The sequence below is a fragment of the Castor canadensis genome, chromosome 4 (assembly GCF_047511655.1).
Source record: "Castor canadensis chromosome 4, mCasCan1.hap1v2, whole genome shotgun sequence".
NCBI classification, from domain to species: Eukaryota; Metazoa; Chordata; class Mammalia; order Rodentia; family Castoridae; genus Castor; species Castor canadensis.
The window spans coordinates 67,456,408-67,528,496 of record NC_133389.1 but is presented as its reverse complement, the minus strand read 5'-3'; the positions used below and the strand labels follow the sequence as shown (position 1 = coordinate 67,528,496).

The following is a 72,089-nucleotide window of genomic DNA, read 5'->3' as shown; positions in this document are numbered from 1 at the left end:
ATAAAGTAGTAACTGTGTAGACATTAAATTGCACATTTCTGGTTGGTTAAATGCATCTTCACATGGGATATTACCATGTGAAGCTATTCCATTTTAAGTAATTTGTTGTTGTATAATGTTTTTGAGTTATTTTCTGTCATGATTAAGGATAAAATGAATTTCTTTTTGTTAACTCTGCACTTCTTAAGTTGGTACATTTTCTGCCCTATGCTGCGTGCTTTGCCTAAAGGAGATGCAGAAACTGCCGGAGGCTGTTCAGCTGATTGAGAAAGCCAGCATGATGTACTTGGAGAATGGCACCCCGGATACAGCAGCCATGGCCTTGGAGCGGGCTGGAAAGTGAGTGTACACAGTTATTGTTGGAAGCACTGGCCCTACAGAAAAGTCATCATGTTTTTTTATGAAGTCCTTTGAAAAACAAGTTTCTCATGTAAGTCCAGTTCTTTCTTCTAATTCAGGCTTATAGAAAATGTCAATCCAGAAAAGGCCGTACAGTTGTATCAACAGACAGCTAATGTATTTGAGGTAAGTTTGAACTTTTTTCTTTACTAGAATGTTAAGATTGATACATAGGAAAATAATGCTATGGCTGCTTTTAAGGCTTTTCCATGCTCATAGTAGAGCTGTGTTCCTTTTTTTTCTATTAGAGAATAATAAAATGGACTAGCACCTTTGGTGCCTCCCATCTACCACTGTTACTTTTTTTATAAAATTATTATTGAGGGTAAGATTTCTATATTAGCACAGCCAGCACTCCCTTTTCTTTGATTCCTTCAGAATGAGGAACGCCTCCGGCAGGCAGTTGAACTACTGGGAAAAGCCTCAAGACTGCTGGTACGAGGACGCAGGTATGGGCTTTCATGACTATTTCTGTGTGTCAGTGTGTGTTTTGACTCTACATGTGGGAATGGTAAATAACTTAAGGCATAGCTTGTTCATCTTTTCATTATAAGCTGTAGACACAACAGGATACCAGTAGAAAAATGGACATATACTAGAAAGTAGGGACATTGAATTAAATACTAAGAGATTTGCTGTTTTTTAACATGTAATACAAAAATTAATCATGCACTGTGCATAAAGGGTAGTTTCCTGATCTGTTATTTGGTTTGTTTATAGTGTTTCACTCTTGAAGAAAAATAGGTGTATTGAGATTAAATGACAAATGTCCTAAATACCCGTTAAAATTGACAGTTTCCTGACAGTCAAACTGTGTTTATTTTTGAATTATCATACATTACTAATGCAAGGGGATTACATTGTTGGTAATTCCATACATGTATGCAGTGTACCTGGAACAAATTCATCCCTTCCATTTGGAGACAAATAATTAAAACTTGTCCTTAGCCCTCCAGTGACAGAAAAGATCCAAGATATATTTTTTCAAAGAATTAAAATAGAAATGACTGGTAAATCTGTCTTTCGGAGATTGTATTAAGTTTTTCTTCATGATTTTCTTCTGATTCTAAAATATAATTCAAACACGTTTAAAGTAACATCAGAATAAATCTATCTAGAATTAATTATTAAAATATCGCTGTTTGGATGTACTACTGTATTTGTAATACCTTTCATTAATTAGATTTTTTTTGTGAGTCTAAAAAGACTTGAAATTTTGTTTTATTCTTAAATTAGGTCTTTTGTGTAAGAACCCAAAGCAAAATTAAATTTATAATCAGTCTTGGATAATTATCTTTATTCTTCCTAATAATCATTGCTTCCCAGAAACTGAACTGACTGAAATGCTGACTCTGGCAGTTTCTTACTTGTGAATGATTCAGTTTAGTGTCTAAACATGTTTCTAACAGAAACAAAGCTATTGCTTAGTGGCAGCCCCAGACTGAGCTGCCCATTGTGCTGTGGGGTGTTCCCTAGGTCTGATTCTTGTGACCTGGGCCCTGCCTATAGAATGGGCATCACAGAGCTAACACTGGCAGACTTTTACCTCCTTTTCTCATCTATCCCCACCTCCTAATAGTCCTGCCACAAGGCTTCTGTCCCCTAAATAAAGCCCCAGGCTCCATCCTGTAGACCCCATTGCAGTGTTTATGTTCCTTTGGAGAGCGCTTTCAGAGGGGCAGTATCCTCATTCTGAAAACAAATGTTGCCAGTTGGTTTTGACATGTGTAACAAAAACTGTTGTAAACCAAGTGCACTATTGAGTTTTTCTCCCAGCATCTGTGGAGTGGGAATTGAATAAGCATGGAGTGGGGATGTGGAGTGGATTTGCTTGACAGGGACCCATTGACAAAGTCAGGACTACCAGTAGGGTCTTCTGCGTATCTCATGATTCTGTTTTATTGGTTTTCTTTTTAGTAAAAATGGATTTAGAAAAATATTTCCTGTAGTATTTGAACAAAAATTAATTTTATGGAATACACTTTTGAATTGTGTAACATAAAAATTTATATAAATTTATTCAGGAATATAAAGAAATTGCAGTATTTTGAAAAGTCTCATACTTGTGGTATGAAAGAATTAAAAATCTTTAATTAAAAATCAGAAGTGCTGTCATGGTACTTCTGTTAGAACTTATGTAGTACAAGATAAGTAAATACAGAAAGAAGAGTTCATACTGACAGATGACTCAATTTCTGTGGTATTTGAATATCTTGAATACATACTGAGATTATAATCTGATTGGAGGCTATCAGAAAGAAAAAACTAAAACAGGTGGTAATTTTTACTTTACATAAGAAACCTCTAACAGTAACAGTCTCCTGCCTTTCCTTCAGTTCTAGAGAAGCATAATTCAGAAGTGTTTCAATTTCCCTCAGGTGGCATCCAAATTCATTCTGGACCAGGGCCCTTAATCTATTTTCGAAAAGCCTTCTCCAGCCAGTTTATCAGGGCCTCAGGCTTACATACTGGTGCTGTTAAGAGAGATTGGAGACAGCTGACAAAACTGGCATATTGTGTGCGGTGTTCACAGTGAACCTAGTTTCCACTCAGCAAAGGAAAGTGCTGCTTTCTCCAGCCAGCTGGGGCAGTCAGTAGGTCCTAAACATAGGAGTGTTGGGTATGGGCTTGTTTGTAGTGGTGTGATAGTACTAAGGGGAATCACTGGGGTTTCTGCCTTGGGGAAAGAACTGCTCTGTCTGTTATGCATTAAAAACTTAAAGAAGCTTATAGAGACAGACTTATCAATGATGATAATACACTTAGTTGGAAATATAACATATAGGCTAAAAAGTTTTAAAGGTGTTCAAAAATACATTTTGGACTTTGGGAAATAGTTGGGCCAAGGAAGTATTTGACTCATTGTGAGGAATTTGTCTGTTGGAAGTTTGGAGTTAAATGAGGTCCTACAACAATTTCCCTCCATGTGCACATAATTTCTGTGGGGTGGACATTTGTTTTGTTCTATTTGGGTCTCTCTTTTTAATTATAAGGAAGAAAAATTTATGTTCTTTTCAGCAAAACCAGATACATTTTGTTAGGAATATTAAGATTACCTGATGGGAAAGTTGGAGTCATCTGTGTTTCATTATAAGTATGAATAATTTTTTGAAACATTTGAAAATAGATGGCTTTGTATGTCAATTCCATGAACTTTTAGCAAAGTTGATCAGCTTTTTAGCCTACAAACTCATATAAATGCACAGTATTTCTCTTGGCTTTTTTTCTAGGTAGTTATAAGCCTATGGAAATGCAATTTTAATGCCAAGAAAATAAATAATTCATGTTGAAGAATGTAGCCTTTATAAGTAAATATATGAAAAGCCCCAATACTGAGATTTCTGTTAGAACGATATAATCTGGACCTTATGTTCATGGAATACGCTGATAGAATTTGTTTTATAACGTGGGATCTATGATAAGCTCATGCGTAAAATTAAAGATGGTACACATGTAGGTCCCCTTGCATTTGTTTGTACAACAAATCATCACAAACTTAGCTTCTTAAAACAATACTCATGAGCCAAATCATCACAAACTTAGCTTCTTAAAACAATACTCATGAGCTGACAGAGTGGCTCAAGTGGTGGAGTGCCTGCCTAGCACCTGTGAGGTCCTGAGTTCAACCCTAGAACCAACAAAACATACAAGCAAACAACAAAGTAGCACTCACTGGTTATCTCACAGTTTCTGTAGATCTGGACACTGAGGGCCAGTTGTAATGGCTCATTCCTGTGATCCCAGCTACCTGACAGAGATTGGAAGGATTACGGTTTGAGGCCAGCCTGGGCAGAAAGTTAGCAAGACCGCCATATCAACAAACAAATCATGCCTGGGTGGTAGGCATCTGTAATTCCAGCTACTGGGAGACATAGATAGGATTGTTGTCTGAGGCCAGCCCTGGGCAAAAATGTGAGCCCTATCCAGAAAATAAAACAAAAAAGGGCTGGAGGCATGGTTCAAGTGGTAAAGCACCTTCTTAGGAAGCATAAGGCCCTGAGTTCAAACTCCAGTACTGCCAGAGAGAGACAGTGTGTGAGAGAAGTCTGGATATTGAGTAGCTAGGTCTATGCTCACTGTCTCACTAGGCTGAAATCTAGGTGCGGGTGGGCTGTAGTCTCCTCTGAGGCTTAGGTCCTTTTCCAGGCTCACTGGTTGTTGACAGAATTCATCTCCTTGCAGCTGAATTCTTTTTTCTTGCTGTGTTTTGCTGTCTGTCATCCAGGTACTACCGAACTTTAGAGGCCACCTTTAGTCCCGTGGCATGTGCCCCCATGGGTAGTTCACAACTTTGATAGCTTGTTACTGATTCTAACTTCAGAATGTCCCCAGGAGTTCACTTTATGTCTCACCTCATGAGGTCAGGGCTTGCAGACAGCCTGTCTGATTCACTTACAGCCACCTGATTAGTATATAGTCACAGGAGTGATGGCCCATGGTATTTAGATGTCCTGCCCACGTGCAAGGGAGATCATATGGGGACTCATATTGTTACATGCCAGTGTGAAATGTTGTGGGCTAGTGTCAAGGGCCCTTGCCTTCACAGGCCAGAAAACTGGCTCGTGAGGCAGCTGATTAACTTGTGAGCCAAAACCGGTACACAAAGTAGGATTTATTAGAGAGAAAGGAAATGCTGCAGCTAGAGCAGTGCAGCAGATCCCAGAGAGTGGTGGCTCCCTGCTCAGGTGAAGGCTGGGGCTTCTTGTGGACGCTTTAACTCTGGGTTAGGGTATTTGTTAGGTGGGTTTTTTTCCCAATGGCTGTGGATTTGCCCACTCGGGCTTTCTTTGATGAGCTGGTCTGTTTACCCCTTATTGGGGGTGGGAGGGGGAACAACCTTGAGAGCATTTTGTTCATCAGCCCCATGGCAGATTTATGAGACCCTGTATCTCCTCCCAGGGTGCAGGAATGCAGATTTATAACTCTTTCTCAGGGTGCAGGGCTCATAGTGCTCTCCATGGGGGATAGGCTACTCACTCATCTGCCTTAGGTATCCAGACCCAACAAGATGAGGAACAAGACTCTTGAGGGCAGTCTTAAAATTCTGCTACCACACTCAACTAAATATAAATGACCTTCTTCCAAAAATTCAGCAAATTCATCTTTGGAAATTCAGAATGCATTGTTCCAGTGAGTTTTACTAAGTTGTCGGCACAAAAATTCAGTTTCACTCATATGTGAGTAAGCAATTAGAACCGCCACCCACCTGTACTATATAAGTCCTCATACATATAAACTACTGTATATGTATACTTTTTTTTTTTTTTGTGATGCTGGAGCCTGAACTCAGGTTCTTCACCTTGAGCCATTCCACCAGACCTTTTTTTTGTGATGGGTATTTTCGAGATAGGGTCTTGTGAACTGAGCTGGTGATCTTTGCCTCCTGAGTAGCTAGGATTACAGGCATGAGCCACCAGAACACGGCTTGTATACATATTTTTAAAAAATAATCAGCATGCATAGAAATAGAACATGCTGTGGTAAAAAACATTGTAGTGTTTTTATCTTGGGTCATAGCACCACCTCTCTCCCTCTGTGTCCTCACAGTACAGCTTTCTACCTTTTCAGGGTTGGGTTGTGTGAACTCCCAATGCCACACCCCTGGAAGTTGCTTCCATGACCTCAGACTTCATGGGGTTAAGAGAAATGGGTAAAACCTGGAAAATTCATCCAGCCATGAGTGAGCTGCTAGGAGGGGAGTCTTGGAACTCAGAGTATAGTCAGATGTTGCAGGGAGATAAGGATCCAGCTAGGGTTTCATGGAATTAGGGCTGAAGGAGTGAGAAAAGAGTGTGGGCTTAGAGGGTTTTGGGGAAAGAGTTGACTGTCCCTCTTTTTTCTCTGTTCTACCATCAGTTAGAATTTAAGGGAAGGAGAATGGTGAGAGTAGATAGATGACTGTTGAAGATCAAAGCTTGTTGGGGCCTACTGAAGCTGCAGTGGGGCATGTGAGGGTTTGCATACCTTGGGGGAGGGGAGAGTGGCCTTGGGCCCCCTTGGAGTCTTTCAGTCAGAAGGAAAATGGTCTGGGGTGATGAAAGCCAGCATTGTCTTTGGTGCATTTTACAAAGCAGTTTTTGAAATTTGTTAAGCATTCATTAATGGGTGATCCTTAACAAACTTAAAATTCCTTTTTTGTGTCAGTTCCTTTGCCTTGTGTGCCAGTTTGATGCCTAGAAGGGGAAATAGGTATTTAGGGCACAAGGCAGATGAGCAGAGCTAATGGAAGTGTGGGTTATGGAGCAGTTGGCAAAAGACCTGTCCTCTTTGTTTTGCCAAAGTACACTACAAGTACCAAGTACACTACAAAGATGACCTCTGCTAAGGAGCATTTATCTGACTTGTTTTACATATCTTTGTTTTGTCTCTAGGTTTGATGAGGCTGCACTATCTATTCAGAAAGAAAAAAATATTTATAAGGAAATTGAGAATTACCCAACTTGTTATAAGGTACTCTTTGGAAACAACCATTTTTAGCTTTACGTTTTCACCTTGATATAAATACCTAAGCAAGAATTCCTTGGATATTTATGTTTCTGTAAAATAATTTTTTTTTTTTTTTTTTTTTTTTTTGGTTGTACTGGGGCTTAAACTCAGGGCCTTCACCTTGAGCCACTCCATCAGTCCAGTTTTTTGTGATAGGGTTTCAAGAACTATTTCCCCAGGCTGGCTTCAAACTGTGATACTCCTGAGTTGCTAGGATTATAGGTGTGAGCCACCGGTGCCTGGCTATAAAATAATATTTTGTGGGCTTCTGTTTCAATCATGATAGAGAAAGCCATTACGGCCTGTCTGTCTTGAGGGTTACAATCAAAACTACTGAAAAAAAAAAAAGTATAAAAAGCAGCTATTCATGAACTCTGAAAAACAGCTGTTATTTTGGCTTAGGTAGATAAAACTCCAGAGGATCCCTAGTCTGTGGCCAGAAGAACTGGGAAGAGATGGGGGAAAAGGGAGTAGTCCCCTATATATGTGTGACCCACACAGTTCTTGGCTGTGCATGTACAGTTTTGAGAATTGAAATAAGACTTAGACCACTGTTTAAGTTTCACCTGATCTTAAACAGTTCATGTGGCAAAGTCCCAAAGCAGCATAGCAAAGGATTTGAACTAAGAGTAGAACCACCTCCCACCAAAAAGCAAGACATGGTTTTCAGTCTGAGCCTAACAGATGATTGATTGCCTGCTAAAAATATCTACACTGTTACTAGAACTATAGCAGAGTTTATATAGCATAGCATCCACAAACATCCAGGACTCAGTCTAGAATTACTCATCACACAAACCCAGGCCCATGCTCAGGAGAAAAGATAACTGGTGTCAACCCTTATTGACCCAGGGGTTGGAATTATCACTTCAAAGTCAAAAGGCTTTGAAGTAGTTATTGTAACTGGTCCGTGAGGTAAAGTGAACACAACTGAATGGAAAAGACAACCTATTTTTTATTTTCATAGAAAGTACAAAAATGGACTAAATGGGAATTTTAGGACTAAATACAATATCTGAAATAAATTGCCAGAGGGTTTAATTTATAATGGACATGACAAAAACTCAGTGAGGTTGAAGATAGATTAGTAAAAGAATGGAGATAAAAAAGATTAAAGGGCAGGGTATGGTGGCATACATCTGTAATCCTAACAGCCTGGAGGGGGAGACTGGAAGATTACCAGTTCAAGGCCAGCCTGGGTTACATGCAAAGATCCTGTCTCAAAACTAAAAGGAACTTTATGAGGAACTATTTTGCCAGTGAGATTTTATCATTCATAGCCTTGATCTTATCATCACTTTTGTTACTGACTTATAAGTAATATCATTGTTTGTTATCTAAGTTTCCACTCACACTTTTCCATTATTTTTTAAGAATTGCAAATTATAATTATAGTTATGGATCCACCCTCCACTTTTTGATTCCCTTTTCAAGATTAGCCCAATATAGATATTTGAAAGAAATTGTTGTTAAAATGTACAGTGATTGGTCTGAGGTTTTATGGGACAAAGTCCAGCAGTGCCAGCACCACCCGTGATGGGTTGGAAGTAACATAATCTCAGGCTTGCCTCAGGTAATTCCAGACTTCATTTTACCAAAGTCTCAGGGTAGTTTGTATATACCTTAGCGTTTTGAGACAGTGCTATTCTAGGATATTTTTTTTCAGGTGTCCTGTAAAAGTTATCATAGAACTTATAAATCTCTCATATACAAACCAATACTCTGAAAGCTAAGTTCCAGGTGTTTTTAATACTGCAGGAAATTGACTTTATGAAGTAGGTATAAATTTGGACCCTAATCCTCTCTTTTGTTGTAGAAAACTATTGCTCAAGTCTTAGTTCATCTACACAGAAATGACTATGTGGCTGCAGAAAGGTGTGTGAGGGAGAGTTACAGGTAAGTCACTGATTTGGCTGTGGTGGTGTTTCTGTTTCTTAAGATTTCGATTTAGATAAATGTTTCTGGCCATGAAACTTTTATAAGTCTTCCTTGAGCTAGGGGTACTCAACTACCACTTCAGCTTTTTCAGTAGGAGTTTTACAAGTTGTTTTCTTACCTGTTTCTTTTTTTCTTTTTTATAAATTTTTTTATTAGGATATATTCATTATACAGGGGAGATTCATAGTGGCAATTCTGATTAGACTTACATTGGACATTAGTTACCCCATTATCTCTCCCCCTCAACCCCTTCCCCACGCCACTTAAAGCAATTGCAAGAGGGTTTTTTTTTTTTTCTATTTCATATAGGTACATGAAGTCTCTTGGGAGTTTCGATGGGAGTAGATGACTTCAGACATTTTCTTATATTTACCTTCTAAGAAATAAGGGGGGGCGGATTCTCAGACTATATGTTGCAAAATCAAAATGAGGTGTTTTCTTGTGGGAAGGAGGTCAGTATTGACACTGTGGCTGGATAATTGTTTGTGGTGGGGGCTGTCCTGTGCACCACAGGGTGTTTAGCAGCACCCCTTGCCTCTACCTACTGAATGCCAGTAGCATCCCTCACACTTGTAACAATCAGAATGTTTGCAGACTTTCTCACACCTCTGCTGGGGACAGAAGCACCCTATGGAGGAGTGTTCTTTTAAGAAAAGGTTGAAGAAGTATATTTGTGCTTATAGCATACCAGGGTTCAATGGCAGTGAAGACTGTGCTGCACTCGAACAGCTCCTTGAGGGGTATGATCAGCAAGACCAAGATCAAGTGTCAGAGGTGTGCAACTCCCCCCTCTTCAAATACATGGACAATGATGTGAGTGGGCCTGTTTGGTTTAGCTTTCTTCTTTTCTCTTGAAAGGCAGAGATGATATTTTCCCTCTGAATTTGTGAGATTTTCTACCTCTATCTTTTACCTCAAGCTATACTCATATACTTAGATAATTTGGATGCTAGCCATGTAAGTTTACAGCCATTTACTTATCCTTCAACTGTGTTGACCATATACTATATATTACATATTTTAAAAATTTAGTCTCAGTTTTCAGTTTCTCTTCCCTCCTCTGTTGTCTTTGGAATGTTTCTTAATTAAGTTGCTTTTAGGTTTCCTGTGTGAAAGAGGCCCATCATGTTGACTTTTGCAGTTCAGTGGGTCTATGGGAATCACACTTGTGTGATACAGGTTATTGGTTGACCTCCTCTAAGCCTTAGGTGACTCATCTGGAAACATGGAGTTCCTGGTGTGTTTTCTGAGCTGTTGGGAGAGCCCTCCAATCCATGAGAGAAACCCCCACATGAGGTGCCTTACCTTACACAGGAGTGAGTTGTGGCTCAGAGGCACTCTAACTTCCCTCTTTCAGTGCATTTGATTGTATAATCTTAGACTCCCATCACAGTATCAGATCAATGTAAGACCTTCAGTTTTCTTGTAGTGATATACGTAGACATAACTATTTCTGGATAGATTCTTTCGTATGTTTTTCTTTTTTTGTTTGTTTTGTTTTTGTTTTTGAGACAGGATCTTGCTATGTAGCCCAGGCTGGCTTCAAACTTGTGATGCTCCTGCCTGTGTCTCCCAGGTGCCAGGATTATAGGCATGAGCCACCACATCCAGTTTCAATTTTTTTGTCAATTTCTATATATTTTTTAAAAATTTGCCCTGGACTTACATTCTCATTGATTCAACAAGCCTTTACTTTACAGGTACTAGAAGTGCTATTAACTCAGTGTATCTACTTTATCTCAAGTTCCCAGTGGGGCACAGATTGATATTTTCAGTTGTGTACCTGTCACATTCCTGGCCATGAGACATTTGATACCAGACCACTGCTGTGCTTTTTTTTCATCTAAATGGTTCATGGGGGAGGAGGGCTGGGCTGTCTTTTTATAGTTGTCTTTTGCTGAGATGTTGTGTGCAGGCATTCTAGTTTTCCAGCTTTAAGAATGTGTTTTATCATTGACAGTATGCTAAGCTGGGCCTGAGCTTGGTAGTTCCAGGAGGGGGAATCAAGAAGAAATCACCAGCAACACCACAGGCCAAACCTGATGGGGTCACCACTGCAGCTGCTGATGAGGAGGAAGATGAATACTCAGGAGGACTGTGCTAGTATTTGCTTGCAGAAGAGAAGAGAGAAAAAGGGGAAATCCTAACATACTATTTTCATGGGCCTGGACCTATTTATGGGTTTCTCTACTTCGTTGAGGATGTAAAGTTAATGCTAATAAAGATTAATTTTTAGTTACCATTTCCTCAAATCAGCCAGGCTATCTACTACCTGTGAAGCATTTTTTCCCCTTTCCATGGCAAGAGCAAGAATTAGCCAAAAACGTACTGTCACATTTTAATACAGTTGATGTAAAAATTTGCAAGCCAAATTTCAGACAATGTTCTAAAAAAAGGGGTAATAGGCATAGATACTCTTCTCCCTTGAGTTCTTATAACTTGCTGTTAGATAATTTTTATTGCATTTATTGTGGCTAAAATGACATTTATTGGTAAAAATAACTATGATTTTAAAAACTTGTCTAATTTTGAAAGGAAATTTATCCCCTATGATATTAGATATATTTAAATTTTTAAGTCTTTTCAGAGACAAGATTGGGACAGAAGCTGTTTTGAGCTTTATAATATTATTTAGCTCAATAAAAGATACATTTAGGCTTTTATATGTGACTTTACAGAATTTTGAAGGTAGCATATTAAAATGATTCTTAAATGTCTTTAGTCCTCTGTGAATTGTAGGTATTTCTTCTATCTTGAAAAACTGTCTCCAAACCTACTTGGCTCTTGACCAAATGGGAGCTAATGAAAAACATATATGCATTCTGAGAAAGTCTATACATACTCATTTCTTCCCTCCAAAGTGATTTCTGATTCATTTAGAGTTGCAGCTAGATTGACTGTAACTTGACATTGGAAATACTGTCTACTACAAAAAGTTAGCTGAAGGGAAGAATTGGTTTTGAAATAAGTTTAAAACTCTTGGTTGCCGGTATTTTCAAACTTCATAGTTATTTCCTAAAATGTTAGTTTCATAGCATTCCTTTTCACCATGTGTGGTGAAAATGTACAGGCCCATCTCATCTGCTAATTGGAAGAGGCTATAAACAGCAGTGTGTACTTTGCAGGCCATGCCAGCCAGAGTGGTTTCCTGTTATTCATGCCCTGCCTCTGTCTCTTTAAGTCACATCTTATTTGAGCTCAGTCTGCTTAGTTTTGCTAGACTTCCTGAAAGAACTGGGAAGAGCACCAAAGTGATACTGGTCCCAGTTCTGTGGAAAGCTTAGGCAGAATAGCATCCTCCGACAGGTGTGCTTGAATGAGTGGATGTTACTGTATGATCTTTATTATAGGTCTCATGCAAAACACTAATAAATTTTATGTTTTCCCTTAAGTGACTTTCATAGTTCTGCAGGTAGCCAGCTCATTTTCATTAATTGTATTGAGATTATGAACAATCCAAATAAAGCTATATTTAGGCCTTTTTATTTAAAGAGATACTAATGTTTTAAAAACCTCAACAACCAGAAACTCGGGTCTTAATGCTCACTTGCACTAATTAATTATCTGTTTTAAAAGATTTGGCAGTACTCAAAGGCATTTTAAATTACTGGTTTATAGACCTTGTGACTCATTATACCCTTGGGAATCTTTAATTTTATTCTTCTTATATACTGAAAACTTAAAAGAAGAATGGTCCAGTGTGTTCTGGAGCAGAATGCAGCTGAGTTTTAAACAACATGAAGGGTTTTAGGCATTTGCAACCCCCTCATCCTCTCCCTGCCACCTTTAAGGATGAGTATGCAGGACTTGGGATAGTTCTCAATGTCAGGGTTATAGTGTGTGGTGTCTAGTAAAGAGCATTTGTTCCACGCCTGTACATTTATTTTTCTACTTGCATAAGTCTCATTCTGAGAGCCTAGTCAGAAGTGGGAAACTTAGTGTTTACAAGAAGAAAACTTGTTTTCCAGAACTCTAGAGTCCTCACTGTACCAAAGTGAAAGTCTGCATGAATATAATCAGAACCTAGTACTCAAATGTTCTGTTATATAGTACATGGCAGCAAAGTACACTTAATATATTGAATTTATTTGTGCATATGCAGAGAATGGGATTTGTGTATGAAATCTGTGCTTTATTCCAGCTCTTTGATGAATAGAATATTAAATGTGTTATTATGGAAATACAAATGATTACTTCTGTGGTAGATAATTATGAAAATAAAACCTGAACCTATATAAATGTGATTGTTACTTTTTTTCATTCTGCTTGTTCATTTCTCCTTTTCCAGGGATACATTCTCTTAAGTATATGACTCCAGGTATATGTTATAGGAGCAGTGTTTTCTCAAACTTCAGTTGTATTTTCTGCTGTTTGGAATTAGATACCTTTGGGGAGTCACTTTAAACCAATTGAGCTTTTTTAAATACCAGTAGTTCAGTTACTGTAATGCTGCTGTAATATCTGCTGCCTGATGACATGGAAGACTAATACATCTCACAAAAGAACAGATTTTTCAAGAGAGGTAAAAGCCTGTGATTAGGAGACTGTGGAACTAATGTAAATGGCATTGTTTTACAGTTAGACATAATAAGCACCTAAGTTACTTTCACACTTATAATTAATTAGACAAATATTGATGCTTGCTATGTGATACCACCTCAATTCTCATAGAGTGGAAATTGGTAATATCTTTTGATACCTGGATTTAGAGGAAGTTGGAATAAAGCAGAAATACAGCAAGAGTAGCTTTTGACATAACACAAAATTGTATTTCTTTCAGGACTCTGGAGTATTGTGGGCTGCTTTGCAGTCACTGTGGCATTTATAGCAGTGCTTTGACATGGCTGGAAAGGATGGAAACCCCATCTCCCTCTACACCACCCCATTGTTCTCATCCGTGTAGTACTGGTAAAAGGCTCAATACTGTCTTTATTTGTTGAGTTAAACTTAAGGATGTTAAAGATATCTTGAAAAGGAAAAAATGAGGCAAACATCAACTTTGAAAAATGAGAGCAAGCCTTCTCACAAATGTGTGTGTGTTTTAATTGCCAGTGACCTTGGTACATAGAACTTACATGGCTTCTAATATTCAAAGATAATAGAATCTCTTACCTAGTTAGCTCCATGTAAAAACTTGATTAATTAAATCCTCAGCTGAATTAAGACTTCAGACATTTACATTACATTTTAAGACTTTTTAAAATATCTAATTCTCCTAAATGTTTCATTGGTTTTTATTTATGCAGTCTTAAAACTTAACCTTCAAAATTTTTGTAAGCATTTAACTTTTGTAAAGCTAACAAAAACTTACATGTGTAGTAAATTGAGCTTTTCAGATTTTTAAAAACAATTTAAATTCTCTAATCATGAACATTTAGAATCAAAATCAAAAGGTTAATATGTCAGGTTTTGTTAAATGCTTTAAAAACTTTAAGCAGGCACAGATTATCAAAATGATTATGAAGATTATTTCTACAAGTAGAAAGTGATACCACTGTTACTGAAGTTGACCTACTTTATCAATATGAAATGCTTCTATATCTATCCTGGGTAAGTTGTTAAATTTAGCTAAATAAATGGCACAACCATGTTGGGAGCACTCTGCAGTTCAGAGATGAGGGTGTGTGATAGAACAATAATGTCGCCATTTATAAATCAGCAGCCATTTTACCCTCAGACCTCACTTGAGACAACTCCCAAGGACAAATTCCTGTGCTCTAAGACAGCCCCACCCCTAGAAGAGACTGCCCTGCAAGCACTAGCTTCCTTAACCTTCCTCTTCTATAAAAGCCACGCCTGGCCCAGGTTCGCTGCTGCGCCATCTTCCCCGGCCAGCCTGGCAGTTTGGGCCTGCCATTAAACTTTGCCCTAGGGATGCGAGACTTTTCTCCTGACTTTCTTTGTGAGCGGCATTTTTCCTAATAGTGTGGACCCCGCAGTAGCTGTTTGTAGGATGATTCCCTCATCTTCAGGTGAGTGCACTCAGCCTTCTCTTACTTAGGTTCTTGTGCTGTGTCAGTGTGGGGCAAGAAACCTGCACCTTTCAGCTTGAGAGTTTAATTTCACAATGCAGTGGACCACAGTACCTAAATGTCTCCTGGAGGTAGGTCTATTTGTGGTTTGTAACCTTTCAATATTTTGTAGTTGGATTTGGATGGACAGGAATCACATCTACAACAAAGTTGAAGTTAATATATGTTCCTACTTGATTTGAAGTATCTTTATTGCCAAGTCAGTTTCTGCATCTTTTCATATTTCATGGCTTTTAGGCCATAATTTAGTAGTCCTATTGCTAAACCTGTAATTCAACAGACAACTGTGACTGGCTTCATAAAACTACTATCACTGCAGACAACATAGTGATCTAGATTACAGGGAAGGCAAGACTTGTGAAAAAGTTCACAGTTAGGAAGGGCCATGCTATGCTGCAGTAACAACTCCCAGCCTGGTTCACGTTCTTGGAACAGGTCACCTGAGGATTCTGCTCTTAGGGTAGGACAAAGGAACACTGTGGGTCACAGTGGCAGGGGAATGGGAACCCAAGTAGGTCTCACACCAGCAGCTGCCTGTTCCAGAGTAGACACCTGACACATTCACTCACCTGACCCTAAAGGGGCCAGATCATCGGTTGCCTGTGGCCTTAGAAGGAGAGGACCAGTGCACTAAGTACTGCAAGATCTGCGTGTGTCTTCAAGCGTTTGTGGTCAACTATTACATTGGGTTAACTTTTCTAAGCCCTCGTGGGCTTTTACAGTAGCACATACAGGGCAGTTTCATGTGTCATCGTGTGTATCCTTGACAGTTTACTATCCCTATTTTTGGGTGATTAAACAAATCCAGAGGAATTAATTTTCTCTCAGTGTTTTCAGTGTTAAGAAACACTACACTACAGAAACACTACAGGAAGATAGTACTTGTCCTGGCTTCTTGGTTTCCTGTCTTGTATTTGAAATGGAAAACTTCATCAGGCCAGCCTGGAGTTGAAGCTTTCAACTGAATTCTTAAGCAGGAATGAGAGCACTCAATTGTTAACAATGAGAGATGTGGTGCATTCTTGACTGATTTTCAGCTGAGGTGTTTGTGGCTTTCATCCTGGGGGGACCTTTGAGGCCTGCGATATTCCTGCTCTGATACTGAAGCAGCCACGAAGATTAAAAGCAGCACCTGTTGTTCTGATAGGTAGCAATTAGATATAAGCAGTGGCCACAAGAGGAGACAGGGAAATTATATTACTTTAAATAAGTATTTAAAGGGCCAGACTCTGACATTGGAACAAGGAGAACCAGAGTAGCTAGCCCCCTCCCATCTTTTAGATGCTAAAGTTATAGGAACAGGAAGACAAAGAGGAGCTACCTGCTTTTGCTTTTCTCTTTGAGATATTAACAAGCTATCAGGATCCTTGGATTGGTCAAGAGTAATAAAAGGGACGTTCTAAAGCACAGGAATTGACTATGACTTGGTGGCATGTCAGTGTGATTTGGAAGAAGGACCCCTCCCTGTTTTGTCAGCCGTGTCAGACACCCAGATCCATTATCTTTGACCACATGTATTTTCCCCAGCTCTCAAAACTAGAAGTTGGGGCCAACCATTTTGACATTTTGCTCCCACTTCCTGCATGGAGAACCAGAAATGCTTCTCTCTTTTCTCCTCTTGACCCTGTTGCTCTCACTCTAGAGATAGTGTTTTCAGTCTGTTGAAAGCACATTCCTCTCCTAAGCAGCTTTACTGTTACTTTTACTAAATCTTTGTGTCTTGCTTGAATTATTCTGCCAGATACAAGAACCGAGGTAATTTTCAGGACCATTTTTCCAGTAACATAAACCATTCTAATTGTTCTTAAAGAAGCATGTGTGGCTTTACTGTTGAGCCCATCAAAGCCAGTGGAAGCGGTGCTGGAGAGCTTGAGCTCTGGGCACGACCACCTGCATGTGACTCCTGTTTCCAGTTGTCACTGTCATCATGGAATTTGGGCCATTTTCCTCATCTGATAACATAAGAGTGCAAAGTGCTTACCCGAATGATTGGCAAATAGGCACTCACTAAATGTAAGGAAGTGACAGAGTTAGCAAACTTTGTGAAAGAAAATGGATAAAGCTGGTTAATATTCCTAATTTTTATAAACTTTGTTGAAAACCTATGCATTTCAGACTGAAGTATGAGTCACCTTATCTAAGACCTCATTTTACTTTCAGCATGAGCTGATGGCAGCAAGGACAGCCTATTGGAGTTTGCCTATCCCTATGGCTGTGGGCAGCCCCCAGTCAGACCTCCATGCATCTCAAGGACTGCAGCCCTTTGAGGATCCACGTGCCTAGGTGCCTAGCTCATTCCCCATCTAGATTTCTTATCTGGGTTCTCCAAGACTCAGCTCCCTCAGAGACAGACGTTTGCCAGCCTTAGGACAGTGGCTGTGACCCTGAGGAGGCGGTAGGTTGAGAGTCCAAGAGCTCTCTCCTTCCATTTTCAGAAGCTGATCTTCTTTCAGCGTGGTGTGGCCTCCCTGTCATCATGCTTAAACAGTGTCCCCACCCTCTAGGTCATAGGTCACAGTAGATTGGTACCAAGAAGCTTTTGATTCAAAGTGAGCAAATTAGGGCTACACCTGCCCTTGGAGTGTGAGATTTACTCAAACTATCAAGATTCAGCTTGAGCACTCTTGAAGGAAGGAACAGAGAAGCAGCAGGGAGCCTCCTTTTCTTCAGTCTGCTCCAGTCACTGGCAAGTCTCAGCCCTAAGCATGCCTCCCTGTACAGGGTTTCCTTGAGACAGAGCACTACTTCCTGCATTTGCTTATGTGATTTCTCCTTCTGGACACTGACGTCCCTTGAGAGAATGAATGGCAACATGTGTTCTAATGTCTCCTTGCCCTGTCTTAGTCACCCACCCTCAGGGTTATTCACTTATTCAGAAGATGGACACTGAGTGTGGAACCTTTGTGTTCTTTCAAGTCTTTATATTTTCACATACCTTTTCAGATAATTGGTTTTAAAGAGATGAGAGTAGCCAACACTTCTAGGGGAGGGGCTTCCACTCTGTGAAAGGGAAGATGTTCCCCATTGCTCCTTCCTGCACCATTATATGACCTTTCACGGAAACTATATAGCATTACCTCTACTCTTAACAATGTCGTGAAGTCTGCCCAGGTTCAAGGGGAGGAGCAAGAGACTACTCTGGAAGAACTGGTAGGGCAAGAGATACTGCTGTGGCCACTTCAGGCAAATACAGACTGCCCCTGTACTTGTATCTCCAGCCCCTGACATCTGCCTGAGCTCCACACCCCCACATCCAACTGTGACCCCACAGGAATTCTTGATTCCTTTCAGGTTTCCTCCCAGGGTTCCTCGCTTCAGAATGTGGCAGCATCATTTATCTGGTTGCTTAGATCAAAAACTTAGGAAACTCCTCATATTCTGTCTTCTTACAGACCACATCCAATCCATTGCTAGCAAATTCTGTCCATTCTTCCTTCAGCTCCACTTCTAATCAGCTCTGCTGCCCACTGTCCTCCTGGGTTTGCCCAGGTAAATACTGGCTGGCTTCACTGCTGTTCCTCTTGTATCGTTACAGCCTCTACCACACAGAACAGGTTTTAAAAATGTGTATCAGAGGGGTGTGGTGGTAGTACACCTATAGTCCTGGCTACTCAGAAGGTGGAGTTGGGAGAATTGCCTAAGCCCAGGAGTTCAAGGCAGTTTGGGCAACATAAGCAAGACCCTGTCACAAAAGAAAAAAAATTATCAGATGAAATAACCCTAATATCTCCAGTAGCTTTCCATTGCATAATGAAGAATATCAAAACGTCCTGTATGGCCAGCAGGTTCCACGGTGTCTGCTCCTCACTGACCTCTCCTCCTCCGCCCTCCCCAGCAACCTCTGTTCAGACGTACCAGCTCAGGTTGCATGTGGTTTCTTGTGATGCCTTCTGCTGTTCTTGGAGTTTCTGCCAAATGCCACATCCCTTTCCCCGTCCACTGTACCTCCCTCCCTGCCATTTTCTTTGACTCTGTGTCTCTTTACTTAGTACTTGAAAATATGCCATATATTTTATGTGCTTGTTGCATGAGATTTTTCTGGAATAGAGCTTGGTATGTAGTACACATTCAGTAACTATTAATAAACACATGAACAGAAGTACTCAGTGTTACTGAAACTGGTTTCTGGAAATTCTCTTTCTACTCTTAATATCTAGTGAACAGTATTTATCCAATATTCTTCAAATCTAATACATGAAACATTACTCATTTCATGAAAAATATTACTCAACTTACAGGAGTCTTCATTTCCCCCAGACCCCAGGCCTAATGTAGACAGACTAGATATTAGGGTCTTTAGGTATAGGATCATATCTTTAAATAGGGACAATTTTACTTTTTCCTTCTCTATTTGAATCACTTTTATTTCTTCCTCCTGATTTATTGCTCTGGGTAGGAATTCCAAAATTATATTGAATAAGAGTGGGGAGAGTGGACACACTTGTCTCATTCCTTCAGCAGAAATGGTTTCAGTTTTTCCCCCACTTAGTATGATGTTTGCTATAGATCCATCATATGTAGTCTTTATTATGTTGAGGTACACTCCTTTCATTCCTAGTTTCTTCAGTGCTTTTAGTGAGACAGGATGTTGAATTCTGCCAAAGACTTTCTGTACCTATTGAGATGATCATGTCATTTTTTCCTTGCTTCTGTTTATGCGCTGTATTCCATTTATTAATCTGTGTATGTTGAACCATCAGGAGATGAAACCTACTTGATCATGGCATTTGATCTTTTTGATGTGTTGCTGAATTTGGTTTGCAAGGATCTCATTGAGAATTTTTGAGGCTATGTTTATTAAAGAGATAGGTCTATAATTCTCTTATTTTTGTATCCCTGTTGAATTTTGGAATGTGTGTAATACTGACTTCATAGAATGCATTTGGTAGTGCTCCTTCCCTTTCTATTTCATGTAAGAGTTTGAAGAGTATTTGTATTAGTTCTTCTTTAAATGTTTGGTAGAATTTGGCAGTGAATCCATTGGGTCCTGGGTTATTACTGCTTCAGTCTTATTGCTTGTTATATATCTATTTAGGTGGTTATATCTTCTTGGTTCAATTTTGGTTGGTCAAATGCATCTAAAATTTATCTATTTCTTCTAGATTTTCCAGTTTAATTGAATATAGGTTTTTATGTATTCCCTAATGATCCTCTGGGTTTCATTGGTGTTTGTTGTAATGTCCCCTTTTTCATCTTTAATTTTATTTATTTGGGAATTTTCTCTCCCTCTAATCAGATTGGCTAAGGGTTTATCAATCTTATTTATCTTCTCAAAGAACCAACTTTTTGTTTTGTTGATTTTTTTTGTCTAGCTTTTTAAAATCTCAATTCTTATAAGCAAAAAATGGTTGGGTCTTGCTTTGTAATTCAGGTCACTATTCTGTGTCTTTTGATTGGGGGAATGAGACCATTAACATTCAGTGTTAATAATGAGAGGTATGTAGGATTTCTGGTCATTTTGTTGTTGTTGTTTTATGATGTTTACTTTCCCCCATTCTTTGTTTGCTAATCTACTGGTTAGTGGGGCTTATTCTTTCTTGCATTTTCCTGGTTGCATCTATCTTCTTTTTCTCTGTGTAGGATTCCTTTAAGTATTTTCTGCAGAGCTAGTTTGGTAGTCATGAATTCCTTTAGATTTTGTTCTTTGTGGAAAGTTTTCACTTCTCCTTCAATTAGGAAGGATAGTTTTGCTGGGTAGACTAGTTTAGGTTGATAGTTGTTTTATTTTAGGGACTGAAATATAACTTTCTATGCTGTTACAGTAGAGTTTGTATTGAGAAATCTGTTATTTTTATGGGATTGCCTTTATATGTGACCTATTGTTTCTCTTTAGCATCTTTCAATATTCTTTCTTTGTTTTTGTATATTGGGTGTTTTGATTATAATATATCTGGGGGTATTTTTTTCTGATCTTGACAGTTTGGTGTTGTGAAAGCCTGTACTTGGATGCCCCTCCCTTTCTCAAAATTAGGGAAATTTTCAGCAGTTATGTTATTAAATAAGTTATCTCTTCCTTTAATTTGTGTCTCTTCTCTTTCTTTTACATCCATGGTTCATAGGTTTGGTCTTTTGATGGTATTTCATTCGTATTTTTTTAGTATATTCATGGTCTTTGACTAATTGATCTAATTCCTCTACTTGGTCTTCCATTCCTGATACTCTATTTTAAACTTGTCCTACTATGTTAGCTTGACTTTCTATTGTGGTTTTTATTTGGGATATTGAGCTATTCATTTCAAATTGTTTATTTTTCAGGATTTCTATATCTTTATTGATTTCCTCTTTCATACCCTGCATTGTCTTCATTTCATTCATCTGTTTATTTGAAGTCTCTTTGAGATCAGTTAATTGTTAATTCATACCCTCTTTGAGTTCCTTCACTAGCTTATACATCTTCTCATTGAACTCATTGATCACTCTTACTATTTTTTTTAATTCAATGATTGACATTTCCTCCTCTTCACTATGTTTATGTCTTCAGTTTTGGACTTGGCTTTTGAGCTGCTGCTTTGTGCTTCTGTGTTGAGGGTTATACATCTGGGATCATTTTTGATTGGAGGTTCCAATCCCCTGTGTCTCTTTAGTTGGGGATTTCTGAAAGATTATTTAGGACTGGGTAGTGTTGAGTTGTGGTTTGTTTTCTTGTCTCTTGACAGGTTGAAGGGGAGATTGTGGCTCAGTAGTCAAACCTTTAGCTTCTGTTCTTAAAATGCAGGGAGAGATGGCTTACCTGCTACAGCTATCACAGTTGCTAAGCTGCAGCCTTGAAATTACAGCAGTCCATAATGAAGATCAATTACTGTTATAATTTCAGTATCTTTAGACGTCTATTGCATCTTTGTGATGCTGGAAAATGGAAGGTACTTAGGTGAGGGTGGAAGGGAGATGGGGGAATAACTAGTGAATAATATGAGGTATATAGTTTTATGTGGCAGCTGAGGTAACAGAAGTAGTAATATTAAAAGCTGACTGGGTTAGGCAGGAGAGATCCAACATCAAAATGAGGGAGAGAGAAGGAAGAAAAAAGGAAGAAATTGAATAGCCAAACAAAACAAAACAACAAAAAATAATCTGGCAATCTGTTCACTAAAAATATTGGTAATGAAGAAGGATTATAGATGAGTAAATAGAGAAAGTAGAAAAAATGTGAGCTAGAGAGCAGTTCTAGTTGTAGAAAGGAGCAAAGTATAAATAGAGAAGTGTTATAGTAAAGGAGAGGAGAAGGAATGGTTTAAGATTGAATACCAAAAAGTTTTGGGGTGCTCATATGACTACAGAGAAAGAGAAGGGGGAAGGAAGAGCTAAAAAGAAACTGGGTGAGAGAGAATGCAAAATTGCTAAGTTTGGATGTACAGAAAAAGAAAACACAAACATATAAAACAATCTAAACATCTCTAACTTAACAGTGACAAAAACAACTTAAGACAAAAATTTAGAATTTCCTAATGCTCTTCTGAACAAGTGATTTCCCGCTTCCCCCATACAGTGTCCGAGTCTTTCAGTCCAATAGATGGCAGTGTAATTGGATACTTGTCTCTGTTAGGATGTCTCTCCACAACTGACAGCCATGTGTTCCTTCTGTGCAGGCCAGGGAGAGGGGAGTATTTGGAGATCGAAATGAAATCTTGTTAGGACCCGGAATCCTATTCCCCCGAGAGACAGAGAGCCAGGCGTGAATGCAATCAACAAAGCAGAGTTTATTGGGCTGGCTAGCCAGGGTCGAGCTCCCACACGGACACGCAGGACCAGTTAGGAAAACACGACCCTGAGCCTCTTTAGGGGAAATCTTATATAGACCGCGGTGGCATGCATATTTTCGTTATCAACATTGGGCAAGCAGGCAGAGCACATCTTGCGCGTACCTCACATCTTGCACGTACTTCACATCTTGCATGTACCCCCCGCTCACATTCCCCACATTCTATATGCCCTAACTGAGCCCTGCTGCATTGTTTATCTTATCTACATGGGATGTTTGGTACTGGTTTCTCCAACAAGGGGGTTGGGGCCTGCTGAGACCTCCTATTCCTTTCAATCTCTGATGAAGGCTTCTGGAGTTTGGGTCTTCAACTTGCCAGTCTCACACCATCTTCTCTTGTAGTTTTCCTCTCAGTTCCCCTCTGGTGGCAGTCTCTGCCGTGGGTTTTGGGCCACGTTAAAGACCCTGAACTGGGCCTGCTGCTGTAATCACCTGTGTTGCAGCTGTCACTGTTGACACCAACACCGCTGCTGCCACCCCTGCCACTACATCTGGCAGCTTCTTTGTTCTGGAACATGCCATGCGTCATGCTTTGCCACTCTTCTACCCACCTGGTCTCAGCGGCTTTTCTGCCTACGTGGCACACTGGGCAGTTTTATGCTCTGAGCTGGGCACTGAATGCTGCTGCTTCCCCCCGCCCCTACCCCGCTACTTGGATCCTTGTTCTTAGCATTGATGAGTGCACCTCTGAGATGTTGATTATTTTAAAACTAGTTTGCCAGTAGCACCAATCTTCTCCATGGTTCTTGGGGTGGATTCCTCTCCTCTCTAGGGGAACTGGGGCTAGAGCCATGAACTGTTTCTTAATTTACTCTGTTGCTTTTTTTGTTTTGCCATATTTTTCAGGTGTCCTGTCCCTCTTTTGTGGTTCTCAGTGCTCTTCCTGTCTTTCGCTCTTCTGTAAGCAGACTTTTCTTTGTTATTCAGGCTCTTATTCATGGGGTCTGATGGTGAAATCTACTCCTCAGCCATCTTGCCCCTCCTCATAATGGTGCCTTTCCTCCTTTAAACGGCTTCTGTCAGGCACTTGTCACAGTGACCTAACGTATATATGCCTAACACGTGTCCTAACTGACTCTCTTGACAAAAATCAGTGAGTTAACAAGTCAGTGATACTGGAGAAGAGTGTAGAAGGCAGAAGGAGCGAATGCCAAACAGGAGCTTCCAGGGCCAGAGGGGTTAGCATTGATCAAAACATGGCTACCATGGAGACACTTTGTTCCTATTCAGTCAGTGAGTACTGAGCATTGCCCTGTGGGTATGTTGTAATTACTGATGGTTCTGATCAGAAGATTTGGGTCCTTGAGGTCTGGCAAAGAAGAATCCAAGCAGAATACATGGATGTTTGTAGGAGGGAAACAATGGAGTTTTATTATAGGAAAGGGGGAAGGGATTACAGGTGGGGATCTCTGCAGGTGGAATGAAGGTGCAGTGTGCAGGGGAAAAAAAAGGGAAGAATTTTTATTTGAGGTGGTTTATATATCATCCTTAACTTGGAGATGGGAAGAAAATTTGTATCACTCCCTGTCTCCAATGGCCCTTGGGTCAGGGGGAGGATCTGGGTGGACTCATGCATACCTGTGCTAATTCTCAGTTACCTTAAGTCCATGCAGGAGGAAATTTCCACTCTTTCTAGCTAAAAAAGGATTTGGTATTGAAAAGGAGCTCTCTGGACTCAGAGGGAGTGAGAGGGAGGGGTCTAACCCGAGGTACTCTGAATTAAGCTATACACTTTTAAAAGTCCTGAAGTTTCCCTAATTTCTAGCCTGTCTCAGATACAAAGGGTGGGAAGCTGATCTCAGCTGGAGGGGATCACTGTCCACCAGCCCCTCACTCTGCTCCCTCATCCCTGTACCCCAGCATCACATGTGCCTCATGGACAGCTGCAGAAGAGACAGAAAATTCATTAGCACAAATTGCTCTGATGGTCAGCACAAATTCAAGTCAGGACAGAGACAGTGGAAAGCAGTGTCCTAGGCACCTGGAGAAAGTTAACTGACACCTCTGAGCTGCAGAGCAACATGGTCCAGGACACACTTAGACACTGTTCCCTGAATGGCCAGGAAGCTGAGGGCTGCCATGTAGCTGCTGGCTATCCTGCTGATGCATAGCCCAGTGCCAGGGATGGGTTTACATGACAAGTGCCAGCTCCATGATTTACGGGCCCAGTGCAAAAGGTGGGGGCCCCTCATTCAGGCATCAGGAAGCAAGCTTGCTTCCACTTCTGTGGTTTCTTCATTTGCTACTCCATGGAACACTCCCTCATGGGGGTCTGCCTTGTGACAGCACAGGGGCATGAGCCTGACCCTCCCTATGCCCAGGCCACCTCCAGGATGAAGGGAACTGACATTTGGTTTGGCTTCAGAGAGGCCATCATGGGGAGGTGTGGGCTGGGCCCCACAAGAGTAGCACTGTGTCATACATAAATTCCATGGGACTTAGCTTACAAAGCACAAATCCAAAGATAGAGTCACCAAGAAATTCAAGACAAAGGGCTAGGTGTGGTTGTGTGTGCCTGCAATCCCAGCTACTTGGACGCATAGGTAGAGGGTTCTTGGTTTGAGGTCAGCTGGGGCAAAGCTCAAGACCCTATTTGAAAAATGAACTAAAAGCAAACAGGACAGAACCGCTGTCTCGCAAGGGTGAGGCCCTAAGTTCTACCACAGTGCCTCAGCAGCAGCAAATCCACATGGGCCCATGTGCAGGGCTTTCTGCGTGTGGTCTGGGCAAGTGTGAAGCCACTTGGATCCTCCAGCAAATGCTCTAAGAGCAAAACCCAGACATGTGGCAACTGAGTAGAAGGGGCTCTGGGGAAGGAGGGGACATCCCTTGGGTGTGCAGTTCTCATCTCTGAATGGGTCCCTGGGAGTCCCTTTTACTCCCCCCCTGGATTTTACTCCACCTGGAAGAGCAGGGACCATCCTTGGAGGGTGAAGAGGCCCCCATAGCCCGCCCCTCTGCATAGTCAGCAGCAGAAGGGAGCCTTTCAGTCTCTACAGTAAACAGGTGCCTACCAGGCTTCTCACAGTACAACTGATATCCTCTCAATGGCCAGTATCCCTGAATTATTAAGGTAAGAGACAGCCCTGGGGGACAATCCAGTTTTGGGGCATGGGAGGAAGGCCTAAGGGAATCCAGACATGGCAGTCTATAGCAGCAGAGCCTACCAAGGCAAAGGAAACTGACCAAAAAAGTGCAACTACAAGGTTAGCCTATGGAGCCTTGGTCTCTACTCCGCACAGCTGAGATCTGAGCTTCCTATGCCCAGAGGTTTCCTTCCTTGGCCTCTGCTTTCTCCAGCTCAGGGAACATTTGGCTCAGTGAGGATGCCTCAGGCTGCCTGGGACACTTTGAAATGCCTCCTCACCTGCTCTCCCAAAACTAGGTCTGACAGGCCCACACTGAGAAGCAAACAGGAGCCAGGGGCCTCCCACTTCTCGAGTGACAGAGGGACCAAGGCTGAGAGCACACTGCAAGTCCACTGAGAAGGAGCCACTCTGGGTAAGAGAGAGGGCACCAGCCCATGTGGGAAACAGCACAGAAAGAGGTTGGTGGACCAGACAGGACAATCCCCAGCCTGGACACTGCTTTCCCTGAGGCAGCAGGGCTGGGCACCTTGCAGAGGAAGCCCTTACAGTGTGGGAGGGTCTCAGGAACACTATTATGCCCTCTGGCATAATAGTGGGCATAGAGAATTATGCCCACTATTATGCCTTCCCCCAGAAGCTCATGGCTTACAATACAGACACCTCATGCTGTTTCTGACCAGAAAACATTTTTGGAATAGAAACTATATTTGTTGTTTATTTCTGCCTCTCTGCTCTGGAGTGCATAATAATGAATTTAGATTTATGAAGAATCAGCTCCAGGGTTTCAATTTTTGAAGTCACCAGGTGGCGCTGCTGAGTATGTCCACGGTGCAGACACGTCCTCAGGGTCACTTCACAGGACCATCCATGGACTGAGCCTGAGCACACACTATGGGAAGGGTAAATATGCCTCAAACCATTCAAATGAAAGCACGGCCTGTGTCTCTGAATCTTCTGCACACACTCACACACCTTACTTGTTGCATTTTCCTGAGTTGCTCTCCCAGCCTGAAGCCAGGATGTGAAATTGCGTGGGGGATAGCACCAGACCGCCTGACTTCTCCATGGCAACTCTGAGCAATCTTTTTCCTCATTGCAGGGCATTCAGCATCCCTGGTCCTGCCTAGGAAACTCTCGCAGCATCCTCCAAGACTGTGATAAACCAAAACAGGCTTCGAACATATGCAGATGCCTTGCCCAGGCTGAGGTGTCATCGCTCACGGGAAGAGCAAGCACACGTCCCTCTCCTGTACCCCTCTGCCCTACATTCTAGACACTTGGGTAACCTCAGGACAATGCTAAGGTGGAAGTAGACCTGTGCAGCCCTGTAGAGAGGCAGTGGCCCCTGTGACAAGTAAGACTAAAGTCAGTCAAAATGACACAGAAATAAGAAATTACGCTCTGGACATCAGTCCCATTTCAAGTGTTCAGCTGCCCTCATGGCTACTGGCCACCAAAGTGCACGAGGGTCAGCTCATCTATTGCAAACAGTTCTGTGGGTGAGGGCTGGGTAGGGCACTGCTTTGCAATGCAGAGAAGCTCTGCTTGAGCCCCAAGCCACAGACTCCTGCAGAAGAGGACAGGGACAGGGGCTCTGCCCAGCCTGCCCCTCCCCTGTGCAGTGGAAAGACTGTGCAGCAGACTGACCCCTTGCTCCTGGGCCCCTGCCCAGGCTCCACGCTGTGCTTCACTCAGCTCCTCCTCAGCCTTGAGTCTGATACACACCTGGCTTGGGCCTGTATCCCTTCCTCTTTCCAAACTCACTGCATTCATTCTCTCCCTCTTTGTAGGGTCATATTGTCACCTCCATGCTCTTTCTTCTTTAGCGCTAGATCACAGGACTTGAGGAAGGATTTCCTAGGTTAACACTTCCGGGTCTCTGATGGAAGTGTCCCACCCCACCAAGAAGGCAGGGACCCCGCTATCCAGAAGGCTTCAGGGCTGAGGGCTTGGGAGTGGGAAACATGGCTATGGCTCAAAAAGATACTTCATGGGTGGTTTCTGCATCCAGGCATTTCTGCCCAGATAGGTTTAGCAGCTCCAGCAAGCAACGCTGATACATGAGCAGTTAGTGGGGAAGAAGAGAGACAGGAAACCGAGGCAGTGAGAAGAGGACCATCTCCCTCACTGAGAGCACTGGAAGTCTGCCTGCTGGGGAGTTGAGGCCACCTGGCATCTTTTCTTCCCAGAATCTCCCAGGATAAGTCAGACCACAGACCTCACATGATGCTACACTGGGGAAACAAAAAGGGAAAGCAAACAGTTACAAATAAATCATTGCAAAGGCTTAAGTCACGCTCTAAACTCAGTATTTCCTGGAGCAACACTGCAAAGTATGTGACAGATTCTGGGATGTCCTATAGGAGAGAAGACAGTTACCCATCGTACAAGGTAGTGTTTCCTAACACCCTTCACCACACCCACCTCGCCTTAAATCCTCACTCACTTTCCATACAGGAAGTCCCAGAAGTATGCAGGCCTGCAGATCCTGTAGGCCTCCTTGGGCGGCCTTGGGTATTTCTGGGCTCAGGCTTTCCTTTCTGGATAAACCCACTAAACTCTTGTCTGCCCAAGAGAAGTCAACAGAACAATTTTATTATAGCCAGATATGGCCCTTTTATTAGCCAGCAGCCCTGGTGAAAAGAGGTGTCTTGCTATCACCAGGCCACAGCAGCAACACAGCTTTGTGTATGTACTTTAAACATTCTGAGATGAAGGGAAAGGATCCAAGAAAAGCAAAGCAATTTCCCTTAGATCATTGAACTGTAGCGGTCAAAATTCAAATCCCAATTTTTTTTTTTTGGTGATAGTAGGGTTTGAACTCAGGGCCTGACACTTGCTAGTCAAGCTTTCTCCTACTTGAGCCCTGGTCCCAGCCCTTTTTGCTTCAGTTATTTTTCTGATAGGATCTCACATTTTGTCCTGGGCTGGTCTTGGATCACGATCCTCCCACCTATGCGTCTGCGGTAGCTGGACTTACAGACGTATGCAACTATGCCCTGTTTGTCTATTGAGATGGGGGGGGGTCTTGATATTATTTATTTATTTATTGCCCAGGCTGACCTTAAATCAACTATGCCTCCCTAAATAACTGGAATTACAGACATAAGCCACCTCTCCTGATCCCTCATACCTCAATCTTATGTTTCTCAGTCTTCAGCTACCCTCTCACTACAAAACTGTTTTACTAGGGTACTATTTGTTTCCAGGTTTCTTCCACACATATGTTATAGTTTTGATTGCTAGATTTATAAAGTAGAAGTTTATTTCCATTTCCGTGGTGAAAAGTGCAGGATTTGGAATTATATAGACAAGAATTTAAATTTCGAATGTGTTGCTTATAGCTGTGATCTTGAGAGATAGCCCCCTCTGAGCCTCACCTTACTGAGTGGGATAATTTCTATGCAGGATGACTGTCAGGATATGCTACAATGGAAGCAGATAGGGCATTGCACATACACGATGGAGATCAAAAACCCAAAAGAGAATGAGACCACTCCCTCTCCCCTCAAGGGGCAGTGAGCATAGTGGTTACCATTGAGGAATCTAGTGCCACCTGCTGGAGTTGAAATTCCACTGCCAATGGCACTGACAAGTCACTTAATGTCTGAGTCTGTTTCTTCATCTGTAAATATGGCTCCTACACATCTTGTTGGCTGAGTTGAATGACGTAATATGTGTTACCCACTTAGAATGATGCCTGGCACATCAGTGAGCAGAAGCTGTGGGTCAGGAGGCAGTTTTGGAAGGACGTGGAAGGTGAACCATCTCAAGGAAGGAACTTCAAGGAATGAGTTGTAAGGGAAACCCTAGCTTTGAACTCCTTTCCAGTGCAGGCAAGGATCAGCTCTTGTACACCCTGTAGAGCTGAGGCCTCCAAGCTCAGATTAAATCAAGAGACTCTACCTTATACAGTTGCAGGTAGAGACTTCAGTTCTAGCCAATGTCCCACCCTCAAATCCAATTCTCACAGTGGTGAGGATTTGAGGATTTCCTCAGTGCCACAGGGCCAATCCTGACTCCTCAGATGCCAGTTCCGTGTGCCCTGCCACAAGACATTCAGTCCTAGTCACAGAGGGAGGAGACAGGTTACAGCTACAGAACATTGTTTATAAAATGATAATTATGTTTATACAACCTGTCCAGAAGGCTCTCAGGACCCTCAAGGAAAGCTCCCTGGAACAGCACTGAGCCTCTACTTCACACAGGCGTAACCATCTTAACTAGTCAGAGAAATCCTAGTCAATACCATTTATATTTATCCACTCTTGTGACCCCAGCTCAAAGAAATTTAAAAGTCTTTAGCTTAAATACAAAAATGAAGTTTTTGAAAAATGTAAAAGTACTTACTAGCAATTTATACACACACATTGATATTTTTCCTAATGTGACAAGCACAGCAAAAGGCTCTGGGACCTGGGGGCTTTGTCAAATTGGAGGTGAAGGGAAAAAGTGCTAGAGAGAGCCCTGCTGGGGACACATAGCAAAGGTTCAACTTTTGTGTCCAGTATGGTCTCTCAATACCCACTGGGGGCAGTGGGCTTTAGCAGCATAGGGTAAGTGTTTGAGGAACATGAAAAGAATGCCTTTGCTTTCCTAGGTCCCCAAAACTAGGTTACAAGTCCATATAATGCAGAGCGTGACTGGAAAATTCAGAAGTCAACACAGTGACCGTCAGGCAGTGCCACTGTCCACATTCAGTTTCCAGGCTCAGGAGACTGGAGACAGTGCAGGCACACTTGACCCACAGGCCAGGCTTGTGAGCAGGCACCTGAAAACAGCTGTCGGTATCCTTCCTTCTATAGCTCCTTGGTAGGGTTTGGGAAAAGGGTGGGTACTAGAGACAAAGGGAATGTTGGAGGGAGGGTCGGTGGTGCCCTTTCAGGTCAGTGTCCCTGGTTTATAGTGCCATAGGCAGTGGCAGTGAGCTGGCAGCTGAAGCCCCTGACCTGTTGGACCATGATCCTCAGGCCATGGTCCTCTGGATCCTCTCAGTGTCACACAGTGAGGCACACAGGTGTGAGAATTGATCTTGTTGTACTGGGGGTCCATTTTGACATTTACAAAGTCTTACAATATATCCTAGTTAAATTCACCCACTCCATCATTCTCCTTTATCTATCCTCCCCCCTTTCCAGGAATAGTTTCAACAGGTCTCATTTTTCACTTAAGTACACGTGTACGTAACATTTCCACCATATTCATCCTCCTACACCCTTTCCTTATATCCTCCCCCTCCCACTGGTACCAACTGCTAGACAGGACCTGTTTTGCTTTCACATTCTCTGTTTTTGTAAAAAAAAAAAAGGGGGGGGGGACATTTTTGTTTATTTAAGATAGCTATTCAGGGTATCTCAATGTGACATTTCCACCTACTATGCATTATAACCTGAATTGGTTCATCCCCTCTACTTTTCTCCTTTCTACATGAGTCACCTTATTGTCATTTCAATAGCTTTAAAAATTCTATATTCATTCTTAAATAGGAAGTACATCAACCATATTCACTTTCAGATTTCTATTCTCAGTTGTACTAGAATCAAAGTGAGAAATGAAGAAGGAAAGGATTTTTCCTGATGTATAGGAATTCCACATATTCTTCAACTCATAATGAGAACTTTGCATCTACAGAGGAAAATAGGGCAATAAAAAATTTGGAGAGCCTCTACTCCCATTTCCTGCACAGGGAGTGAGAAATGCTTCATTTTTTCCCATGTAGCCATACTTTTATCCTATTATTCTATATTCCTTTCCTAATAACTTTATTATCATTTTCACTAAAAAAACCCCACAACCAAAAAACCCCACTAATGCCACATTTATATTTCATGTTTTTAATGAAAACAATGGTCAGTTGATTTCATCCAAGAAAATCAGAGAAGAGACCAACTATGGGACTCTGAACCTTGAGACTGGTTCCCGTGATGACTGGAGAGGGCTTTAATGTGCAAAATTACATTATTCTGCCTACAAGTCTCTATTTGAATCTGTAGCAAATAATGTATACAGGGTCATTATACTGAAAATGGTTTTTAGCATTTAAAATGATACTGATTTAGCTAATAGCAAATCACAAAATATCTAATTACAGTTATGAAATTGTATGCAAATGTTTCAAATATCATTAATGCAAAGAATATTGTCACAAATACCAAGAATGAGTGGGAAAGGGATGTGAGAGGTAGTGAAAATTCATGAAGTCCATATCTTGAATGGAAGGAATCATGATATAGAAATAGAATTGAGAGTGGTTCTCGTAGTCACCAGAAAACACAAAATGCAGAAAATCTTAAAAATTATTTCTGGAAAGTGTACAAATAATTCAGAAGGCAGCATGTGTTTTTCTGTTTTTGATTCTTTTTGACATTTTAAAATTGTTTTTCATGCAGTAGTCGTTACTACTTTTTTAAAATACCTAGCTCAAAGTTGACATTCAATGCATAAAATAAAGAAATGCACCAAAATGTTATCACTTCCCTCTAAATAATGGAAATAATGTATAGCTTTTCCAATTTATGCCTTATTTATTTGATTTGCATCAATTCTCCACATATGTATATATGGTAAATATACACATATATATATATACACACACACCGTCTCTTTAAGAAATGGTTCTAGAAAACATTGATGTGTGTGAGTGTGTGTGTGTGTGTGTGTGTGTATGCAGAGGAATGAAACTAGATCCATACTTCTTGCCATCTGTGGAAATCAACTCAAAACATCATGAATCTATATGCAGATCTGAAGTATGAAACTACTGGAAGAAAACATAAAGGAAATAATTTAAGATATTTGTCTGGGCAAACATTACTGGATAAGGCCTCAAAACCACAGGCAGGAAAAGCAAAAGTAGACCAATGGGATTATGAGAAAATAACAAGTTTGTGTACAGTAAAGAAACAATCAAGAGGAAGAGACAACTTAAAGAATGGGAGAAAACTATCAATTTTAAGTGATCCATCTGACAGGGGATTCGTATATAAAATATATATACAGAACTACATGAACTCAACTGCACTCAGACAAAAAATCCAACTAAAAATGGGCCATTGTCCTGAATAGACACAGCTGAACAGAAGATATATAAATGACCAAAATATATACATATGTACATATATATGTATGTAGCTCAGTGGTAAAAAAAATTACCTAGCATGCATGTTTGCCTGGGTTAATGCCCCAGCAAAGAGAAGGGGGTACTTAGAATAAGGAGAAAGTACACAGTAGAGTAGACACTCAGAGTTCACAGCTGTATGGTTACAGGAGACCACCACTGAGGAAAACTCACAAATGCTCAGCATCAGCATGCATAGAGTTCAGTACTGTAGTGTGAATGCTTGATTATATTTCCCATGATGCACACCGTCTAATTTCTGCTGAAAACACACCACCTTTCAACAAATCTCACTTTTGACTTCATGCCTTAAATGTAGCACATTTGATGTTGCCTTGTTTTGGGGCAACATTTGATTGGGGGCACATATTGTCACAAAGTTAGGGGCAAAGAAACAGCAGATCACACAATTTAAATACAATAGACAGTCACGGTGCACTGAGATTATCAGGCATCAACTGAATTGTGTAATGAGTAGAAGGAATTTACACTTGTTTTTGAAATGTCTTTTGGACTGGGGTGTACCTCAAGTGGTAGAGTGTCTGATGGGAAGCAGGAAAAATTAAGTGCACAACCCTAGCACTGAAAAATTATTTTTTACTTGTAATATTTTGACAGACCTCACTTTTCAGAATTTCTCTAATGATGTTAGCATGGAGAAAAATCTCCCGTTCATAGTAAATATCCTAACTTGACAAGTTTTAAGGGGAAGCCCTCGCCTTGGACTTCTGTCCAGTGCAGGCAAGGACAGGCTCACTCACACCCAGTTAAGCTGCGAAATATAAGCTCAGGGACTTCACCTTACCTGCTGCAGGTAGAAGCTTCCTTTCTAGCCCACATCTGCCTGCGCCCTCCCATGTTGGCAGGTGTGGGACTTGGGGTCCAGGCTCCTTCCTCAGGTCTGCAGCGCCAGGCCTGATCGCTTATTCAGCAGCTCTGGGAGGAGGGTGGCAGTGCCCTGCCACGAGACATTTCATCCAACTCAGTCCCAGAGGGAGGGGACTGGCTGCAGCTGCAGCGCATAGTTTACAAAATGGAAATTACATTCATACAAGCCGTCCTCAGGAAACTGCCTGTGACAGTGCTGAGCCCATTCTCACCACGGGCTTAACTACCTTAACTAGACAGCTAACTTGTAGTCAGCAGCATTTGTATTTAATCACTCCAATGACCCCAACTTGAAGGAATTTAAAAGACTTTAACTTAAATACAAAAATCAATTTTTAAAAAAGCCACAATATTTATTACTAATTTATATACATGCATTAATACTTCTCTGAAAGTGACAAGGAAGGAAAAAGGAACTGAGTCCTGAGTTGTGTCAGAATGAAGTTGAAGGGAAAAGTGCTAGAGAGGGCCCTGTTGGGGACACAAAACTGAAGTCTGACTTCTGAGGCCTTAAACACACTGGGGGCACTGGCTTTAGCAAGCAACATAGAGTAAGTGTTTGAGGAACATGAAGAGAATGCCTTTGCTTTCCTGGGTCCCCAAATCTAGGTTACAACTCCTTAAAATTCATATCACCTTTGAAAAGTTCAGGAATCAGCACCGTGACCATCAGGCAGTTCCATTTTTCACATAAAGTTTCCAGGCCCAGAGGACTGCAGACAGTTAAATGTTAGCAACATGCAGGCTACATACAATTTAGTTCCTCCTCCAAACCACCCAGATAAACACATGTGACCGTCAGCAAAAACACAGGAGAAGCCTTGGTAAGAACAACCTCGGAGGGCTCATATGGAAGGAGCAGTGGCATCCTGCCTGCTCTGGGACGACCCTACTGCAGTAAGGGTCTTGCCCCTGCCTCTACTAAGCTAAGAGTCTTGAGCCACTGGGCTTTTAGGGGTGGAACTATCAGAGGGGGCTGGAGATGAAAGACTCCTGCTGTGCAGGTGGAAAAGGAGCCGCACCCATGGGTGTCTGTACTGCAAAGCAATATTCACTGTCCTTTGAAGAGGAATCTATTCCCTAGAGGAACAGTGAGAGAGGTAGCAAGAAGACTGAGGAAAGAAGCTCCCTGAGGGAGCCAGAAGCAGAGAACCACTTCTTATACCCAGCCAAGCAGGTGAGCTCAGGGATGGACAATCCATTTCCACATCCCATCAAAAGCAAAATTGAAGCACTAATGGGGTGCACTTCACCCTTTAAGAAGGATTGCTCAGGAAAGTGGGGTAGCGCTGGCTGACCATGCTTTGAATTACAGAATAGTCAGAGGAACAAGTGCACAGTATGTGCAAATGTTTCTTTATTTCCTGAGTCTCACTTGGGTGACTTTTAAAGTAAAGGTAACAGGTTTCTGCCCTGCCACCCCCTACCGTTCTCTGAGGCTCTTGCTTCTTCCAGAAAGGACAGGTCCCAGACTGTGGGCAGGGTTTGCTATATGGAACTAGAAGAGTTACAGTCTGTTCTTAGCGGGTGCTAAGGTCTAGACTTGAGCAAGGGGTGGGGTTTGACACAGGCACAGGGTTTATTTCTCCCAGGTGTGCTGCCTTTGGGCTGGCAGTTGCTCTAAAGCCCCTGGAGTCTTGGATCATCCATCATTGGAAAATGAAGGGGATGCCCATTTGAAGGGCCTCACTCCATCATAGAATGGGTTGGGTTGAGGTTGTTCCACAGCAGTGAGTTCCTCTCAACCCTAAAGAGTGTGGGGCACCTATGATCCCACTCTATCCAGCCCAAAGCTCAATATTTCAAAGTTGAGCTATGCGAGGGGTCACCATACTGAACTCACAGCCCCCACTGTTTTCTGGGGCTTCTAAACTTGAAATGCTAAGGAGGACTTAGTGTAAATGCTAAACAAAGAGATATTGATTATTAGCTGGTGTTCTGGGTATGACCCAGAATTCAGAGTTGGAGGCTGCCTTCAAGGTGAAAAATGTCCTGGTGTCCTTGCAGCTGGGCTGAATGTTGGCAGGGGCACCAAAAGTGGAGGTGGTGCCTCTCAGACCAAGGAAAATTTAGTGAGCACAGCCATCAAACTCGTGTCTGCAGTGGTGCTAGTTTGGTTTCACCGCTGACATGGACACCATCAGCATAAACCTGACCTGCTGCCCAAATGCTGTGCTTGCATTCAGGAGTGCAACACATTGAGCCCTTCCTGGATAGATCACGAGTGGCAGTGATAGCCTTAAATCTATCTAAAAATTTCTCAAGTTCCTCAGTAAACATTCGTGTTTTTCTGTACAATGAGACATTTATACCATCACAAAAGGCTGCAAGTAGGGGATTTCACACAATTTCCCCTGCATTTTGCAAAACAAATCTGGCTAGGGAATAGTATTAAAATCAAAGTTCCCATTTACAAACCAAAATTTTCCATAATCTAATTTATACTGAAGCCATATCGTATGGTAATAGTAATTTAATTCCTGTGTCTTCAATCCCTTTTTAAAAGTCTCAGTTTTTAAAAACACATCCTATCAGGAACCATAAGGAATGTTAGTGAGTGATTCTCATCTGTTCTTTCTGTGCCTAGAGCGAAAGATAGACAAACAAAAATGAAGGAAATTAGTGCATAGCTGCTCTGATTCTCTGGCGGACCAAAGAAGTCACCTCCCACCAAATTGCCTTATAAGGAACTCTTAAACCATACTCTTAAGGACTGATGTTTCTTTACAACTTAATGAGTAGGACAAAAACTCCTGCTATGAATCTTCAGGGAGGTCTTCCCACTGTAATCATTGTACATCCAGGTCTCTTATTTCTGGGGTCTTCTGAACTTGCCTGGTCGCCAGAGCAAGGAGGATGCCCACTGCTGTTTCCAGTCACTTCTTCACTTTCTGCGCTTCAAGCCTCCATGACCTCTCCCAGATTGTTCATTCTAAGGCCTCTTGCATTACTGACCGATGCTCTCGTGTGTTGCTCTAAGCAGTTGAAGGAAGAACTGCATTGGATGTGCCCTACATGTTGGGAGTGTGGAGTTCACTGTCTCCATGGCTCCTGGGCTGGACTAACTGAATGTGGGCAGTAGCACTGTTTGTGAGACACAGTACTAAGTCCTGAAGTTTCCAATCATATTTTGAATTTGAAGGTCTTAGAACCTAGGATGGGGCCCCTGGAAGGCCAAGGCTTTCCCTCCCCTGATCCACCACCACTTACTCAACCTCGCTAAAGGCCAGCACCCACGGTGAGCTTCAGGATCGTGGACTGGCCTGGCCACAGCTGGAAGCTGGACCTTGGTTACGTTTTTGCAACAGAACCCTCTTTTTCCTTGGTCACAAAACCAACCGCAGCATAGCAGTTTCGCCACCAAGCCTATTCACTTTGAGTTAAGTATGTATGTTTGTGCAAGTTAAAAGGAAAAATTTTTACGTTTTTTAAAAAAATAAAAATCCACTTTGTATGTAAGCTAGTCTGCCTCTAACAGTCTTGGGAAAGGAAGGTGGTTATACATAAACGGTATAGTTCAGGAGTTAGCTGTCTAGTTAACACAGTTATGGCTGTGTGAAGAAGCGCCGAACATGGCAGCCTTCTGGACATGTTGCTTAAATGTAACTCTTATTTTATAAATAATGTGATGTAGCTGTTACAAGTCCACTCCGTGACTGGGATTGAATGTGACTAGTGGCAGGGCAATGCCCCACTGACACCCAGGAGACGGTGTCTGAGGGGGTCAGGCCAGCCCTGTAAAGCCTGGACATCAACTCATCAACACTTGTTAGCGTGGGAAGCTTCAGGTGAGATGAGGGCTCGTAGTGAAGCCTCTACCTGCACTTGAGGAAAGGTGGAGCCTTAGTTTACTCAGAGGTAGTTTACCTCAGGGCTAAGATGTGCACTTTCTGGTTGCACTGGGCAGGAGTAAGAGGCTAGGCTTCCCACTACAACTTCATTCTTGTCAAGGTCAGATTTTTGCTATCAATATGAGATTTTTTGAAAGTTGACAAGTCTTTGGGAAAGTTGGTGTTTGGGTGTCATGGGAAGAATGAGTCAAGCGTTCACAGTTCCGTTCTGATCTTACATGCCTTCATAGTCATGGGCTTTTCACCTCTTGTCTCCTTGGAATCCTCAACTCATTCCTGCCCAGCTTGAATTTTTACTGTAAATGTGTAATTTTTCTCTTTATATGATGAAGTTTTATAAAACTGTGCTCTTCCAAAAATACCAAAAGAAAATACTTTTTGGCAATACCAGGCTTTTGAACTCAGGCCTCATACTGGCTAGGCAAAGGCCAGAGATGAGCACAAAAGAAATTTCAAAATCAAACATTTTAATTCAGTTGTTGGGGAGAAGCTCTCAGTCCGTCACTTCTGATCTCTGTCCTGTTAAAAATGTATAACTTTTTGAGTGGTTCTCTGCCTTTAATTTTGTGAGAATGTACATCCCAAAAAGGAAATGGCGCCCCAAAAGCATGGTAACAGTGAATGTGCTGAACTAAGGAGATGAAGTGAAAATGGGAGATTTACTGACAGGAAGCATGTCTTTAGCAGAAGTTGGGTGCTGGCCATCATGGGAAAATGAATCAAGTTTTCACAGTACAGTACTGAACTCTGCACCCTGACATGTTGACGGTCTTCCTCAAGTATAGTCTCCTTGGAATCATTGACTGTGGGTGCCAGTGGTCTACTGCATAGTTTTGCTTTTTTAAATACCTCTGTTCCTGTACTGAGGAATAAACTGCCCAGGGCCACATCTCTGATAGGCTGTATAATGAGTAATGATCAAATCCACTAACCAGTATCTCCATCTCTAATATCAGTTGCGTGTGTTGGAAACTTTCAAAGTTTTTTCTTCTAGTTTTTTGAAATACAGAATAAATTGTGTAGACTGTACTTACCACTACAATACAAGAGCATTAGCTCTTTTAACAGTACCACAGAACCTGTTATTCTAGTCTTTTTCTATCCCTCCACCCCTCTATCCTTCCTAGCTTGTAAAGAAGCCTTGTCTACTCTTGACTTTGGTGTGATCATTCTTTTCGCTTTCTCAAATTAGTGAGAACATGCGGTATGTGTCTTTCTTTCTCTAACTGCTTTTATAAAGTGTCTGCTCCATCCATGTTGCTGCAAATGACTGGATTTCATCATTTTATAGCTGAATAATACCCCACAGTGTACTACACCACTCTCACTTTGATTCTAGTACATCTAGGAATAAAAATCTAGCCTCAAAGTCACTAAGGAGCTGCAGACCAGAGACTCACACCAGTAAGCCTTGTTGCTTGGTGATTCAAGATCTGTAGGATGGCAGTTCAAGGCCAGCCAGGATAAAAGTTCCTGAGACCATGTCTCAATACAATAAGGGTGGATGTGGTTGTGGGATCCAGTCATTACCTTTATGGGAAGAAGTATATGATAGAAGAATTGCAACCCAGGCTGACCTGGGCAAAAGGCAAAGACCTATCTCCAAAATAATCAGAGCAAAAGGACTAGATATGTAGCTCCTGCCTACCCAGCAGGAGCAAAACAATGAGTTCAAATGCCCAAACTACATGAAAAAGTCTCTGTTTAGGGAAAAGACAAGAGATGGGGAAGGAAGAAAAAGGGGAAGGATACAATTCAATTGGCTCAACGAATCCAATGGTATTCTTTCATTGCTTGTCATTGTTCCTTGTTTTTGTGATTTATGATTGTGAAATAATCCTAAAAAGAAGTGGCTTAAAACAGTTCCCATTTTATTCCCCTAATGGATTCTGTGGGTTTACTGGGCTCTTCTGAACCAGTTTTCAGCTTCATGTAATGTGGGTTGTAGCTATGTTCATTTGGACATCTCACTGGCCCTAGCTATTCCAGTGGTTCCTGTCCACGCCTGGCAGGGATACTGGTATAGCTGGCAGATCACAAGGGATATTGTTTGCAGTGCCTTTCCATGTGGCTTGTCCTTTTCACAGTGTGGCACCTGGGCTTCAAGAGTTCTCAGAGGAAGGATGCAAAACCTGACAGTGCTGTCAACTGGTTCAAAGGCTACCCCTGGAACTAGTATACTCTCTTTCCACACATTAGAAAATCTTGTGCTTTTTCTTCAGAATTCTCATGTAAACATCCATTTTACATGGAACTTTATCATATATTTTCTATGTATTTTAAATTTCACTAGTCGTCTATTTATATAGTACTTTTTTTTAGCCTTTTACTTTATTTTTGATTTTTAAGTTTTTAATTTTAGGTTTATAATAAACCCTTTATTCACTATGAACAAGTAGTTTATAAACTTGTTAGCAACTAAGGTTGTCTTACAGTTTTGAATGAAAGAGAAAATATTTTCTGTAGCAGGGCCTTGATTTAGAAAGAAAGTATCTATTTCTCTCTATTCCATCTCTTTATTCTATATTCTCACTTTCTCATCCCCCTCCCTCCTTTGCTCTCTCTGTCTATGTCTCTTCCTCCTTCCCTTCCCCATCCCTGCCCTGCCCCCAAGATGTGTAAGTAATAAAACCTTTATTTTCATCTTTGATCTCTCCTCATCATTGAAGGGGCGCTCTCCCTCTTTAAGAGCCTATAAAACATACTGCTACCAAGTTATTCAGAGTTTCGCCTTCGGAAAGAAAACAAAAACTCTTATGTAATTTTCATTCAGTGATATAATTGTATTTTAGTCCTATTTTCCCTCAGATTTTTTCCTTCATATTTTCAAACATTCTGTACACAATTTCTTTTAAAAACTGTGTCATAGCAGAACTAAAGTACACTTTGTCTTTTTTTTTTATCAGTTTCCCACATGGAAAATTTAAAATGTCCTTTGTGTGGTTAAGATGTGAAATAAGGAAATGATACATATTTATCTGGATCATTGACTTGTATGATTCAGTACTCGTGTTCACTATCTTACTTTTTCTAGCAAGTACAATAATATAGAGTTAGTGGTGTTTCCTTGCTTAAATAACCATGGTCAGTGTGAGGCCTTCAGTCTAAGAATGCTTCTGCACAGTTTAAGAAATAGAATCCCTGGTTGAGATAACAACTATCTCGGCACTCATTGGACCTTAATATAGTCATTGCTTAAAATATATATATATTCTGATACGAGGTATCAAACCCAGAGCCTTAATACATGGTAGGCAAGCACTCTGCCATCTAACTCCCTCCTCGGCCTTGACTTGTTATTATGATTAGGGGTGATGGGAATCGCGAGGGCCCTCAGGAGGAAGTAAAGGACAGAGCCCTCAGCCCTGTCCTGGTCACAGGCATCTCTGTGGCTGTAGCTCCTCTCCCATGCTAGTGATTTGAAGCAGTTCCAAGTTATCGACAGCAGGGGTCGCTGTGAGGCTGCTCGGGACGCGAAGCCGGTCCGGAAAGCCCCAGGCTAGATTCCAGGCAAAGCTAGGGTCACAGGCCCGGGGAAGGTATCAAGGTTTGGGGAATTAAGTCTGGTTTTAAGGAATTGTCCCATTATGTGCAGTAAAAATTGCAACCCGATTTCGGGGCGCGCACCTGTGTTGGGCTCTGTCCCTAGCGCCTTGCGTGCGGTGTCCTCTTGCATCCCGGGGCTGGCGGGGGACGGGGCTGCTGCTGCACCCGAAAGGAAACGAGAAACTCCCGGGGTAAGTGTCCTGCTTGGAATCGCACGGCTGAGGTTGCCTGAGGATTTCAGTAGATCTGACACAGCTCAGGCTTAGAACCAGTCCTCTAGGTCACCCGTTGCGTCACGCTCCCTGGCCTACCAGGATCCTTCTTGTCCACCCAGGGCATTTCAGCGGGAACACTACCCGCGGCCAGTGTGTCCTCTGTACTAGGCACATCGCTACGGGCTGGCCATGCATCTGTGTCACGCAAGACCCAGGCCCCTCTAAGACCCAGGGAGGAGACACATCTGCCGCCAGGGGCAGTGCTGGGGAGGGAGGGGGCTGCAGGTTTTAAGCCCCCCGCTGAGACCCTGCTAGAGCCGCCTGCACTTCACCCCAACCCCTCAAACCAGCCTCGGCCTAAGGACGACTTGAGAGCCAGGAGGCACTGCGGGCCATTTCTGTGGACTCCTTGTCTGGGACAATTCCAGGATTGCCCTTTAGAGAACTCAGACTTGACCCAAAGGTGGATTAGGACAGCCATTCTTCTCTGTCTGCCTCACACTTTCTGGGCCTCGGTTTCCCCTATTATAGGATGATCGTGCTAATGCCAATGCTGACCTATGCTGTCACTAATGACAGTGACACAGTGTAAATGCTGGTGGTCACTGCTATTCAGCACAGGCCCTGTGGGCTGAAGAGCTCCACCCTACAAGGGTCCACTTGTTGCCACAACTTGCTGTAACTTTATTTCCCAGGAAGCAGCCAGCTCAAATTCAACCCACTCAATCATCAGACTCCTCCAGCTGCTGCCCTCTCCCTTGCTTGCCTTCTGGCTGGCCTGAAAGGATTAATGAGATTGTGTACATGAAGCACTCTACAGTGCCTGGCATATCTATTAACAACCCACTTAGAAGATGAGTTAACTGTGCTGTTAAACAGCAGTAAAGCAGCGGAGCCAGGATTTGAACCCATGGTTTGGATCTGACCCCAGTCAGAGCCTGTGTCTTTAACAGCAGGGTGGAACCCCAGAAGGTCCTCATCAACATTTTTCTCATCCTTGTCCTTTCCCTAAGTTTGTCCCTCCCCCCACCCCATTCCCTCTGCTAGCAGATCTAGGGCAGAGTCAGTAAGGACCAGCAGAGCCAGTACCCTCCACCTCATAGAAGGCAGTGTGGAAGGCAATCGGGCACTCCAGGTGTGTACGTGAGTGTACATATGCACAGCAGTAGTGGGAGCAGGCTTCTCACCCAACAACCAGATCCAGGGCAGAAATGGTCCTTGGTGCCTCCCTGCCCTCCCACCAGCAGGGGCTCAGACACTTAAGTCTGCTTGGATTCCAAAAGAAGCAAGGAGTGCAGACAGGGCTCCTCCTCCTGTCTGAGTTTGCTCAGGGTCAGGTATGTGTGTTTGCTTTTGTGCAAACTTTATTCACTCATCTCCACCAGCAAGTCTCCAGGGCAGAGGAGCAGTTCAGAGAATAGCCTGAGGGTGCTGGGATGAAGCTCCAGCGCCTCCGCTGTCTTGCATGGGCTCATGTGTGCAGAGCTGAAGCATTTGGTGGAAGGGGGTCTTGTCTCCACCTACATCTCACATGAAGGCTCTTCAATAGCTAAGCATCCTTGAGATGGATATTGAAACAGAGGAGGCATTGGGCTCTGGCTTAGCATGTCCCATGAGCTCTTTGTATCAGTTTATTTGCACAGCAGTCCAGCTAGGTTGCATTCATATTCTAGCTGAGGAAACTAGAGACAGAGAGGCCCAGACCTAGAAGGATCCTAGAAGGATCTCAGGTTGCGCATGCCTGTTTTCTTCCATGGGACAGCTTCCTTTGAAACCATGGTTTCTGGAAAGAGGCTCTACAAATAAGGCTGGCTTTATCACCACCTGACCTGTGTGGTGTCACAGGTTCCACACTTAGTTTAATATTTCACTGTTGCCATTTTGAAAATCTTCATTTTTGAACATAGGGACCTGCATTTTCTTTTTCTTGTTCCTTTTCTATTCTATCCTTTTCTTTCTTTCTCTCATTGTCTTTCTTTCTTTCTTCTTTGAGACAGATCTTGCTATATAACCCAGGCTGGACTTAAACTTGCAATTCTCCTGCCTTAGCCTCCTGAGTGCTAGGATTATAAACGTTCACCACCATGCCCTGCTAGGGACCTGCATTTTTCATCTTGCACCTGAAAATTGTGCAGCCACCATGGAAATATCAGGATGTTTGGAGTCAGAGTGTAGTTTGGCAGTCAGCCAGTCTCAGATCCCTCATCTGCAAGATGGGAATGTGAACTTTGCTCCTTCTGCCTCCCTGTCCAGGCAGCATAAGCTATGGCCTGAGGATGAGTGGGCAGACTGACGGGAGGGGGAGGTGGTTTACATAAATTTGTGACCAGAGTCATCATTACTGTTTTGACCCCCTTAGAATGGCTTAGGAGCACCCACAAGGCACTAGGCAGAGCAAAGTCAGAGTCCAGTCAGGCGGTGGACCATGGGGCACTCCAGACTGTGTAAGTATGTGTGAGGACTGTGTGTGTCCATAGCAATTCCTTCTTTTTCTTGATTACATTATTGCAGCTCTCAGGCCCTTGGTTTTCCTCATTTGGGAAATGGGTTTAATAACAACATGCTGTACAGCAGGGTAAAAATGATGAATCAAGTTTTTGGGATACCTAGCTGTTGCCAGCTCCCAGGAACACCCAGTGAGTAGAGCCAACACCGCAGATGGGCGGTACTGAGAAGGCGCATTGTGTGGTGTGAGTCTTAGGAAAGGCATTCTAGTGGGTCTATGATGAGGGAGAAAGTTTGGCAGCAGACAGGAGGACACACAGCCATCCTCTCTCTCCACTCAGAACTCACATGCCTTCCACAGAACTCACACGCTCCACACACGACTCACGCCCCCCCTGAGTAGTTTCTAAATAGACGTTTCCATGGTCTTCTCTTGGTGTAGAAAGCTGGAATCCAGCTGTCCACAGTCAATCCCTGATTTCTGCTCCCTTCTCCCCTGCCTTCTCTCCCTCCCTTCCCTCATCTCTCCACCTAGCCACTCTTCCTGTTGTTGACAGGTGGTTTATTTTGTCTTTCCAACCACTAGGGGTCAGGTGCCACTAGTGGGACATGTGGTGGCTGTCTGTGAGAGGGTCGCCATCTTGGTCAGACCTTAGGCCATTTTTTTCCTCCTTAAGTGTGTTCTTCTGAGAGGAAATGGCCTGTTGGGTCACCACCAGGAATGCGCATGTCAAAAGCCTGCTTCCCTCTTCTGGGAAGGACCAGGTAGGGCTTCTCTTCCTTCTTTGTTCAACTGACCCAAAGCCACAGATGTCTCAAACACAGTCTTTGAGTGGCCTTTTCCCGCCCCAGTGAACTCTGCCTTCTGATGAGTCGTGGGCTCCTACCAGAAGGACTGGTAGCTAGAAGGAACTGAAGCTTCTCAGGCACTGGTTCCAGCTTGCAGAGGGGCCTTCTACTGGCTCCTGCTGCAGTTCTGAGGTGACCACTGGTGACCTCAGTCCCTTCAGACCTCAGTCTCTATGTCTGTAAAGTGACATTCTTATCAAAGACTGTACTTTGAGGCTTTGTGGCTTGGAATTGGCTCATCAGCAGAGCCCCTTTGACAAAGGAGGAAGAGAAGCTGGCAGCAACCTGGTCCTTCCCAGAGAAGGGAAGCAAACTTTTGACAACCCCACACACCGTCTCCTCTCGGAAGGACACACTCAAGGAGGAGTCAATGGCCTAAGGCCCAACCAAGAGGTCACCTTCTCACAGATGGCCACTAGAAGCATGGAGTTCACACAGAAGGAAACACTGGGAAAAATTAAAAAGTCATATTCTGTAGGACCCAGGTTCCACTAAGCCTGCACTATGTTTTATTGCAGCAGCCACCACACCCGCTCTCAAGTTCCCCACTTGGCCATCTCACTCTCTTGTGTCATCTACAACCCCCTGGGCACTGACATTTGGGCTCCCTCAGGCCTGACACTCAGCTTGCCCTCCTTCTCTGTGTCACGTATCAGCATTCAAGAATCCTTGATTGAAAACTGCCCATACATGCAGAGGCATCTATACATCACATGCATCCTGCATAGACCACAGAGTAGATCAGGGTGGTGTCACTAAATCTTCAGGGCACACAGCCTGGAGCAGCCCACCTGTTCATAGCCCAGCTCACCACCTCTAGCTGTGTGACAGTGGGCATGTTACCCACCCTCCCTGGAAAATGGAATCTCCGCGGGTGTTAGGCTCTGGGCACAGTGCCTGGTACACAGCAAGCACAGTGCCTGCTGTAGGGATCGTCATGTCAATCAAGCCCTTCAGCTCACCTCCTCTGGCTCCTCCCACCCCCTGGCCAGAGTAGCCAGCCTGTCCTCTTACTCCACAGTAAAGATTTTGGATCATATTTTGAAGTCACACATCTTTGTGTATGGGACCACTAAAACGTTTAAAGTAGGAAATTCAGATTAACAGGTTGTATTTTAGAAACAATTGGGTCCACTGTATAGTAAAAATCAGTGCAAATCTTGGTATGTGAGAACTGGTAAGTTACTAAGGTAATTCACATGGGCTCTGAACTACAACTGTAACGGAAGAGATGGGGAAGAGATGGTGCATCCCTGAGATCTGAAGCATGCAGAGCCATCAGGACTTTGAAGGTGAGTCAACGGGAGGGCAGAAGGGAGCATGGAATGCAGAGGATGACTCAGGTTTCCGAGTGGCAGTGGCTCTACCCACTCAGGTAGATACCACAGGAGAATGGGCAGTTTCGGCGAGGCAAGATGAGAATCTGCATTTGCTTTTGCATGTGATGAATTTGAAGATGTGGCAAGACATCCAATTGGAAGTGACTAGAAGCTCTTGGAGTTCAGGAAAGGAATCCTACTTTAGTCACAAAGGAGTAAGGATATTATCAGGATTTCTTACTTAGGTATCATTGATTGACTTAACTTCCAGAATCCAGAAAAGGCATATAATTTTTTTATATGTGAGTGTGTAGACTAACTTATTTCCCCTCTTTTCCTGACCCATCCCCCTGCAAATGTTAAATTTGCATAATACATTCTAAGTATATTCTGCAAAACAGACACAAATATTTTATAATGAATTTTATTTTCATATAAATTAATATTCTCAATAAATTGAAACAAACACTAAATACAATATTGCACATTGTGATCTTTGTTAAAGGCCCTATTATTTCATGGAAGAATGGTAATGTAGACATTGAGGGGAACGACAAAGCAGGAAGACTGTAGACAACAGCACAGAAAACTGCTGTTTCTTTGCTCTTAAACTACAAATGGAGATAGGAGACCATACTTTAAACAAATGCTGACAGAGTCACAGTTTAGATTTTTACATTTTTTTACATTTATTTAGTTTTACTTTGCAAACTTGTTTCAACGGGGAGGGGGACGGGGACGTGGGTAGGTAGGGGGAGGGTGATTCAAGAAGAGATAACTGACAGCCATGGAGTAGACCAGTGCTCCACACACTTTTTTTTTGTCTTTTTAAATCTTATTTCAGAGCTGCTGAGGATTGAGCCCAGAGCCTCACACATGCTAGCCAAGTGCTCTACCACTGAGTTACACACCCAGCCCCCCCTATACTTTTTTCTACAAAGTGTCAGACAACTATAGTCTGCCACTGGAGTGCAAAACAGCCAGAGAATGTAAATGAATGGGCATGGCTGTGTGCCAATAAAACTTTATATAAAAAGTAGGTGGTTGACACATGGGCCTTAGTTTGATGACTCAGATTATACCAAAAAAACCCAAAAAACAAAAAACATGATATTGGAATAATTGGAAAAGCCCAGCAGCCCAGGGCCATTTGAATACACTTCAGGGGTCTCCACTGACTCCCCTGTTCTGCAACCAGGGTTCAGCATCCCTTGTACAAGAAGAAAAGGGCATTGTATGTTTTAGGAAGATTTCCAATGACTTAGACAACATTTGCAGAGAGGACTGATGTTTAAAGGTAAAAGGCGGCAATCCCTTCTACTTCAGCAGTAGAAGAACTAGGACACACTGTGTGGGTACAGGTGCAAAGTCAGCTGTGCATGTCTACTTCTTGTGGGGAGTGCTGGATCCTAAATAACCCAAAGTCAGACATCTCAACATCAGCCTAGAAACCTGCCTAACTCGGTGCAGAGGGAGGCACATAGCCTATGTCCCGGTCATCACAGATGACTCCAGAGCAGGCCTGGAGCTACCCAAGTCGGCTGAACTCAGTGGGTAATGGGGCAGCTGCAGAAGACACTTGAAGAACTGCCAAGCCTGACTAGCCCAGCCTGATGGTATAACAGGTAACACCTCACCCACAATCCACTACAGAATGAGCCACTAAAGTGGCATAAGTGGCTGTAGTAGGCCTCAAATGGCCTCCCTGGTGCTAAGGCCAGAGCCAGTAGCTCAGGGCAGAGCCTTAAAAAAAACACAAGAGGCCTGGAAGCGTCCCGAAATTCAGCATGTCTGTGACTGTGTAACCACACCATCCCCCACCAGATAGAGAAAGGTGCCAGGAGAGGAGGGCACAAGAAGGAGAAGCAAAGAGGCACCGAGTTCTCCTCAGAGCACTTCTTTGAAATGTCATGAAATGTGTTGCCAGAAGAGAAATATTTGTTCTATAGCTGCTTAGTTAGGTCCCCTTTTATTTCAGGTTTGGGTGCCAAGAGCAGACACTTGTTAGGAATGATAATGATGTCAGTTTCTTCTAGGTCAGTTCTGCAGAGGAGAGAACTTCAGGGGTGCTGCCTGGATGCAGGAGACCCTCAATGTGCCTGAGTTACATTTCTGACTAAACAGCTTTCTTCACTCACTCAACAGGCATTTCCTACCACAGACACAGGTCCTGTATTCTTTGATTTGCAAGAAGGTAAGAGGAGACAACCCATGGAAACACATCAGAGAAATGTCAAGAAGGCTTGTCCACACCTCTGCCCCAGTAAGGGGACAGGGGACAAGATCTGACCCTAGGAACCACCTCTTTCATAGCCACTCTAGAGTACAAGAAGTTTACACTGAGTTACTCCCCAGTTTTCTCCCTCTGCTCCTTCTATGTTCACAAGGCATCTACCAAGGTATTGCAGTGGGGGGGTGGGACAGTTTGTGAAGATCAGACCTCCCATCTGGGCATGATGAGCTCCAGCCCATCAAAGGGTATTCTTTTTAAAGGGCCAAGGGTGTGACTCAGTGGTAGATTGTGTGCTTAGTACATGAGGCCCTGGATTCAATCCTCAGCATTCCCCCCCCGCAAAAAAAAACCAAAGCAAATATTTGGGTGAGTATTAAGCATTAAGTGTGAATAAGACACCTGTATACATCCTTCCTATAAAGACAAATTTTCTGTCCCTCGGGTGTATACTGACACAGCGAAGAGAGGTGAAGTTTGATTTCCTTACAGATCCAGTCACAGACAGTGGATGACATTCCAGAGTAGCTGGAAATTCTTGAATCTGGGCAAATTCCAAGTTTGGAAAGCTGTTGCCATACTCCTGTGTAAGTTAAGAGCAAGAAAGGGCAGACTGACCTTGAGGAGGTGAGGGCTCTCAGACCCAGTGCTAAGCAGCCACAATAAGAGCTCTTGGGAGAAACTTCCTAGATGACAAATCCTCGCCCTGGCTGTAGCAGGGGGAGCCAGGAACAAAGCCCTGGAACCCTCAGCATGGACCCAACCTGCATGGAACAAGGGCTACTGCTCCACATCTTAGGAAGCACAGCAGCAGACTGTAAACTTCCCAGAGCAATTTACCCAACTATTGGGACTCTGTTTCAGTCTCTCCTGCCTGCCACATATGTAACTAGGGACAGAGAGGGGAAAGCAGCTCATTGTGCCCACCATGGCATGGCACCCTTGGAGTGTGTGATGGTTTCCCACTGCACAATCAGTCTCAAGTATTGATCATCTGAGGGACTTCATATATTCCCTAAATCCTGATTAAAAAAGTCAAACTTCCTGGATAGCAAAATGGAGCCTCAGGAATGCTAGAGCCCAGCTGAATCTCTGTTGCCTGTAGGCTCCAACAGCTACTGTCTAACACTTATTCTACCTATAGTTTCTACCGGGCCCAGAAAATTCTTCCCCAGTAACAGCATCCTGCTTGGTCTCCCCTGCTGCCCCATGTCTACAATGAGGTCCTTTATTTTGTTATTTTGTCTTATTAGGGCTGGTGGAGTGCCTGCCTAAGCAAGTGTGAAACCCTGAGTACAAACCCCAGTGCCACCAAAAAAAAAAAAAAAAAAAACCCAAAGAATATCTCTCTTGCATTTATTATTGATACTGAGTTATACCTTAGAATTTTTTTGAAATATAGAATGCTTCACGAATTTGCGTGTCATCCTTGCACAAGGACCATGCTAATCTTCTCTGTATCATCCCAATTTTAGTATATGTGCTGCTGAAGCGAGCACTATACTTTAGAATTTTCACACACTTGGACACATGTAGTTTATGATTCTCATTTTGTTTATCTGAAAATACAAATAAGTTAAAAAGAAGAGTAGCTCAGTGACAGAAGTACAGAATAAAACAGAGACCTGCACAACTGAGAATTCAATGCTTTATTAACTTCGCTAATTGCCTTTTATCTTCTTTTCTTTTTCTTTGGAGGTACTGGGTTTCTAGGTATTTTATTTTCTTTTTGAATAATCATACATAAATAATATGAGGGGATTTCATATAATAATCCATATACACATACAGTGTACCTTGAACAAGTTCAGGTACTTGCTAGGCAGGTGCTCTAGCACTTGAGCCACCCTTCCAGTCCTTTTTGCCTTACTTTATTTTTCAGATATGGTCTTGTTTTTGCCTGGGGCTGGCCTCAGATCCAATCTTCCTATCTCCACCTTTTGTGTAACTGAGATTATAGAAGTGAACCACCATGCCCAGTTTCTACTTGTGGGCTTTTATATCTTCAGTAAACCAAAGTGAAAGTCTCCATTATCTAAAACAAGGTACCAGTAAACAGAAACTAAGAAGAAAAGAGAGCATACAGACTAAATGTGATGGTTTATGCATATCACTTGGGAACTCCCCCAAGAGACTTTAATAATAAAAACAACTTTAGCAGAGAGTCACTGCTTCACACTGACTATCCTAGCTACTTAGGAGGCATAGATCAGGAGCATGGTTCAAAACCAGCCCAGGCAAATATTCATAAAATCCTATCTCAAAAATTACCCAACCCAAAATAGGGCTTGCAGAGTGGCTCAAGTGGTAGAGCCTGTCTAATAAGTGTGAGGTCCTGAGTTCAAACCCCAGTTTTGCCAAAGAAAAAATAACTTTATAGTGAAAGAATCAGGCAAAGAGCACCTAACTGAATGAATGAAATCAGCATAACCTGACATAGGACAAGTTGGTATCAGGCACTGATGCACACAGGAGATCACATCATCATACTATGATATTAGTGATAAATTAATAAACAAATCCCTTCATTTATGCAAAATTCAAGCCACACATGTCTCCCATATTCTGAAATCTCTAATAGAATACTTAAATAAGAGTTCTTTAGCATTGTAAAGAACAAGTCTTTTCTAAACAGTCTTCTTTTTCAGCAGTTTTGGAGTTATTCTGGGCAATCAATGCCATCCTACCTCAAGGTGCAAGGTTTTCTTAAACCTTGTTCAAATAGTGCTGATGGAGTACCTGGATGAACCTGTTAACAGCACTCCATTGCAGTCTGTGACCAGAAGATCCTGTTTTTTTGTGTTCTAAATGGAAAAATCCAAGCAGAGCATGTGGATGGGGTAAGGTAGGATAGCTTTATTGAGAAAAGGGGTCACCTGTCCTGCCAAGTGAGGGAAGGGAAGCAGAAAAGAGGGCACAGTGGGCACAGGTGGAGTCCACTGGCCGAGAGAGAGCAAGCTTTTCTTTTACAGGTGCCTTTAAAAACTACCCTACCCCAGGGAGGGCAGGCCCAGGAGGTCAATAATGAATGAGTGGGAAGGGGTATGGTCAGTTCCCAGCCAGGTGAGGGTGGTCTGGGCCATCCCCAGGCAACCAGCATGAGCCCCAAACTTTCCCTACTCCTAGCCTGCCTCAAACCCAAACACTACAACCATTTTCACTGACATTCTAGGACTGAATCTTCAACAGAAATCTTAGGCATCATTGCCTTCCTATGATCATTTCTCACACAGGGAAAATTTTCAATAATGTATCAAATTAGTTCATGTATTATAAGCCCTTGATGGAGAAAATGGAGGGAAGACCCTTAAATATAGGGGAGACATGTTTTATAGCACTAACTTTGACTACCATAAAAAACAAAGGGAAGTCATTGAAAACAAACTCATTAGGCAATAACAGCAGAGGAGACAAATAAAGGTCTGCACGTTTTAAATCCATGGCATTTCAGGAAGAAAGGTAGACAAAGTTCCTGACCTGGAACACATTCACCTGAGAACCAGCCATCTTCTCTTCTCCAGTATTCTTCTCTAAGTCAGGATTGCCATCAGGACTCACCCCTGAACCTTGACATTTGGCCTTTTAAAGGCACCAGCCAATCTCATTCACCCAATACCCCCGTACCTTGAAAGCAGAAAAGATCCATCCTTGGCTCAGAAGGCTAGCACAACTGAGTCAGAGTCTCATCTCAAGATCTCCCAAGACTGAACAAGGTCAGGGGTTCAGCAGGGCTGTGTTTTCTTCTCTTTTTTTTGGTGGTACTGGTGCTTGAACTTAGGGCCTCATGCTTGTTAGGCAGGCACTCTACCACCTGAGCCACTCCTCCAGCCCATGGGCTGTCTTCTCATCTAGGAAACTTGACTTGGAAAGAATCTGCATCCAAGCTCATTTAGGTGGTTGGGAAGATTCATTTTCTTGTGTTGTGCAACTTGATGGGGGGTGGGGAGAACAATGGATTTTTTAAAAGGCTTTCACATGATACATCAGGCCTACCTGGGACAATCTACCTTTTGTTTAACTCAATTATTCTGCAAAATACCTTCATTTTTGCATGTTCTATTGACTAGAAGCAAGCCATAGGTTACAATCACACTCAAGGGGATTATTCAGGGTGTAGATACCAGGGCTTGAGAATCATGGGGGCCACCCTTGGATCTGTCTGTCCTAGTGCCAATAAAATATCAGTTAAATAAATAACTGAATGAATGAGTGAGTGAATGAATAATGAATAACTATATAAATGAATGGATATATGAATACAAAAAACCAGAAATATGAACTGGATGATCCTGCAGTTCTAAGGACTATGTTCTTTTTCTACATCAACCCATCTCCTCATCCCTGGAAGCAACTGCCAGCTTTGAAAATCCCCAATTCTGCCTGAGCTTGAAACAAAGAACCCCAAACAAAGCAACTGAAAAGAGGCAGGAAGCCCAAATACCACGCAGCACTTTTGGTGCTGGAAACCCTGTTGGACAGCATTTTTTGTTTGGAAAATCGTGGTAATGGGGAACACATTTTACATATGTAGTAGCTCTTTGATCTATGCAGCAGGTGTTGATAACTGACCTTTCTCTTAGGAGCCATAAATTATGTCCTTCTTGGCTTTTTGAAAGCCATCCCAAGCTGTGAAGTGGTTGTGAGCTCTTTTAATGAAAACCTTAAAGATTGATTTTGCATTTTGGAGGGAGGTAATAAGATGTTGCCCCAAAGTGAAGCACTTAGGGTCATGAATGTGGCTCCAAACAGATCTGATAGATAAATATTAATTGAAAATCCAACCTCAGCTCATACCATGCCAGAAACTTTTCTAAGCAGTTTATGTATGAAAGTGCTTTTAACCCTTTCCTCAACTCTGAAATGGGTACTGTCATTGTCCCTATGGTATCTATGAAGAAATTGAGTACAGAAAGGTCAGTAACTTGCCCAGAGTCATAGAGTTCTTAAGTGTGTGTGGGAGAGAGCAAAATCCAATCCCATGTGGTCTGGAGGCTGTGCCCGTAAGCAGTCATGATGCCACCATCATTGAAGGCATGGTGCCCCAGCCTGACTGCCTCCAGTCAGGACAGCTGAACATGAAAACAAGCTGCATAATCAACATGGCTGGCCACCTTCCAGCTCTACCATTGACTGGTGTGTGAATGCTGATGTTTTCTTTGACCTCTCTGTGCCTCAGGTTCCTCATCTGTGCAATGGGAATAAATACATTTGCCCTCACAGGATTCTCGTGAGGGTGAAAGAGGAAAGCATGTCTGTGCAGATTGTGCCTGGAGCAAGGGAACATGGTGACCTTCCTCCCTCTCCCCTCCCTCTGTTCTTTAATCCCATCTACACTCTTCCATGTGTCCTTCCATCCTCTTCTCTTCCCCTCACCTCTATTCCTGTATCTATGGCCCTGATCTCCTTGGCTTTTTGTTTGCACTACAAGTTCACCCCATAAGCTGGGGACAACATTCTGGCATAGATCCCACATTCCCTGAGGACACAGCTGTCACTGTCCTGCCCGTCTTTAACCTGACCACTGTTAGGATCCCCCAAACCCCAAACTTCAGAATCCACCTTGATTTCCAAGATTTTGGTTGGATTTCCTGCAAACCTTTGGTCATCCTTTGTCCAACCCCAGGTGTCATTTTCCCCTGGTCACGCCCTGACTGATGGTGTTCCTCAGAGTCACTTTTATGCACTATCTTGGCCAGGCTTTTGGGCCCCATTACTTAAACACACATGAATCAAAGTGTTGCTGTGATGCTTGTGTATGCGCTTAAAATCTACAAGCCATGGACTTTAAGTAAAGGAGATTTTCTTTGATCATGTGGGTGGGCCTCATCCAATCAGTTGAAAGGGTTTAAGAGCATAAACTAGTTTTCCTGTAAAAGAAAAAATTCTATCTCAAGGCTGCAGCATCAACTCTCTTGCCCAGACATTTCTAGCCTGCCCACATGCCCTCAAGGTTTCAGACTTGCCACAAGCGCATAAGCCAATTCCTTAAAACAACTTTCAGTAGATTGGTAGACAGGAAGACTATCCTGGTTATAGAGTGTCCACTGGTCTCTCACTAGGAGGAGGGAGGGTCATCCCTAATTGATATGGGTGGTATAGGGGTCCCTCTTTACCACTAGAAAGTTCCTAGGAAAAGATTATAACTTTAATAAATTGGGGATTCAGGAATAAAATCTTACAAATCACACACACACTCTTGAACTCAGGACCTCAGATGCTAGGCAAGCTCTCTACCACTTGAGCCACGTCCCAGACCTTTTGCTTTTTCAGTTTGTTTTTCAGGTAGGATCTCTTGCATTTGCCTGGGCTGGCCTTGAACCTTGATCCTCCTTCCTCCACCTCCTGAGTAACTGGAATTACTTATTTTGCTTTGGTAATCAAAATATCCTTCCCCCATGTTTCTTCCAAAACGTAAGTAGAAAATTTGTTACTGAAATCTGGCATAATGTACTTTCAAGATCAAAGAACAGGCGAAGATTGAAATGAGTAGAATGAATTTTGGTTATTTTTCCTATACTACTTAAGACATTTTTATTTCTCCCTTTCTCTTTTAGCAAACATGGGTTGTGGAAATAAAACTTCTCAGCAGCTGACTTTATTTAACAGCATTTTTAAAAGAATAGCAAAAAAAACTTGTTCCCAGGATTTTGTAAAAAGAGTTTTTCCGTCTTTCTTTCCAAGAGAAAAGCAACACATGTCAAAACCAAGGCACTTGAGGAGCTATTTATGGATCTAGAATCTCAGTTGATGGAGTAGTGACTACAACCAAGTTACTTACATTCTAGGAATTGCCTTTCTGAAAACCGAGGTAAGATAACAGGTTTGGCATTTATCATCTGACCTACATGGAAAGAAAAATAATTCCTGGATTTTGTTTTTCACATTTACTTTTTGGACCTGACTAGATTTTCAAATTCTACAACTTGTTCTTGGAATAAGGAAGCATGCACATTTCCTTGTCACACTGGAGACTAAATGCATGTGCATTACTAATAGATTCCTAAATTTCTTTCACCATCAGAATATTGAAGAGAAAAAACTAGCTGGAGCCGGCCCTACCCTAAGCCCCTTCCTTAGACCAATTCTGCTCCACTGGGGCAGCCCTCTGTACCTGTTGTACTAGAAGGCCTCCCAACAAACCACAGACAGATGGAGGGTAAGGGATCACATGGCCTTGGGCTTTCAGCTGAGTCAAATTCCATGGTGCAGGCAGTACAGAAGTAGCAGGCAATTGCAGTCAAAGCAGGCTTAGTGCAATGGGGGACCACGCCTCCATTTACAGAAGGAAACATTAAATTATGCAATGCCTTTCTGTTAATACCTACCATGAATGACAGGGAGGGCCAGCTCCACCTGAACATGAGTAATTGATGCAACTGTAATAAAGTCAATTCTACTCCATGGAAGTATTAGACAGAACATTAGTTTAAGAGCATTTTGTTCTGAAGTAAAAATACTATATAAACAGTCATTATTTCTAGGAGGTCATTATTTCTGTGTTACTCTAGCTGTGAGACAAGCACAGAATGTTCTCTGTATATTCTGGGGAATATATGAAGCAGTTTTAAGTTCACAGCAAAAGTGGAAAAGTGGAGAGAAAGTATAGAGAGTTCTCATGTACCTATTGTTCCCCTCCCAGACTTCCACACTATCCTGTGTTATTGCGGAACATCTGTTAAAATTTATTAATCTGTATTAGCATTTCACATCCATAGATATATAAGGTTTCACTCTTGGTGCTGTACATTCCATGGCTTTCAACAACTGTACTATGGCATGTATCCTCCCTTGTCATATCATACAGAATAATTTCCCAGTCCTACCAATCCTCTCAGTTCTGCTTATTCTCCCCACATCCCCTCTAGCCCCTGGCAACCACTGACCTTTTAACTATCTCCATACTTTTACTTTTTCTCATTAACTTCTTCAACCCAGTTTCTGCATTAATGAGGTTTAGGGTAAAAGCACCAGCTCCGGGAGGCCCAAGAGTTGGTTCAGCCACCTAGCTCCAATTAAAGAGATTGTTACGTGCCAGCATGAAATGTTGTGGGCTGGTGTCGAGGGCCCTTGCCTTCACAGGCCAGAGAACTGGCTTGTGAGGCGGCTCATTGACTTGTGAGACAAGGCCGGTACACAAAGTAGGATTTATTAGAGAGAAAGGAAATGATGCAGCTAGAGCAGTGCAGCAGATCCCAGAGAGTGGTGGCTCCCTGCTCAGGTGAAGGCTGGGGCTTCTTGTGGACGCTTTAACTCTGGGTTAGGGTATTTGTTAGGTGGGTTTTTTCCCATTGGCTGAGGATTTGCCCACGCAGGCTTTCTTCGGTGAGCTGGTCTGTTTGCCCCTTATTAAGGGGGGGAACAACCTTGAGATCATTTTGTTCATCAGCCCCATGGCAGATTTATGAGACCTTGTATCTCTTCCTCCAGAGTGTAGGAATGCAGATTTATAACTCCTTCTCAGGGTGCAGGGCTCATACTGCTCTCCATGGGGGATGGGCTACTCACTCATCTTTCCTTTAGGTCCCCAGACCCAACAAGATGAGTAGTGGTAAAAGGCAGAGAAAAGAGACTTAATCAACATGGCCATGTAGGCAAGTACAGATAACAGGGTTCAGTAATCTCAAGTCCATCCTCAAGGGGCTTCTTTATGCACTCATCCATTGTTGGGCACTTAGGTTGATTCCATAGCTCAGCTACTCTGAATAGTTCCAAGATAAAAATGTGTGTGCAGGTGTCTCTACAGTAAGCTGACTTTGATTCTTCTTGGGTATATACTTAGAAGTGGTATGGCTGGATCATATGGGAGCTCTATGTTTTAATTTTTGAGGAAACTCAATACTAATTTCTGTTGTGACTGGACTAATTGACATTCCCTCAGCACTGAATGAGAGTTCATTTTCTCTTAAATCCTTGTCAGCATTTCTCATTATTTGTTTTCTTGATTTATAGCCATTCTGACTTATATAAGGCAGACTCTAAAGTAGTTTTGTTTTACAATTCCCTCAAGTTTAGGGATGGTAAACATTTTTCATGTGTTTATTGGCCATTTGTCCTTTTTCCTTTCACAAATATCTGCTCAGTTCACTTGCTCATTTATTGATTGGACTTTTTGTTCTTTTGGAATTTCATTTCTTGAGTTCTTTTTATATTCTAGATATTATCCCCTGTCAGATTAATAGCTAGCACAGATTTTTTCTCATTTTCTGGACCGTCTCTTCACTCTGTTTATTGTTTCTTTTGCTATGCAGGGACTTTTACTTTGATAAATCCCATTTGTCAGTTCTTGCTCTTATTTCCTGAGCTACAGGAGCCCTATTCAGGAAGTCTTTCCCTGTGCCTATATATTCAAATGTTTTCTCTAGGTTTTCTTCTAGTATGTTCAAAGTTTCAGATTTTACATTAAGGTCTTTGGTCTATTTTCAGTTGATTTTTTGTGTCTTTAATCTATTTTGAATTGTTTTTTGTGTAGGGTTTAGAGGTAGAGGTCTAATTTCAGTCTTCCACATGTAGATGTGCAGTTTCCCAGCACTGCTTGTTGAATAGGTTATTTCTTTTTCAAATGAAACTTTTTGATTCCTTTGCCAAGAGTCAAATGGTTGTAGGTGATTGGGCTTTTTTCTGGGTCTTCTATTCTATTCCATTGGTCTGTTTGTCTGTATTTGCACCAGAACAATTCTGGTTTGTTTGTTTGTTTCCCCTATGGTGCTATAGTATCATTTGAGATCTAGCATTGCTCTTTTTTGCTCAGGATTGCTTTGGTTATTCAGGGACTTTTGTGCTTCCATATAAATTTTAGAATTGAATGTCTTTTTAATTTTGAGAGGATTGTATTGAATCCGTGAATTTCTTTTGGTAGTGTGGCCATTTTGACTATATTTAATCTGCCTGTCTTTGAAAATAGATCTTTCCATTTCTGAGTGTCTTTGACAATTTCTTTCTTCAGTGACTTATAGTTTTCATTGTAGAGTTCCTTAGCATCTTTGATTAAGTTTTGATATTTCATTTATTTTTTTAGGCTATTGTCAATGGAACTATTTTCCTGGCTTCTTTTTCAGCAAATTTGTTTTCAGTGTATAGAAAAGCTATTTTTTTGTATGCTGATTTTGTATCCCACTACTTTGCTGAAAGTGTGTATCAGACCTAAAAATCTAGTGAAGTCTTTAGTGTTTTTTAAATGTAGGATCATATCATCTACAAACAAGGATGTTTTGACTTCTTCCTTTCTATATGTATCACTTTTTATTATGTCTCTTGTCTTACTGCTCTGGTTAAGAATTTAAGCACTACGTTGATTAAGCATGGAGGCAGTGGGCACCCTTGTCTCATTCCTGGTTTTAGAGAGAATGCTTTTAGTTTCTCCCCATTCAACATCATGTTGATTATAGGTCTGTCATACATAGCTTTTATTACACTGAGGGATAAACTCTCTATTCCTAGTTTCTTCAGGGCTTTATCAAGAAGGAATGTTGGACTATGAGCACATGATAAAAGCGAGAGCACACAAGGGAGGGGTGAGGATAGGTAAGACACCTAAAAAACTAGCTAGCATTTGTTGCTCTTAACGCAGAGAAACTAAAGCAGATACCTTAAAAGCAACTGAGGCCAATAGGAAAAGGGGAACAGGTACTAGAGAAAAGGTTAGATCAAAAAGAATTAACCTAGAAGGTAACACCCACACACAGGAAATCAATGTGAGTCAATGCCCTGTATAGCTATCCTTATCTCAACCAGCAAAACCCCTTGTTCTTTCCTATTATTGCTTATACTCTCTCTACAACAAAATTAGAAATAAGGGCAAAATAGTTTCTGCTGGGTATTGAGGGGGGTAGCGGGAGGGGGTGGAGTGGGTGGTAAGGGAGGGGGTGGGGGCAGGGGGGAGAAATGAACCAAGCCTTGTATGCACATATGAATAATAAAAGAAAAATGAAAAAAAAAAGAAGGAATGTTGGGTTTTGACAAAGGCTTTTTCTGCATCTACTATTATTATGTGATTCTATTTATATGGTGTAGCATGTTTAGTGATTTGTGAATGTTGAACCATCCTAGTATTTCTGGAATGAAGCCCATGTGATCATGATGTATGATCTTTTAATATGTTGTTGAATTCAGTTTAAAAGTGTTTTACTAAGGATTTTTGCATCTGTGTTCATCAAGAAAATTGGCCCATAGTTTTCCTTTTTGCTGTGCCCTTATTCAGCCTGGATTCCAGGGTACTATCTCCCTCATAGAAGAGTTCCTTCCCTTTTTATTTTCCAGAATAGTTTGGGGAGCACTGATGCAAGTTCTTCTTGATATCTGGTAGAATCCAGGAGTGAGTCCATCTAGTCCTGGGCTTTTACTTTTTGGGAACTTGTTATTATTTTTTCAAACTCATTGCTCATTATTGACCTGTTTAAGTTATTCATATCTTATTACTTCAGTTTTGGTAGGTCACATGTGTCTTGAAATTTATCCATTTCTTCCAGACTTTCCCATTCACTAGAGTATAAGTTTTCCAAATATTCCCCAACTCTTTTCTGGACTTCAGTGGTATCTGTTGTACTGTCACCTTTTTCAGCCCTTATTTTATTTACTTGGTTTTCTCTTTCTTTCTTTGATTAGTTTGGGTAAGGATTTGTCAATATTCTTTTAAAGAACAAGATTGTAGTTTCATTGATTTGTCAGGGTGTTCTTTTTGTTTCCATTTCATTAATTTGAGCTCTGATCTTTGTTATTTATTTTCTTCTAGTATTTTTGGAATTTGCTTATTCTTATTTTATGATCTTAACATGTATCATTAGGTTATTAATTTAATATTGGTCTAACTTTAATGTAGGCATTTATATCTATAACTCTCCCTGTTAGAACATCTTTAATTATATACCATTGGTTCTGAAATGTCATGTTTTCATTTTCATTTGCTTCTAGGAATTTTTTTTATTTCCCCCTAATTTATCCAATGATGCATTGGTCATTCAAAAGTATATTATTCCATTTTCTATGTGCTTTTATATTTTCTCTAGTTTCTCTTGGTGTTGATTTCTAGTTTTATTTTGTTGTGGTCTGATAAAATAAAAGAAGTAATTTCAATTTTCTTATATGTGTTAAGACTTACTTTATGTCCTTAAATATGATATATTTGGGGGAAAATTCCATGAGCTGATGAGAAAAATGTGTATTCTTTGGCTGTGGGTGGAATATTATATAGATGTATTTCAAGTCTATTTGACCTATAGTGTGATTTAATTCTGAAGTCTCTTTGTCAATTTTTTTGTCTGGCTAGCCTATCTATTGGTGAGAGTGGGTTTTGAATTATACACTATTATTGTATTGAGGGTCTATCTTTGCTTCAGGGATCAATTCAATTTGGAAGTTTCTCTTCTTTCTACAAGGGAACTGCTGGTGATTGCAAGGACCTTTGTAGCTTGTGGGATGGATAATTTCCCACTTTTTCCACAGGTCCCCCCAGTTTGTGCCTCCAGGGTCAGCAAGCATCCAAGCTTGTGAGTGTCCCACAGAATATCAGGGAGTGGAGGAAGCAAACAGAGCACAGAGTTCTGCACTAGAAAGGAAGATTGGAGGGAACCAGGCACTCTGCCTGCTGTTCTCAGTGCTTTCAGACCTCACCCAGCATTTAATCATTCTGTGAGAGGGTGGAAGCTGGGGAAATTGACTGATATCTGACCTGGGCTCAGGGCTCTCAGTCTCTCCTGGCAGCAAACCACAGACAGCTGGGAGGCAGTTCCATAGCCCGATCAATCTGCTAGCCACAGTAACCAGAGTTCTGCTTCAGCAGTAATCTTTAGGCAATGGGGTTCACTCCTTGTCCCAGAAGGTGGGATCACCCGCCACCATGCTCGTCACTGTCCAGCTCCTTTTGCTTAAACTTATGAGACCCTCCCACTCTCCATGACCACCTCTTGGGACCATCTCCCACCAGACATTATGGCATGGTCCCCAGGCTCCCTGTGCTGTGAGTGTTCCTTGTTTTCAGTTCTCAAGAGTAGTTCAGTCTCAAACAATAGTCCCCTTCATCATGGCGCCAAGCTATAGCTCTCTGAGATAAGGGTAGTGATTCAATGCATTAGTCTCCAATGCTGGCCTGCCATCCAGGAGGAGTCACTGTCATACCAAATTTCCCACTGGATTTAAGGTTTGCTAGAACTGTGGACTTTTCCTGTAACTAAGACTACAGTTTGTTGTCACCATGGCCACCTGTGTTACATGGTCATGGCTTTAGCTTATTCTCCCTGTGGGGAGTTATGGTTGGAGATGTGGGCTGTTTCCTACTTTTTTATGCATAGTCATTCTGTTTCTCCTTGGCTTTTTACCTGTTATGTCACTTCCTTCATGATTCCCAATGTTCTTCCTTTCTTTCTGTCTTTGGAATACAGTGTCTCCTTTGTTACCCTGACTCTTCTTCATGGAGTTTCACAAGGGAAGGTTCTAATATACCATATTGCCCTATCTTTGAAGGTGAATAAAGAGGAATAGCAGATAAGTTTTAGAGGAGATAAATGAGCCCAATGAGCAGCTAAGAGATGGGGACAAATTTCTTTTAGACTCTAGATGTGGGATATGATTTTTAAGCTCTTTCTTTCTGTATTTAATCTTCCTTAGCTAATGAAATTTTAGTAAGAAGACTAAAGTCAATTGTACTCCTCTTTGGCAGTTCCACTATTTAGTGTGATAAAGGAACTGTAGAGAAAAGCTTCATCCAGTATCTGCTTATTGAGCTTTTGGCATTGAGGTTACTGTACTTTTTGTACATAGTATTTCTTTATGTTATCCTTCTGGTATCTGTGGGATCCATAGTGCTGCCCCCTACTTATGCTAATGTTAGTAGTTTATGTATTCTTTCTTTCTTTCTTAGACTAGAGGCTTGTTAATTTTCAGAAAACTAGATTTTCATTTTGTTGGTTTAGTTTATTGACTTCCTCTTTTCAATTCCATTTTTTCAGCTCCAATTTTATTTTCTTTTTTTCTGCTTATTTAGATTCAATATGTTCTTCTCTTAGTTGTTTCTTCAGGTGGAAGTTTACTTTATGTTTTTTTAATCCTTCTTCTTTTCCACAATATACATCCAATGCTTTCTCTCCACAAATTGATTTTACTACATTACACAACTTTTGATTAGTTGTATTTTCCTTCTCATGTAGTTCAAAATATTTTTAATTTCTCTTGAGGTATCTTCTATGATTTATTTGTTATATAGAAGTGAATGTTTACTCTCCAAGCATTGGGGGATTTTCCATCACCTTTCCATCATTGATTTCTAATTGAGTTCCACTGTGGTCTGAGAACAGTTATTGTATGATTTGTATTCTTTTAAATTTATTAAGACATGCTTTATGGTTCAGAATTTTATCAATATTGGTGAACATTCCATGTCAGTTTGAGAAGAATGTGTAGTCTGTTTTCATTGGATGAAGTAGTCCATGTCAATGATGTCTAGCTGGTTGATGGTGTTATTATGTTCAAGTATGTGCAGTCAGAAAATCACTAAGGACAATCTATCCATTTCTGATAGAAGGGTGTTGAGTTCTCCAATTATAATAAGAATTTATTATTTCTTTTCAGTTTTTGCCTCACATATTTTGACCTTATTAGATGCATATATGTTATGAGTTATTACATTTTTGGAGGATTGGCTCTTTTATCATTCTGAAACAACCTCTTTCTTGCTAACTTTCTTTTCTCTTTAGTCTGTTTAAATTGATATACCTACTTCTGCTTTCTTTAGATTAAAGTTAGCATGGCATTCCTTTTCCATTCATTTACTTTTAATATGCATGTGTCATTTTATTTGAAGTGGGTCTCTAGTAGACAACATATAGTTGAGTTTCATATTTTGAGCCACTCTGTAGATCTGTGTCTTTAATTGGTGCAATTAGATCATTGATGTTTTATGTGGACATTGATGTCCATGTGGACGTTGTTGGAATTATATTGCTATTGTTTTCTATTTTCTATTTGTTCCCCTTCTTTTTAATTTCCTTTTGTCTGTTTGTTGTTTTGATTTCCCATTCTTTTTCTGCCTTGTATAGGTTTAATTGAGCATTTTATGTGATTTCTTATTCTCCCTTTCTTATCATATTATACCTCTTTTTAAATTGCATTAACTATAAATATAAATTCCACTTTCAAATCTAAGTCAGTTTGACTATGATTTTTTCCTTATTTGTCACACCACTATTAAAACCCTAGATATTATTTTAGTGTTTTGGGTGTTTTAAGCTTGGCTCCATTTTGCTAAGAAAAGGTGAGGAGTAGACAACTTTATGTTTTTTTATGAGCCATCAGCTTTCTGTTATGGTAGAGGAATTGTCAACACAGCTGAAGCAAAGAGAACCCAGTTGAGTTTCTAATCCATTATCTTCCAAAATATAGCATACATGCATTAAACCAAAACTCTTGAGACCAGGGAACTCTCAAATAAAGCATGTAGTCATTATAAATGCTAGTCAGAAAAGAACCAGGTCCTGGGACAAGCTCCTGCAACTTCCAGCAACAGGAGTAGGGAGCAGGTGGGAAAATGTCTGCTGAACTAGAGCTAAGGGTATTTTATGATGAAAGTATAGGAAAAAAAATAAGTCATAAGTTGTTTGCATTGATCCTGCCTTGCCTGTAGATAAGAGGAGGAAATAGATAAGGGGAAATGGATAAAGTTTGGGTTAAGGAGAAGTAGGTGAAGTCATTTTGATTCTGGAAGGGTTGGGATTGTAAGCAGAAGCATCTGAGTGTCATGATGGGATCTGAGTTAAGGTTTTAACACATTCTCAGGAATGTGAGATTTCTTTTGTTGTTTGGAGCCTACAGCTACTAACTGATTACCCTCCCTTATCTCTAATCCTCTCCTTCCTTATTCCTTATAATTAAATTTAAAACATCTCAAAATTTTTCTCTTATCACATACCTTACTTCCCCTTAAGAACTGCAGACTATTTGCCTGTGATGAAAGCTTGAGTGACTTTCTGCCAATCTAACTGAGCAATCTTAGTGTTTTAACTCCCTCTCCATCTCCCCCACCTAAGTAGGAGGCATCCCTTCCAGAACTCTGGACCTAGAACTCAACCGGAATGAACTAGAGAACTAGAGGAGAGCTGCAGCCAGGTGGGATTTTTCCAGGTAGTTCTCTGGCCCCACAAGCCTCACAATGCTGAATAGCCAGTGTCATGGTGAAGGAGGCTATGCCACATTCCTAGTGCACAAGAAAGACATTTAATAGAAAATCTATTAGATTTATTGACACTGCATTACTTACAAATTCAGGCAGGTCATCAAAACAAGACCACTTTATGGCATGGTAGTCCTAAATACCTAACTTCCTTCACGTAATAAAACAAAATTAGAGACACCTTCACTCTAAGAACCCATGAATACTTCAGATGGTTCATCAGAAGCTGAAGGAATAAAATTATAGAGTATTTTTAGTTATTTGAGTGATCTCTGACTTTATTTCCCTGTTATTTGGTGTTCAGTGGTTAAGTAGAAAAATACCACCTCAAAGGGTTTTATCATACTTTCCTTCCTTCTTTCCCCACATGGAGCTTTCCTCAGGGAATGGAGTCATTCCCTATTGAGTATTTCTCTGTCCTCACTGATCATAAGGAAAACCTATCCCATTCCAAAATTTTGAACTAGTGGATCTGAGTAGAGTCTAGTTTGTATTACAAAGCTATATAAAGCTGTGTAAGTGATTCTGATACACAGCTAGGGGTGAGGGTCACTTATGTGAAGATCCCTCCCTCCCACGTTGGAGGCCAGGCAGGGAGTGAAATGTGAGGGCAGTGGTTAGTAAAAGCTATTACACAGGTAAAGCAAGTACCACACAGGTGCCAATAAAGGTAGAGGGGACACCAGCCAGGCTATCGGGCTAAGGGTGAGGAAGGTTGTCTCATTGGAGGTGGTGCCCAACTTGCTAGCCAGGAGGCAGGTACGGTAAGACCAACTCATTCACAGACTTATTGTGGTTAAAAAATTAAAAATAAAAAAAAACCTTTAAAAGGAAAAAGTTTAAATTCTCCATGCACACTACACAGCTCAGTTGATGTGGAGGAACTCTCAGTCCCACATTATGGTCAGTTGTGTTTAAATCTTTGCGTGATCTTCTGAGTGTTTCCCTGCCCTTAATTTTGTAAAAATCTGCCTCCCCAAAAGCAAGTGGTGCCCCCAAAACAGGGAAAAAGTGAATGTGCTTGACTGGAGTGATAAGGTGAAAGCTTTAGATTTGTTGGAAGGAGGCATGTCTTTAGTGGATGTTGGGTGGTGTAGTGGGAAAAATTAATCCAGCATCTGCAGTAGAGCACTGAACTCTGCCTCCTGCATGCATGGGTTTTCCTCAGTGGTGGTCTTCTTGGAACCAGACACCTGTGGATAACAAGGGTCTGCTCTACTTTTAGGGACAATCACCTATATTTGTGGCTATCAGGGAAGCTGCCCTCCCTTCAAATGACTGTGAAGACTTCCTCAAAGTTGGATTGTCTGTTTGTTTCAAATAAGGTCCTCCAGAAAAATTTATAAGGACCCAGTTAAAATCACCAAGTCATGCAGACTCACTTTTTGGGTGGCCTAGAGTCAACTTTCTTCTTTATAATACAAAATCCTCTGCCCAGAATCCTTCCTATCTGACATCTTTCTAAACGTGATGCATGATCACGCATGCCCAGGATGATGAGCCTTTCCTGTCCGACAATATGTAAGTTTCCCCAATAAAAGCCCCTGCTTTATTTTCTAGAGGGGCACTGCTTTGAGACTTAGCTTCAGTGTTCTCTTTGCTTGCTGTGAGAAGTTTGTTTATTCACTCAGTTATTACCTTTGAGATCACCTCACTTGCTGTGAGAAGTTTCCTTCTTCACTCAATTATCTCCTGGTGGGTTGTGCTTATCGACCCACTGCATTTGGTTGCAAACTGAATTTTGAAGGAGAGGGAAGAGTTGTATAGCTTCCTTTGCAGTGCCGGGGTTAAGTGGGGGAGAGAGGAGGGGTTGAGCAGAAGAGGCAGTCTTGGAGCTATAGGACTGAAGTGTGGTTGGGGCTAAGGAGGCAGGTGGAACAGAAAATGGGTCTGAAGAGGTAAACAGGACAGATGACAAAAAGCTACATATGCTGTGATCATCAGCTCAGGTTTTAACAGGTACATTATAAAATTCTTGGAATATTTTGGAGCATAATCGCTTTTCATCCACAATGCTTTGAGACGGTGACATGGTTATGAGGTTGTTGTGGTTATCAGCAGAGATGAAGCAGACACTGTTGGCCAGGAGCAAGGGTGCAGAAGATGCCAGGAGGACCAAGTGGAGGATTTTAGGAGAGAGTGCAGAGGAACTTCATGATTAACTGGGGAAGGAAGGTTGGGGAGACGTATGGAATCTCTCTGGGCTCTGGGAGATTTGGTAATGCACCAGTTGTCACAGAGATCATCCCAATATCAAGACCAAGTGTTCCATGCCACCTGTCCCTAGTAGGCTCAGATACTCTGAAATTGTTTCCTGTGCTAATTCTCATGTCCAAAGGGTTTTATGTTAATATTTGCCACAACTTGTGCCTTGTGCAATTGATTGCCAAATGTCTTTCCTGCCTTAACTTTTGAAATATCAACTTTAAGGTAGCTGTTTATTTATATATTGCTATTATTTATTGCCAAAGAGAAGACTCAGTTTTAACTATAAAAGGTCTAATTTATTTTTGGAATGTGATGATAGCCAAAACTTTTCAGATTTTTTTGGATTTATAATAGAGAATGACCAAAATCTACTTTGCATGTGACAATCCTGATATAACTTGTCCCAATGTAATTATGAATAGCTGCCCTTTCACTCTCAAAAATATCTCAGTTTGTATAAGTTATATGGTTAGCCTAGGTATCCGTTTCTAATAAATCAGTGAAATGTTTAAGTTGTTTTTTCTCTTGGTTTTCATCTCTTTAACAGAATGAAGTCCATTCACTTTGCTTTTTACATTTTAGCCAGTAATACAACCACAGGTCCATCCTTGAAATAAAGAGAGAGGAACAATTCAGAAAAAGAACATTTATGTTTTTAAAAAAATCTTAAATCACTAACATTATTTAGGCTTGTTATACATGATGACAACAAAAAGTAAATTTTAGTTGGTTTATTTGTTGTTTTGGAGTTCTTTACAGGTGATATATTATCATGTTCACTCCAAAATATCCAGATAAGGCCAAGGGCACTAAAGATATAATGAGTGACTTTTAGATTTAGACAATTTATTAATTACATAGCCAGCAAAAAGAAGAGCAACCCAAAGGTGATAGCTCCCCAGGTCCTTGTCCCACAGATCAAGAAGGACAATACAGAAAAAGAGGATCTAGCTGACTATAGTGCAAGGTGAGGGATACTCTGCTGGGAAAGTCACTTCTAGACTGTGATAAAAGTGTTTTACACCCTGCAGCTTTAATCTGAAGGAGCAGTTTGAATGTCGGAGCCCAGAAGAGGTAGGGAAAACCAAACCTCTGAGGGTTTGGTAATTGTATCTGTTGAAACAAACTGACAATAGGCAGATTACCAGAAGGAAAAGTATCCATGTTCATTAATATGCATGTGCTCACAGGAGCCACACGAAGCATGTTAAGGCTTAGGATCCTTTTCATAGGGAAAAAGGAAGTGGGCAATTAAAAAAATTTTTATTTATTCATATGTGCATACGTTGTTTGTGTAGGCAATTTTAGAGTGGTAGTAAAAGATTCTTAGGGTGGAGAGTATATCCAGAGAACAGGTGACAGCCTGGGGCACAGTTCCTTTGGGCTGTAAGTGTGGTGTTTGATTTTCAGACTCTTCTGTATTAGGAGTAATGTCCCCTGATTGATGAAATTCCAGTAAAGAGGTTTGAAGGTGTGTTCTGTCTGTACATAGATGTAAATAAGGAAGCTTCAGAGAAAGCCCTTCCCCGCATTTACTGCTCCACAGTGCTCTCACTTTGGAGTCTAAAAAAGCATATTTTGGGGAATCCTGTTCTGAGCCCCCAACAGAGGCAATGATAATCGCCTGTGAGAGGAAGTAGAATAAGTGGGAGATGGCCTTGTTGGCTGCTCCTTACACAAAGCCTCCTGTGTCTGTGTTCTAGGAAGATGACAGCCTCCTGCCAAGTGCGCAGGAGAAGGCAGCCTTTGGGGTCACCACTGTAGAGCCAAAGCCTCAAGCTTCTGGGGAGGAGCAGAGACACTGTCATTCTTAAGGCATTATCAAAGACCTATTGCAGCTTGGGAAAAGAAACCCCTGACCTGGGCAGGGACTGCCAAGAAGTCTCCAACAGCTGGGGTAGAGGCACAATCTCTGAAAAAGTCCATGACCAGAACCTAGGGACATAGCACCTGACAAAGACTGAAGATGAATTAGACAAAACAATGCGTTTCCCCACCAAGCAGACTAGCAAGCACTGAGTAACAAATAATGACAATCTACTGTTGGTAGAGGTGCAAGAACATGGAGAAAGAACTTGAGATAAGCTGCAAAGGGAAGCTGAGAGAGGAACTGAGAAGCATCCGTGGCCAACCAGCCTGAACCTTACATATGAGGCGACCCTGGAGGAATTTGAAAAGGGATGCACTGAGTGTAACCATAGCAATAAGACAGAAACTCAACTCATCTCAGTTCTTTAACAGCTTGAATCAACCTTCAAATGCCTAGTAAAATACAGAGAGTGCCCATCTACATGCATAAATACTATCTGTTCACTTCATATTCTACTCTGGCCCTCAAAAAATATTACAAGCACATGAACAGAAACTGAGAACTTGAGATTTCTCCTCACTTGTCATCCTGAAACTAATGGCACAACCCAGTCACAATGGTGAATGGAAAACACTGCTGAGCTTTGTATGTAGACTCCAGTCACTTTTCACAGACTGGCTTCATTATGTACTGTTACATTGTTTATATAATTTCTGGAAAAATGCCAGGCACTAAGCTTTGCTTCCAGAAGAAATGCAGCTAGAAATGCCAAACCTTTTCATGGGATGGATAAACTGGAAATTCCATCACTGCTGCCTTTAAGCCATGCTACTAAGAGCCAGACACTGGATCCCCCACCCAAGAAGCCACAGACCATCAAAGGTGCCACCAAAAATCTGACAGAAAAATTAGTTTTTCCACCTCCTCATGAGGCGCACTTCTCCAAGACTCACTGCATGCAAAGCCCTGGTGGAATCCAGAGCACACATGGAAGCCTCGCTGCAGGAAACTGAGATGTGTAGCTTAGAGTTCTCCAGACCATAGAAGATGAGGGGTGAAGTGGGCATTAAATGAGGCAATCTGTGATTCCTACCATGGTTGTTTTAACTGCATGGTGATTGTGGAGCATGAAGTAAATTTGTGGTGGTAATAAAACAGCAAATCAGACATCTGGTATCTACTCCACTACCTTCCATTGTATTTAAAAGTGCAAGAGAGAAAGATCTTAGGAACATTGACTCAAATGGTCATGGGACAAACCTGGCACTAGTTTTAAAATGCACATATAGACAAACCTATAGCCAGCATCATACTTAATGGAGAAAAACTGAAACCATTTCCCCTAAAATCAGGAATGAGACAAGGGTGCCCACTCTTCCCTATTCAACATAGTCCCAGAATTCCTAGCCAGAGCAATAAGGCAAGAAGAAGAAATGAAAGGAATACAAATAGGTAAAGAAATGGCCAAAATATCCCTATTTGCAGATGACATGATTCTATACCTTAAAGACCCAAAAAACTCTACCCAAAAACTCCTAGACACCATAAACAGCTTCAGCAAGGTAGCAGGATACAAAATCAATTTACAAAAATTATTAGCTTTTCTATACACCAATAACGAACAAATTGAGAAAGAATATACGGAAACAATTCCATTTACAATCACCTCAAAAAAAATTAGATTCCTAGGAGTAAACTTAACAAAGGATGTGAATGACCTCTACAAGGAGAACTAAAACCCCTGAAGAAAGAGATTGAGGAAGATTACAGAAGGTGGAGAGATCTCCTGTGCTCATGGATTGGTAGAATCTACCAATCTACATATTTAATGCAATTCCCATCAAAATCCCAATGGCATTTATCACACAGATTGAAGAATCTACCCTAAAGTTCATTTGGAAACACAAGAGACTGCAAATAGCCAAGGCAATACTCAGCAAAAAGAGCAATGCTGGAGGTATCACAATACCCAACTTCAAACTATATTACAAAGCAATAGCAATAAAAACAGCATGGTACTGGCACAAAAACAGATATGAAAACCAGTGGGACAGAATAGAGGACCTGGATATGAATCCACACAGCTATGCCCACCTAATTTTTGACAAAGGTGCCAAAAATATATGATTGAGAAAAGACAGCCTTTTCAACAAATGTTGCTGGGAAAAGTGGTTATCTGTCTGCTAAAAACTGAAACTAGATCCATGTCTCACCCTGTACTAGTATCAACTCAAAATGGATCAAGGACCTTTTTATCAGACCTGAAACTCTGAAGTTAGTACAGGAAAGATCAGGGAATACTCTGGAAGTAATAGGTAGGCACGGACTTCCTCAGTAGAACCCCAACAGCTCAGCAACTAAGAGAAAGGATGGACAAATGGGATTACATGAAATTAAAAAGCTTCTGTACAACAAAAGTAATGGTCTCTAAACTGAAGAGACCACCCAGAGAATGGGAGAAAATATTTGCCAGCTGCACATCAGACAAAGGACTGATAACCAGAATATACAGGGAGCTCAAAAAACTAAACTCCCCCAAAATCAATGAACCAATAAAGAAATGGGCAACTGAACTAAACAGAACTTTTTCAAAAGAAGAAATTCAAATGTCTAAAAAATGCATGAAAAACCGTTCACCATCCCTGGCCATAAAGGAAATGCAAATCAAAACCACACTATGATTCCTCCTCACCCCTGTTAGAATAGCTACCATCAAAAACACTACCAACAACAAATGTTGGCGAGGACATGGGGAAAAAGGAACCCTCATACACTGCTGGTGGGAATGCAAGCTAGTACAACCACTCTGGAAAAAAATATGGAGGCTTCTTAAAAAATTAAACATAGATCTGCCATATGATCCAGCAATCCCACTCCTAGGGATATACCCAAAGGAATGTGACTCAGGTTACTCCAGAGGCACCTGCACACCCAGGCTTATTGCAATGCTATTCACAATAGCCAAGGTATGGAAACAGGCAAGATGCCCCACTACTGACAAATAGATTAAGAAAATGTGGTATTTATATGCAATGGAATTCTACTTAACCATGAAGAAGAATGAAATCTTATCATTTGCAAGTAAATGGATGGACCTGGAGAACATCATCCTGAGTGAGGTAAGGCAGGCTCAGAAAGCCAAAAATTGTATGTTCTCCCTCACATGTGGACTTTAGATCTAAAACAAATGCAGTAATATTTTTAGACTTAGGTCACACACTAAGGGGAGAACACACACAGGAGGAATAGGAAAGGTAGGAAACCCGAAAGTTGAAAGTGTTTGATGTGCCCACTGCAGAGGAGCAGTAACCTTAAACTGTCAGAGGTCAATATGGGAAGGTTTCTGGGAAGTAGTGAAGAGGTCAGGTAGAGATGAATCAATTTGGGTTGTAATACACATGTGCGTGGAAGCAATGCTAGGAATCTCTCTGTATTGCTATCCTTATCTCAACTAGCAAAAACGCACTGTCTTTCTTATTACTGGTTATGTCTACTCTTCAACAAAATTGGAGAAAAGACCAGGACAGTTTCTGCCTGGAAACAAGAGTGGTGGGGGAAGAGGGAGGGGGAAGGGGGGAGAAATGCCCCAGACAGTGTATGCACATATGAATAAATGAATAAAGAAAAAAAAAAGAATAACCCAGAAAACAGAAGGCCAAGTACAAAAAATGACCTTAAAAAATAAAATAAAATGCACATATATAATGTACTTTTTCTCTTTTTGAAACTATTTTAATGCATAACTTTATAGT

The 72,089-nt window shown here is 41.7% G+C and overlaps 1 protein-coding gene and 1 non-coding gene across 3 annotated transcripts in view; one reads left to right on the top strand and one right to left on the bottom strand.

Annotated features, from left to right (window-relative positions):
• Napg (NSF attachment protein gamma) overlaps positions 1-13,062 on the top strand; it is a 21,608-nt gene extending 8,546 nt beyond the window's left edge. For both annotated transcript variants that reach the window (XM_020184540.2, XM_074070416.1), the window contains 7 exons: positions 230-339; positions 459-525; positions 778-848; positions 6,771-6,849; positions 8,702-8,781; positions 9,507-9,636; positions 10,784-13,062. In XM_020184540.2, the coding sequence (XP_020040129.1) occupies positions 230-339; positions 459-525; positions 778-848; positions 6,771-6,849; positions 8,702-8,781; positions 9,507-9,636; positions 10,784-10,927 (681 nt within the window). In that variant the 3' untranslated portion in view covers positions 10,928-13,062. The remainder of the gene's footprint in view (positions 1-229; positions 340-458; positions 526-777; positions 849-6,770; positions 6,850-8,701; positions 8,782-9,506; positions 9,637-10,783) is intronic.
• Positions 13,063-49,555: 36,493 nt separating this feature from the next.
• On the bottom strand, positions 49,556-49,662 carry LOC141422797 (U6 spliceosomal RNA). The gene has a single exon (XR_012447521.1). It is a non-coding gene; the product is annotated as a U6 spliceosomal RNA (small nuclear RNA).
• Positions 49,663-72,089: the final 22,427 nt, after the last annotated feature.